At 45.0% G+C, this 72,089-nt stretch overlaps 1 protein-coding gene across 1 annotated transcript; it reads right to left on the bottom strand.

The window, feature by feature from the left end:
- Positions 1 to 39,156: 39,156 nt before the first annotated feature.
- On the bottom strand, positions 39,157 to 69,269 carry LOC137522653 (uromodulin-like). The gene is made up of 10 exons (XM_068242725.1): positions 69,205 to 69,269; positions 68,451 to 68,513; positions 67,634 to 67,726; positions 57,786 to 57,994; positions 56,396 to 56,550; positions 51,198 to 51,437; positions 47,263 to 47,422; positions 44,594 to 44,672; positions 41,663 to 41,692; positions 39,157 to 39,341 (listed from the first exon to the last, which is right to left on the bottom strand). The coding sequence occupies exons 2-10, from the start codon at positions 68,497 to 68,499 to the stop codon at positions 39,280 to 39,282; spliced, it is 1,077 nt and encodes a 358-aa protein (XP_068098826.1). The 5' UTR covers positions 68,500 to 68,513; positions 69,205 to 69,269; the 3' UTR covers positions 39,157 to 39,279.
- Positions 69,270 to 72,089: the final 2,820 nt, after the last annotated feature.

The following is a 72,089-nucleotide window of genomic DNA, read 5'->3' as shown; positions in this document are numbered from 1 at the left end:
GTGCGCCACATCTTCTGTTGGAGTCAGTTCTCTCCTCCACTAAACTGGGGATATCCTGGTTCCTTGTGCTAGCGTGTGTACCTCCTTCACGTCAGGATATATACCACGTGCTGACTGTGGAGAATATACCACCAAGCGTAACATTACCACCAAGCGTAACAGCCCTCCCCTCCTGCATATAAAGCGGCGGCCATGATGGAAAAGCTTCGTCCTTGCTAGACTCTGGTACTGAGAGGATCATCTCCAGGCCATTGTTGCTTCAGCAAGCGAGTTTTCTGTGTCAAAACCCAGCGTTTTTACTCCTAACAGTGCTCTTATATTGTACTTGTTAGTTGTATTTAGGTAGCTAGCCAGTGAGTCATTGCTGTAGTCAGTGTAGTCAGAGTGTACTGGTGATTAATGTGTTTAGTGCAGGCAGACAGGTCCAGAGTGTACTGCTCACTTGTATTCAGCTAGCCAGTCATACACTTCAGCTAATACTTACAGACAGTCACACTGCCACTGCCAGTACTGTTCATTCAGTAAGTTTTGTGAGTGACATTGTGTACTGTGCTCACTGTTCACTGGTATTATTCATCTCATTTGGCAGTGATACCCTTCAGTTAGGTTGTACTGTGCTCACTGCTCACTAGTATTAATCATCTCATTACCCAGTGATACCCTCCAGTTAGGTTGTACTCTGCTCACTGTTCACTGATATTAATCATCTCATTACCCAGTGATACCCTTCAGTTAGGTTGTACTGTGCTCACTGCTTACTGGTATTATTCGTCTCATTTGGCAGTGATACCCTTTTCAGTTACGTTGTACTTTGCTCACTGCTCACTGGTATTAATCATCTTATTACCCAGTGATACCCTTCAGTTACGTTGTACTCTGCTCACTGCTCACTGGTATTAATCACCTCATTTGGCAGTGATACCCTTCAGTTACGTTGTACTCTGCTCACTGGTATTAATCATCTCATTACCCAGTGATACCCTTCAGTTAAGTTGTACTCTGCTCACTGCTCACTGGTATTAATCATCTCATTACCCAGTGATACCCTTCAGTTACGTTGTACTCTGCTCACTGCTCGCTGGTATTAATCATCTCATTACCCAGTGATACCCTTCAGTTACGTTGTACTCTGCTCACTGCTCACTGGTATTAATCATCTCATTTGGCAGTGATACCCTTCAGTTACGTTGTACTCTGCTCACTGCTCACTGGCATTAATCATCTCATTACCCAGTGATACGCTTTAGTTACGTTGTACTGTGCTCACTGGTATTATTCATCTCATTATCCAGTGATACCCTTCAGTTACAGTGTGCTGCTCACTGCTCACTGGTATTATTCAGCTCATTAGCTAGTGATTCGCTTCAGTTACTATTTACAGCCAGACTGCCACTGCAGTTCGTTCACCACGTTTCGTAAGCCCATCATGAGTTTCTCACAGACCTCTGCTGTGAGCAGCACTCCCAACAGCAGCAACAGCCAATGCCCCAAGCAAGTTGTGACATCCACCCCAGCAGCCAGTGGTCAGCAGCCCTCCCCGGACGAGATTGTTAAGTCCCTCGGTCCGGCGTCTGGGCGATTATTGAGGGCTGCCATTGAGGAGAGGATGGGGCCTGATGTGGAGGAGGAGGTTTGGCTCAAGCCAGCATCCCAAGTTTATGTTGAGGACGATGAGGGGTCTGTATCTGGGGATGTTGGGGTAGCAGAGGTGGTGAAGGGGTCAGGAGAAGAGTTCTATGATGATGATGATGATGATCGGGACCATCTGTATGTGCCTCAGAGCCCAGAAAACATGTTGTATCGTGAGTTTAGGTACTAAAATCTGCGTTCCCACTGCCCGGGTTCACGGATGCATATAATCTTTTGGGCAGCACTATCAAACTGTGGTACTACCAGTGAGTTGCCATGGTCCTTCTGTGCTGCCGAACTGACCATGCGCTTTGTCCTCCTGACTCAGTCACTGCTAAAGTCTGCCTTCACACTGCCCGGGTCCACGGATGCATTTCATTTTTTGGGCAGCACTATCAAACTGTGGTACTATCAGTAAGTTGCCATGGTCCTTCTGTGCTGCCACACTGACCGTCCGCTTCGTCCTCCTGACTCAGTCACTGCTAAAGTCTGCCTTCACACTGCCCGGATTCACTGACAACTCTGCAGTCATGTCATTGCTATCGCTGCAAAGAAAAAAAATTTTTTTTATATATAAATATAAAAAACCTGCCTGGGTCTTTTTTTTTCATCAGCCACTTCTCCTGGTGGCCACAGTGCAGCAGGAAAACCTCCAGCGCATCCCCTGCTTGGCCCACGTGCTGAATCTTGTGTTGCAGCGCTTCCTGCGCACCTACCAGGGGATGAGTGACCTGCTGCAAGATGCCCGGGAGGTGGTATAGTTTTTCCGCCGCTTAGCCACTGCCTCTGCACTCCTGTCCACCTTACAGTAGCAATATGGCAAGCCACACCGCCTGATAATAGATATGCCAACTCGCTGGAATTCAACTCGAGCCATTTTGGAGCGGCTGTGTCAGCACAGGCTGGCTCTTAAGGTGGCCACACACCATACAATTTTTTAAATATCTGTTCAATTGAAGGATTGCAATCAATTTTTCTGACTGATTGTAACATTTCAAAAATCTGACCAATGTACCACACACGTATGTTCAATTTTTCCTCACTTATGATAAAAATGATTGGAAACTCTGAGAAAGTTGCTTGGGTGTATATATTAATAAACTGAAAATCTACCACACAACATTCAATTTTCATAAAAATTGATCTGAAAAATCCAGGACTCCTGATCAACTTTTATTGAATAAAAACGGGAAATCCGATTGGATTTTTTGCTTGAATGAAAAAAAAAGCTTTCGATTTCTCTAGAAATCCAATCTTATTTATCGAATTACTGTAAAATCGGTTCATTTTATTTTATCGTGTGTGGCCACCTTTAGGGCCTACATCTTATGGTGGCCACTAATGATCCATTTTTTTTCTTGCAATCTTACCATTTATATCTAATATAAGGGAACTGCCTATAGTATCCAATTAATATATTCCATCAGTTTACTCTTTTACCACATAGATGTGGTAAGATTGGATGAAAAAGATTGGATTATTAGTGGCCACCCTTAAGGTGGCCACACACCATACAATTTTTTAAATATCTGTTCAATTTAAGAATTGCAATCCATTTTTCTGACTTATTGTAACATTTAAAAAATATGACCAATGTACCACACACCTATGTTTAATTTTTCCCCAATTATGATAAAAATTATTGGAAACTCTGACAAAATTGCTAGGGTGTGTATATTAATAAATCGACAATCTAACACACACGACACAATCTTTAGAAAGATTGAACAAAAATATCTGGCATTCCGGATCAATAAAGATCGAAGAAAATGGGAAATCCAATCGGATTTTTCAGTCGAAGGGAAAAAAAAGCTTTCGATTGTTTCGGGAGATCCAATCGTTTTTATCTAATTGCTGTAAAATCAGATCATTTTTTTGTATCGTGTGTGGCCAGTAAACGAGGACTTCTGTCACATACCCGTGTCTGTTTCTGTACTGCTGCCTGACTGCGGGGCCATTCCGCACAATCAGGGAGTGATTTACAGCCCTGCTCAAGTCACCTCTCATTCACTAACTTCCCCTTCGCTGCACTGTATACACAAACCTGCAGACCATCAGCACCATGGTGGCTCAGTCATTAGAGTAATAGTGACGCACAGTGATGACAGCCGTATACAGGAAGTGGGCACCGCTCGCTCTCTCATCACTGTGAACCAATGTGTGTATGCAGTGCAGTCAGCAAGGGGAGATGAGCAATGCTACTTTTCACTGACTTGGAACAGACAGGCCAGCGGTACAGGGCACAAGTGAAGTACCGCACACAGGGCAATTATGAAACAGCTAACTTAAAAGCTGCAATGTCGCCCTAACTCAAGCCCCGCCCTAGGCCACGGCCTATGTGGACTGACCACAAATCTGGCCATAACAGCAATTGCATCAGCAGCTAGAGTTTCAGAATTACATGCAGTGGTTTGCAAAGAACCTTTTCTCACTATTTTTGAAGACAGAGTGCTCTTACGTCCGATTGAACATTTTTTGCCAAAAGTGATCTCTCCTTTTCACTTCAGTGCTGAGTGGACTTTGGCAAATCTGTGCCAAGACTTGCAACTGCAGTCTCCACACCCACTGTGTGTTCCTTCATCTCTTGAAGCTTATTTGAGATTAAGTGAGCCTTTCAGATGCTCTGAACAACTCTTTGTAATCCCAACGGGTCACAAAAGAGGTCATGGTGCCTCAGTTAGAACTATTGCAGCATGGCTAAGGAAAATAATCCTAAAAGCATACAACTCGGCTGGTCTGACACTACAAAAGGACTTAACAGCCCATTCAACGAGGAGTATATCAGCATCTGGGCATGTCTAGTGTGGGTTTCCTCTTCAGCAATATGTAGATCAGCTAGCTGGTCATCAAAGAACACTTTTGCAGAACATTATAAGGTTGATTTATCAAGTTTGTCTTCTGCTCAATTTGGAAAATCTGTATTAAGTTTTGGCAGGCGGTGTGAATAAATGTTAAAACTTAGACATTGTTTCCTGCCCTTTTTCTGGGTAGATAGTTAAGACCCAGCTGTTATGGTGCCATGGAGGCACCAGGAAAACAGGAAAATTGAATACTCACCTACAGTAATTTTCCTTTCCTGGTGCATTCTCCATGGCAGCATAACAGACCCTCCATGTAATGATCAGTGATGTATCTGATGATCAGAACGAGCTCTATCAGCACAATAGTCAGTATTTTATTCAAAGTGTGATCACACGTGTTTGGGTGCACAGTAATATATCACAGCACTAGAGAGTGATATAGCCCTTTAGTGATAGGGGCTATCACTAACAATAGAGTGGTCATACAGGCAAAGTCAGTAACAGATCGGTCAGGTAGAGGTACAGAATCGTTAGGCAAAATCGGAGAGAGTATTCAGGCAGAAGTCAGCAACAGATCAGATTGGCAGAGGTTCAGAATCAATAGGCAGAGAGTAGTCGGAGGTACAGGCAAAGGTAATACACAGTAATAATCAAATAACAGTAGTAATAATAATCCTAAGCTAAGTGTGAATCCCCGGGGTCCTGCCGGTTCAAACACACACGGATCTGACTAAGGTCTGAGAGCTTTCACTGCAAAGTTTCAGCAACAACAGACAATGAACTAGTGACATCTCCACGCTTAAATGCAGGACGGCAATTCCAAGCATCCCACCCAGAACACTTCCACCAATCAGCAAGGAGAAAAGCAGCCAGATGTCAGCTGACCGGCCAGTCAGCTGACTCGTCTCCTAAGTCCATAAAGGTCCTGCCGCTCCGTGCGCGAGCGTGCCGACCTGACCCAATGCACGGCAGAGAGACCTGTTCTGCCAGAGGCCGTGAGGGATGCCTGTGACGATGCGGCGACAGCCGCCATGACGTCAGACGCGGAAGCGGCGGTCGTGTTGCTTTCCGCCGCTGAGGTAATTCCACCATTCCTGACACTCCCAATGTCCTTCGGGAGGAGTAGAGTTATTAGAATGTGGGCCGCATGTCTTGGAATATTATTATAGAAATGTTTGTCCTATGGGGGTTAGGGGCGGAGCTAACCCAACTGTTATGCTGCTATGGAGAATGCACCAGGAAAGGAAAATTACTGTAGGTGAGTATTCAATTTTCCTGTTTTATTGACAAGTTGTGAAAATATCAACTAGGAGAAAACTTAGGAGAAAAAGTTAATTAAATAAGGGCCCTTGTCAATAAAATCCCTTTTAAACCAACAGCAAGTGAGAAAATACTCAGAATAATGTTGATAGTACTTTTTCATCTACTTTTTAGTACTTTTTCAATTTCAAAGTGCTGAAAAGTTATTTTAAAAAGAAGTTGAAAAATTGTCTCCTAGAGGAAAATTCAGGAGAAAAAGTTACTGTAATTGCATTGGGCCTTTGGGTCTTCTGATTATTTCTCCATATAACATAATCACCTGAGCGCATGGCAGCCGATTGCAGTAGTCTTGGCGTTACAGGGGAGCCCACCAGAGGTCAACATTACGGGGGAGAGCCCACTAAAACTCATGCTGGATAACTGTCAAGGAATTTGTAAGTGCAAAAAAATTTTAGTATTGTTTTTAACAAGACTGTATTACGCTATGAGGAGTTTTTATTTGGAGGTACACAACCCATTATAAAACAAGGGGAAGAGACGTATGTGAGGAGACATTAAGATCGTAGAGGTCGGGGGTGACTCGGGAATAACCCCAAGGTGTCATTAGAGCAGGGTGAGTCCCATTCCATTAGTTGGTGTGGTGGCGGTGAACAACAAGTGAAAGCCTGCGAGATAGGATACTGTACTGAAGTAATGTTTACATAGCTTTTTGCTGTGTGAGGACTGTGTTGCGCTACATATGCACATTGAAAAGTAAATATTCCCCTTGAAAATCAATAGGTGAATTTTGATTGGCTGTTGTAGGCTCCACCCAGTTTCCTGAATATTAATCCCAATCATCCAGTGACCAACTGTGTGAAGTTTGAGAACCCTGCCAATGACAGAATGGCTGAAATCAATCTAATAAATCTGATTGGCTGTTTGTGGCTCCACCCCCTTTCATGAATTTGGACCCCGTCACCCAATGAATGACTGTATCAGGTTTGAGGCCTCTGCCATTAACAGAATGGTAGCAATGTAAGTCAATAGGTACGTTTTGATTGGCTGTTGTAGGCTCCTCCCACTTTCTAAATATTAATCCCAGTGACCCAGTGGCCAACTGTGTCAAGTTTTGGAACCCTGCCATTAACAGTGTAAGAATGGTTGCAGTTTATATTTTCCCATGTAAAAAATGTATTTGTTGGCACCGCCCACTTTTTCTAACCTTGGCATACGGTCACTCAATTACCAAATTTATGAGCTTTGGGGTCCTTGGTATCGATAATTTGTATATTCCCATCGAAATTAAGCAAATTTGATTGGCTGTTTGTGGCTCCACCTCCTTTCTGAATTTGAAACCCAGTCACCCAGTGACCAACTGTAGCAGGTTTGAGGCATCTGCTATTAACAGTGTAAGAAAGGCAGCAATTTAAATATTCCCCATGAAAATCAACAGTTGAATTTTGATTTGCTGTTGTAGGCTTCACTCATTTTCCTGAATATGAATCCCAGTCACCAAGTAACCAACGGTGCAAAGTTTGAGAACCCTGCCATTAACAGTGTAAGAATGGCTGCAGTTTATATTTGACCAGTGAAATGTGGTTTTGGCTCCACCCACTTTTTGTAACCTTGACACATAGTCACTCAATGACCAAGTTTGTGAGCTTTCAGGTTCCTGGCATCAAAAATGTGTGAATAGAAGCTGTTTATCCAGCAAGGAAATCTGATTGACTGCTTGTGGCCCCGCCCCTTTTTGGTGAATTTGAACCCCAGTCGCCCAATGATTGACTGGTGCAAGTTTGAAGCCTCTGCCATAAACAGTGTAAGAATGGCAGCAGTTTCAATATTCCCCTTGAAAATCAATAGGTGAATTTTGATTGGCTGTTGTAGGCTCCATCCACTTTTCTAACTCTTAATCTCATTTACCCGGTGACCAAGTGTGCCAAGTTTGAAAACCCTGCGATTAACAGTGTAAGAATGACAGGGGCCGAACAATTAGGCAGGCCACACATGGGCCTGTGACAATCACCATTAGTATATGTGTGAGGTAAGCTGTAGTTAGGCCTGTCAGGAATTCTTCAACATCCAGTTCAATTTCCCTCTCTGAGGTGAGCTGGATGTTGATTGGCTGGGAGAGTACTGCAGTGCAGGGGAGCCTTTGGGAGGTTCTGATTGGTCGGCGGGGCAGGTAGATATGCTTAGACAGGTGTTGCTAGGCCTGAAAGAAGATTAGGCCGGCCAATCAGGGAGCTTTTAGATGTATATAAAGGAGGTCCGTTCCTCATTAGCTGCCTGTCACTGCTGTGGCATAGGTGAGCTCTGAGCTGTAGTACTAGAGCTTGTAATACAGCGCTTACCTTGCCACTATGGAGGTGTTGCGGCAGTTGGCTGCAGGAGCTGAACAGCCCGGCGGAGAGGAGATCCTGGTGCGGTGTCTTCAGCTGGCAGAGGAAGAGAGGATGCGGCGGAATGAAGAGGCGGCGGGAAGCAGTGCTGGAGATCCCGGGCGTATGGAGAAGAGGAAGAGGTCGGCCCCGCGCTCCTATTTGCCGGACGAAGCCAGCGGCAGTGCCCAGCAGCTGAGGTCGCAGAGCGGAGAGAATCGGGGCAGAAGCGCCACTCCATCTGCGTCCGGAAAGAGCGCCAGCAACTCAAAGGCCGCCAAGAAGAAAGGATCAGGCGGCAGAAGTTCGTCGGCGGTGGCTGGTTTCAATTCGGCCAATGGAGGAGCGGTGGAGGCGGGGCTTTCGGCAGAGCTGTTGGCGCCGACCAATCAGGTCCCGGCGGTGCCTGCGGCCAGAGGAGCGTTTGAAGGGGCGTGGCCAGCGGCTTCCCTCATGCCGCCGACCAATCCAGTGCTGGCGCTTCTTCCAGCCAGCGAAAGGACTGATGAAAATCAACAGTTGAATTTTGATTTGCTGTTGTAGGCTCCACTCATTTTCCTGAATATGAATCCCAGTCACCAAGTAACCAACGGTGCAAAGTTTGAGAACCCTGCCATTAACAGTGTAAGAATGGCTGCAGTTTATATTTGACCAGTGAATTGTGGTTTTGGCTCCACCCACTTTTTGTAACCTTGACACATAGTCACTCAATGACCAAGTTTGTGAGCTTTCAGGTTCCTGGCATCAAAAATGTGTGAATAGAAGCTGTTTATCCAGCAAGGAAATCTGATTGACTGCTTGTGGCTCCGCCCCTTTTTGGTGAATTTGAACCCCAGTCGCCCAATGATTGACTGGTGCAAGTTTGAAGCCTCTGCCATAAACAGTGTAAGAATGGCAGCAGTTTCAATATTCCCCTTGAAAATCAATAGGTGAATTTTGATTGGCTGTTGTAGGCTCCATCCACTTTTCTAACTCTTAATCTCATTCACCCGGTAACCAAGTGTGCCAAGTTTGAAAACCCTGCGATTAACAGTGTAAGAATGACAGGGGCCGAACAATTAGGCAGGCCACACATGGGCCTGTGACAATCACCATTAGTATATGTGTGAGGTAAGCTGTAGTTAGGCCTGTCAGGAATTCTTCAACATCCAGTTCAATTTCCCTCTCTGAGGTGAGCTGGATGTTGATTGGCTGGGAGAGTACTGCAGTGCAGGGGAGCCTTTGGGAGGTTCTGATTGGTCGGCGGGGCAGGTAGATATGCTTAGACAGGTGTTGCTAGGCCTGAAAGAAGATTAGGCCGACCAATCAGGGAGCTTTTGGTGTATATAAAGGAGGTCCGTTCCTCATTAGCTGCCTGTCACCCCTGTGGCATAGGTGAGCTCTGAGCTGTAGTACTAGAGCTTGTAATACAGCGCTTACCTTGCCACTATGGAGGTGTTGCGGCAGTTGGCTGCAAGAGCTGAACAGCCCGGCGGAGAGGAGATCCTGGTGCGGTGTCTTCAGCTGGCGGAGGAAGAGAGGATGCGGCGGAATGAAGAGGCGGCGGGAAGCAGTGCTGGAGATCCCGGGCGTATGGAGAAGAGGAAGAGGTCGGCCCCGCGCTCCTATTCGCCGGACGAAGCCAGCGGCAGTGCCCAGCAGCTGAGGTCGCAGAGCAGAGAGAATCGGGGCAGAAGCGCCACTCCATCTGCGTCCGGAAAGAGCGCCAGCAAGTCAAAGGCCGCCAAGAAGAAAGGATCGGGCGGCAGAAGTTTGTCGGCGGTGGCTGGTTTCAATTCGGCCAATGGAGGAGCGGTGGAGGCGGGGCTTTCGGCAGAGCTGTTGGCGCCGACCAATCAGGTCCCGGCGGTGCCTGCGGCCAGAGGAGCGTTTGAAGGGGCGTGGCCAGCGGCTTCCCTCATGCCGCCGAACAATCCAGTGCTGGCGCTTCTTCCAGCCAGCGAAAGGACTGAGGAGGCGAGGCTTTCGGAGGGATTTCGAGCGCCGGCCAATCGGGTCGCGGCGCTTTTGGATGGCTGGAGCGGTCTGGCTCAGTGCGTGGCGGCCAATCCGGGGCAGGCGGGGGAGCGGCCTGGAGCTTCCTCCATGGCGGCGGCCAATCCGGTCGCAGCCCCTTCCCCTTGTTTTTCTTTCTCCCCTCCAGCTTCCGCATCCCGAGCTGGGCCTATGGTAGGTGCCAGCGGATCGGAGACATCAGCGGCTGCAACGGGATCCGTGACGAGCGGAAATCCGGATGGTCGCAGCGGAGTTCCAGCACAGCCGGCGCTTGCTGGTGGATGCAGTGAGCCTGGCGGTGGGGACGTGTGCAGGCCCGCAGCAGCAGTTCTAGGATTCGGTTTAGGGCCAGCTCAGGCTCATCTCCCTGCTGCTGCTGGGGGCGCTGCATGGTCTCATGCCGGTGTTCCTGCAGAAGATACTGTCCTTGGGCAACCTCCTGCCCCTGCTCAACACATCCCTGTGGTCGGTGAGTATAATGTTATCTCACCATTTGTTCAAATGTTAGTTCAGGCTTTGCAGCAAGCTGGGGTCCAGCAGGCAGGTTCAGCCAATGCAGGTGTAGTTTGGGGTAACAATATGACAGCTTCTAGTAATGTACCAGCAGCCTCCTCTCCTACTGTACAATCTGTTATGGCTTCTGCCTATCCCTCAGCTTCCGCAGTTAACCCTTGCATCCCAGTCAATAGGCCTGGGGTTGCGGAAAGTAGTTATAAAGAAAACATGTCTTGTGACATTTCACCGCTTGGTTTTCATCTCTCTGCTACCATAAAAGAAAAAATATGGAAGGGAGATTTTATTGAATTATTAACGTTACTTCCAGCTGCCAAAGAATCTGTGAAGAAAGAAAAGTCTGATGACAAAGAGGATGATAGGAAAAAACATGTACCAAGGTCATTTAACAACTGGCTGCAGGCATTTTGCGTATATGCCAGTGTGCTGGGTGAAAAACATCCCGAGCAATGCCCACTAATGTTTCGATATTTAGATGCCATACTGGAAGCATACAGATCCTTTGGTGGCCTGGCCTGGTATCAATACGACGAAGCTTTCCGTCAGAGATTATCAGTATACCCAAACATGAAATGGAGTTCCAAAGATGTGGGATTGTGGTTGGAGTTGATGATGCCACAAAAGGTTGCTAGTTTTAAACAACCCAGCTACAATTCCAGTGGAAATGATAAGAAAGGGGTTTGTTACTCATTTAACGATACACAATGTAAGTGGCCAGGGACCTGCAAGTATAGACACGAATGCAGATTTTGTGGTGGGTCACATCCAATTGTCAGGTGTTTTAAAAAAGCGTGTTTTAAAAAAGCGAATGCTAGCAATCCCAGCTCAAAGGAGCTTTTTCTTAAAGGCGGTCACACCAGTGAAGCTGGAAAACATGTTGCCATGGCTACAGCTGTATCAAAACAGGGAGAAAGCTCAGCTAATAATTGATGGATTTAAGTTTGGCTTTCGTTTGCCGGCCTTCAACGGCTCTGGCTGCAGTTGGGTAAATAATTTAAAAGTCGGTTGCCCCATTAGTAGATACTGTACAAGAAAAAATTGATAAAGAGCTGCAAGAAGGAAGGGTTTCAGGGCCCTTTGTTAATCCTCCTTTTGACAATTTTAGGCTTTCTCCATTAGGTATTGTACCCAAAAAAGAACCAGGAACATACAGACTGATACACCACCTTTCCTTTCCAGCAGGTCAGTCTTTAAATGATGACATTCCGGATAATTTATCGTCAGTATCTTATGCGTCTTTTGAGGATGCCTTGAAAATTCTAAGACCGCTTGGGCAAGGTGCTTTGTTAGCAAAAGCTGACATTAAATCAGCATTCAGATTACTGTGAACATTTCGGTGTCCCATTAGCGAAGGAAAAAACTGTAGGCCCTTGCTCAAGCTTAGAATTTCTGGGAATTGTGATCGATACGAGTCGGATGGAATTTCGTTTACCGAGTGACAAATTGGAAAAAATTTAGCGTATGATATCGGCCTTTTTACGTCGCAAAAAAGTTTTGTTAAAGGAAATGCAATCCTTGTTAGGTAATCTTGCTTTTGCGACAAGGATTATGCCCATGGGCAGGATATTTTCGCGGCGGTTATTTTCTTCTATGTCAGGTCTGAAGTCGCCATATTCACATATCAGAGTAACAGAAAGTTTGAAGGCTGACCTGCTGGTTTGGGCTGAATTTCTGAGCTCATACAATGGTAGGTCCATTTGGCAAGAAGATTTTGTAAACGACACAGAACTTCTATACTGACGCGTCTGGCAGTGTGGGCTGCGGCGCTTATTGGTCAGGTAGATGGTTTTCTGCAAGGTGGCCCGAGTCTTGGCAGCAGCCTGAAATAGTGAAGAACATTGTCCTGCTTGAATTATTCCCCATAGTAGCAGCCCTATTTATTTGGGGAAAGAGCTTTGAAGGTAGGCGAATAATTGTTCATTCTGATAATAAAGGTACAGTATTTGCATTAAATTGTTTGTCCTCAAAATCGCCTCTAGTAGTCAAGTTATTAAGGGCTTTAGTTTTATATGCTTTAAAATTTAATTTATGGATTAAAGCACAACATGTCCCGGGTCTAAACAATGACATTGCTGATTCTCTATCACGGTTGCAGATGGGGAGATTTCGGCTTCTGGCTCCGCAGGCACACCCAGTGGGGGAGGAGATTCCAGCATTTATGTGGAACCTGATATGGAGTTAGTTCGTGCTGGGATACAGCAGTCGGTGTCAAAAGCAACTTGGCAGGCATATTCCAGCTCATGGAGGGAGTGGAGTAATTTTACTGGAAAATTAGGTTTTAATGCATGGACAGCTACTGAGGATTAGAGTTGGGCCGAACGGTTCGCCTGCGAACGGTTCCATGCGAACTTCAGTGGTTCGCGTTCGCGTCCCGCAGGCGAACCTTTGCGGAAGTTCGGTTCGCCCCATAATGCACATGGAGGGTCAACTTTGACCCTCTACATCACAGTCAGCAGGCCCAGTGTAGCCAATTAGGCTACACTAGCCCCTGGAGCCCCACCCCCCCCCCTGATATAAGGCAGGCAGCGGCGGCCATTACGGCCACTCGTGTGCCTGCATTAGTCAGAGTAGGGCGAGCTGCTGCAGACTGTCTCTCAGGGAAAGATTAGTTAGGCTTAGCTTGTTCCTGTCTGGCTGCATACCTGTTCTGTGAACCCACCACTGCATACCTGTGCTGTGAACCCACCACTGCATACCTGTGCTGTGAACCCACCACTGCATACCTGTTCTGTTCAGTGGACCCGCCACTGTATACCTGTTCATTGAACCCACCACTGCATACCTGTGCTGTGAACCCACCACTGCATACCTGTGCTGTGAACCCACCACTGCATACCTGTGCTGTGAACCCACCACTGCATACCTGTTCTGTTCAGTGGACCCGCCACTGCATACCTGTTCTGTTTAGTGAACCGCCACTGTATACCTGTTCTGTTTAGTGAAGCCGCCACTGCATACCTGTTCTGTTCAGTGGACCCACCGCATCAGTGCGCATACCTGTTCTGTTTAGTGAACCCGCCACTGCATACCTGTTCTGTTCAGTGAACCCACCGCATCAGTGCGCATACCTGTGCAGTTAAGTGAACCCGCCACTGCATACCTGTTCTGTTCAGTGGACCCGCCACTGCATACCTGTTCTGTTTAGTGAACCGCCACTGTATACCTGTTCTGTTTAGTGAACCCGCCACTGCATACCTGTTCTGTTCAGTGAACCCACCGCATCAGTGCGCATACCTGTGCAGTTAAGTGAACCCGCCACTGCATACCTGTTCTGTTCAGTGGACCCGCCACTGCATACCTGTTCTGTTTAGTGAACCGCCACTGTATACCTGTTCTGTTTAGTGAACCCGCCACTGCATACTTGTTCTGTTCAGTGAACCCACCGCATCAGTGCGCATACCTGTGCAGTTAAGTGAACCCGCCACTGCATACCTGTTCTGTTCAGTGAACCCACCGCATCAGTGCGCATACCTGTGCAGTTAAGTGAACCCGCCACTGCATACCTGTTCTGTTCAGTGGACCCGCCACTGCATACCTGTTCTGTTTAGTGAACCGCCACTGTATACCTGTTCTGTTTAGTGAACCCGCCACTGCATACCTGTTCTGTTCAGTGAACCCACCGCATCAGTGCGCATACCTGTGCAGTTGTTCTGTTTAGTGAACCCGCCACTGCATACCTGTTCTGTTCAGTGAACCCACCGCATCAGTGCGCATACCTGTTCTGTTTAGTGAGCCCGCCACTGCATACCTGTTCTGTTCAGTGAACCCACCGCATCAGTGCGCATACCTGTGCAGTTAAGTGAACCCGCCACTGCATACCTGTTCTGTTCAGTGGACCCGCCACTGCATACCTGTTCTGTTTAGTGAACCGCCACTGTATACCTGTTCTGTTTAGTGAACCCGCCACTGCATACCTGTTCTGTTCAGTGAACCCACCGCATCAGTGCGCATACCTGTGCAGTTAAGTGAACCCGCCACTGCATACCTGTTCTGTTCAGTGGACCCACCACTGCATACCTGTTCTGTTTAGTGAACCGCCACTGTATACCTGTTCTGTTTAGTGAACCGGCCACTGCATACCTGTTCTGTTCAGTGAACCCACCGCATCAGTGCGCATACCTTTGCAGTTAAGTGAACCCGCCACTGCATACCTGTTCTGTTCAGTGGACCCGCCACTGCATACCTGTTCTGTTTAGTGAACCGCCACTGTATACCTGTTCTGTTTAGTGAACCCGCCACTGCATACCTGTTCTGTTCAGTGAACCCACCGCATCAGTGCGCATACCTGTGCAGTTAAGTGAACCCGCCACTGCATACCTGTTCTGTTCAGTGGACCCGCCACTGCATACCTGTTCTGTTTAGTGAACCGCCACTGTATACCTGTTCTGTTTAGTGAACCCGCCACTGCATACCTGTTCTGTTCAGTGGACCCGCCACTGCATACCTGTTCTGTGAACCCGCCACAGTATACCTGTTCTGTTCAGTGAACCCACCGCATCAGTGCGCATACCTGTGCAGTTAAGTGAACCCACCTACCTACGTGAGCGCACGCAGTGTGATATACCACTCCGTGCATACCCGATATGGACAAAACAGGTAGAGGAAGAGGTAGTGGCAGAGCCAGAGGAAGGCCACCCGGCAGGTCTGCGCGAGGTCGTGTAAATGTAATTTCGTGTGGACCTGGCCCACAGTACAGTGCTCGGAAGAAGGCACGTCCCATCACCTCCCAAGATTGTCAGGACGTGGTTGAGTATTTAGCGACACAGAACACCTCATCTTGCTCAGCCACCAGTGCTACTACTAGCACCACTTCCGCTGCATTTGACACTTCGCAAGAATTATTTAGTGGTGAAATCACTGATGCACAGCCATTGTTGTTACAGCCAGATGAATTTTCACCAGCTCATATGTCTGAGTTACGCGGCAACATTATGGATGTAACGTGTAAGGAGGATGAAGGACCTACTGATGTTGGTGCATGTTTGGATTTGTCTGAGGCAAGCGAAGCTGGGCAGGATGATTACGATGATGACGATGATAGGGATCCTCTGTATGTACCCAATAGAGGAGATGAAGAGGGGGACAGTTCAGAGGGGGAGTCAGAGAGTAGGAGGAGGAGAGAAGTTGCTGAAAGAAGCTGGGGCAGCTCTTCGTCAGAAACAGCTGGTGGCAGTGTCCGGCACCATGTATTGCCACCTATGTACAGCCAGCCAACTTGCCCTTCAGCATCAGCTGCTGAGGTCCCCATAGTGCCCACATCCCAGGGTGGCTCAGCGGTGTGGAAATTTTTTAATGTGTGTGCCTCAGATCGGACCAAAGCCATCTGTTCGCTCTGCCAACAAAAATTGAGCCGTGGAAAGGCCAACACTCACGTAGGGACAAGTGCCTTACGAAGGCACCTGGAGAAAAGGCACAAACAGCAATGGGATGGCCACCTGAGCAAAAGCAGCAGCAGCACACAAAAGCAAAGCCACCCTCCTTCTCCTCTTCCTCCTCCATCAGGTGCATTATCTGCTTCTGCCGCTTTCTCCCTTCCACCTTCACAGGCACCCTCCTCCACTCCGCCTCTGCCCTTGAGCGGTTCCTGCTCCTCTGCCCACAGCAGCAGTCAGGTGTCCGTGAAGGAAATGTTTGAGCGGAAGAAGCCAATTTCGGCCAGTCACCCCCTTGCCCGGCCTCTGACAGCTGGCGTGGCGGAACTGTTAGCTCGGCAGCTGTTACCATACCGGCTGGTGGACTCTGAGGCCTTCCGTAAATTTGTGGCCATCGGAACACCGCAGTGGAAGATGCCAGGCCGCACTTATTTTTGGAGAAAGGCCATACCCCAACTGCACCGTGAAGTTGAGAGGCAAGTGGTGTCATCTCTTGCGAAGAGCGTTGGGTCAAGGGTACACCTGACCACGGATGCCTGGTCTGCCAAGCACGGGCAGGGCCGCTACATTACCTACACAGCCCATTGGGTGAACCTGGTGGTGAACGATGGCAAGCAGGGCGCAGCGGACCAAATTGTGACACCTCCACGGCTTGCAGGCAGGCCTCCTGCCACCTCCTCTCCTCCTGCTACATGCTCTTCGCTGTCCTCCTCCTCCTTGGCTGAGTGGCAGTTCTCCTCTCCAGCTACACAGCCCCAGCTCCGCAGGGCCTATGCTGCATGCCAGGTACGACGGTGTCACGCCATCTTAGACATGGCTTGTCTCAAAGCGGAGAGTCACACTGGAGCAGCTCTCCTGGCTGCTCTTAAGAAACAGGTGGATGAGTGGCTGACCCCGCACCACCTGGAGATAGGCAACGTGGTGTGCGACAACGGCAGCAATCTGCTTGCCGCTTTGCATATGGGGAAGCTGACACACATACCCTGCATGGCACATGTCATGAATCTAGTGGTTCAAAGATTTGTGGCAAAGTACCCTGGCTTAGCGAATGTCCTGAAGCAGGCCAGGAAGTTCTGTGGGCATTTGAGGCGGTCTTACACAGCCATGGCACGCTTTGCGGAAATTCAGCGCAAAAACAACATGCCGGTGAGACGCCTCATTTGCGATAGCCCGACTCGCTGGAACTCGACCCTGCTCATGTTCTCCCGCCTGCTAGAACAGAAGAAAGCCGTGACCCACTACCTCTACAACTACAGTATAATGAAACAGTCTGGGAAGATGGGGATGTTCTGGCCCGACAACTGGACACTGATGGAGAATGCATGCAGGCTCATGCGGCCGTTTGAGGAGGTGACCAACCTGGTGAGCCGCAGTGAGGGCTCCATCAGCGACTTAATTCCCTACGCTTACTTCTTGGAGCGTGCTGTGCGTAGAGTGGCGGATGAAGCTGTGAATGAGTGTGACCAGGAACCGTTACGGCAGGAACAGGCATGGGACCAATTTTCATCAGACCCAGCTGTTTCCTCAACACCTGCGGCAGCACAGAGGGGGGAGGAGGAGGAAGAAGAGAAGTCGTGTGCAGAAGACGAATCAGACTCAGAGGATGATGAGCAAGGTGTTTCTTTGGGGGAGGAGGAGGAGGAGGAGGAGGGGACAGCGGCAGGAGAACAACCTCAGCAGGCATCGCAAGGGGCTTGTGCTGCTCAACCTTCCCGTGGTATTGTTCGCGGCTGGGGGGAGGAGGTTGACTTACCTGACGTCACTGAGGAAGAGCAAGAGGAGATGGAGGGTACTGGATCCGACTTTGTGCAGATGTCGTCTTTTATGCTGTCCTGCCTGTTGAGGGACCCCCGTATAAAAAACCTCAAGGGGAATGAGCTGTACTGGGTGGCCACACTACTAGACCCTCGGTACAGGCACAAAGTGGCGGACCTGTTACCAACTCACCGGAAGGTGGAAAGGATGCAGCACATGCAGAACCAGCTGTCAACTATGCTTTACAATGCCTTTAAGGGTGATGTGACGGCACAACGCCAGCAAGGTACCACTGCCACTAATCCTCCTCCCGTGTCCACGCAGTCAAAGACAGGACGCTCCAGCGATCTCATGGTGATGTCGGACATGCGGACGTTCTTTAGTCCAACGCCTCGCCGTAGCCCTTCCGGATCCACCCTCCACCAACGCCTGGAACGGCAGGTAGCCGACTACCTGGCCTTAAGTGTGGATGTAGACACTGCTGTGAACAGCGATGAGGAACCCTTGAACTACTGGGTGCGCAGGCTTGACCTGTGGCCAGAGCTGTCCCAATTTGCCATCCAACTTCTCTCCTGCCCTGCCGCAAGCGTCCTCTCAGAAAGGACCTTCAGCGCAGCTGGAGGCATTGTCACAGAGAAGAGAAGTCGCCTAAGTCACAAAAGTGTTAAGTACCTCACCTTTATCAAAATTAATGAGGCATGGATCCCGGAGGGCTGCTGCCCGCCCCAAGACTAAGTCAGTCCCCGCACATACAGCATCTCTGCCTGCACGCCGTGTGACTGGCTGCCTGGCCTGCCCCAAGAAGACTAAGTCGCTCCCAGTCCCTCCACACAGCATGTCTGCCTGCAGGCTACTACCTTCTCCGCCACCACCAACAGGGTCCGGGACTCCAGGCGGATTGCTGAATTTTTTAGGCCGCTGCTAGCAGCGGCCGCTGTAATAATTTTTCGTGTGCGTGTACATGATGACTGCCTAATTTTTCTGGCTGCACTGCGGGCAGCTGCAACAACAAAAGAAAAGGCATGTACATGCGCCCATTCCCCTTCGTGATCATTACCTTGCCGTGGTGAAGGGGCTTGCGTATCACAATGGAGCAATGACCGGCGCCTAGATGAGTGTCTCGGGGGGCACACCCACGATAATAAGGTCGTTGCCTCATTGTGGTCAGACCAAATTTGATCAGCTGGACAGTCACTGTTCTGTCATTCAGCTACATCAGCCAGGTGACCATATGGGCTGTAAAGCCACCAAAACCTGCACTCTCGCCATGGTGCGCACCAGTAAAGCACGGGCGTCACTACACAAACAGCTGTTTGCGGTGCGTTACACGATGAGTTTGGTGTGTCAGTGTGAAGCAGTACCTTAATTACACTACCTGATTGATGTATACACATGCAAGATGTTTGAAAGCACTTTAGGCCTGTCATTTAGCATTCAATGTGATTTCTGCCCTTAAAACGCTGCTTTGCGTCAAATCCAGATTTTTCCCGGGGACTTTTGGCATGTATCCCACTCCGCCATCCCCCCCTCCAGGTGTTAGACCCCTTGAAACATCTTTTCCATCACTTTTGTGGCCAGCATAATTATTTTTTTTTTTCAAAGTTCGCATCCCCATTGAAGTCTATTGCGGTTCGCGAACTTTAACGCGAACCGAACCTTTCGCGAAAGTTCGCGAACCCGGTTCGCGAACCGAAAATCGGAGGTTCGGCCCAACTCTACTGAGGATTTGGTTTTGAAGTTCATTATAGATAAGGTTAAGAAAAGTTATTCACATTCTCATATCTCCAAGTCCTTGGCAGGCATATCTTTTTTAAATTGCGTAATCTCCCTCATTGTAAATCATACTTTTCTGTTCAGCAATTCCTTAAAGGTTATAGAAGACAGTCTCATGTGCCGGATGATAGAAGCCCAATTACGCTTGAGATTTTGTCAGCATTATGGGACTCAGCGGCGTCTGTCTGTAAGTCTCAGTTTGAAGTGCGTCTTTTTCGGTGTGCATTTTCACTCATGTTTTTTGCAGCTTTTAGGATTTCCGAGCTGATTTCACAAAGTAAATCTAATGCCTCAGGATTGAGATATGAGGATGTTGGTAGGTTTAGGGATAAACTAAGTATCCGGTTGCCATTTTCAAAAACCGACCAGGAGGGCAAGGGTACTCAGGTGGATTTGCAAGCATGGCCTAATAATAAGCTTTGTCCAATTAGTAATTGAAATGATTATTTGGCAGTCAGGGGTGAGGGTAAGGGAGTATTGCTGCGGCATCTCCTGGGTTCACCACTTACTTGTTTTCAGTTTAACACACTGTGTTAAAGCGTTGTGTGCTGCGGGCAGGATATGGCCATCAAAAAATTTCTGCGCATTCATTCCGAATAGGTGCAGCCACGGAAGCAGCCAGATTGGGTCTGGAAGAAGGAGTGATTAAAAAAATGGGTCGTTGGAGTTCATCAGCATATAAACTGTATGTGCGTGTTTGATTCTTTTTCTTGTTTTACAGGTAGAAAGACTGTGATATGGATCCTTGGTCATTCCTTTATTTTTTGGGCACACCAAAGGGCGTGCAAGCGACCCTACTCATCAAACTTGAATATGGACATAAGTAAATATGCCATTTATTGGTATGGTTGTAGGGGAATGTTATGGCCCCAGTTAAAGGCTGAGTTATTCAGGTTGCTTAAGTTTTTTCCAGTTCCAGATATATTGATTGTGCACCTCGGAGGTAATGACATTGGGAAAATGAAGTTTTTGGAGCTTTTCTTCAACATCAGAGATGATCTCTGTAATTTTGAGGCTTTTTCTAGTCACACCAAGATAATCTTTTCTGAGTTGGTACCCAGGTTGCTATGGTTGGCGCCTTCTGGCTTAAACCACTGTGAAAAGATCCGGAAGAAGCTGAATCATCAGTTGTCCAAATGTTTCCAGAGGTTGGGAATGTTCTCATACAGACACGTTGATCTTGAAGGTGGCCTTCCTGGTCTGTACAGACAGGATGGCGTTCATTTGAGTGAGATAGATTTAAACATTTTTAATTTGGGTCTTCAGAGCTGCATTGAGATGGTCGTGGGGTAGGTGCCAGGCTAGGAGCCTGGCGGGTGGGGTCGTATGTTCTTGGTGATGTTAATAGCATATCTGAACTGTGGTAGTTAGATATGAATGAATAGTGGTTATGCAAGGTTTTATTAAAGTTGGTTCATCGACCTCAATTTTATTTATTTCACTTAATTTATTACATTTATATTTACCAAATAAAATTGGCCACGGCCTTTGAAATGCCAGCTCTGGAGTCTTATTTTGTCTGTCATTCATGTTTAGGTTAAGTTAAATGGGGTTGGGAGGGGTATTGTTTACAGGTCCATGGCTGCAGTTTACAATTGGCTGTTTTATGCTCTGCCCACTTTTCCTGGATTTGTAAACTCAGTCACCAAGTGACCAACTGTGCCAAGTGTGGCGACTCTGGCTTGATTACTGTGAGAATGGCGGCCTTTTACATTATTACATAGAGAAGAGGGTGTAGGCAGCGCTTCCAAATACAGAAGGCTGCACCTGAGTTGATTTAGCTGCAAAGAAGTGCAGAGCTCCAATGGACCATATTACACAACATGCATTCAAACAGGTACAGCAATGGAGGGCGTTAGCTTCAGCAAATAATATGTGCACAAATCATTTCCTACTAGACTTCCCCCCGGCGTTAACGTGCCCCCTCGGGGAAGACCTAACCACTAACCTAACATTAAAAGCATAACTTACTTGGTGCGACTTATCATACAATGGTATACACATTTCTTCAAGACAGACAAACAAAAATGACAGCGCTCACAGGCTGCAACTGGCTTATAAACCATCAAGGGGCGTGTACAGACCCCCAAGGGCTAAATACACGCCTTGAATCCAAATCAGATGCAAAATTATGCAAATTAAAGTGCAAATTTATGTGCTAGTCCCTAATCTAAAATTTGAATGCAGATTGGACGCAGGCTACCACAAGTATACTTGTATATATATGCTCTAAGTATACTTGTGGTAGCCTGCATCCAATCTGCATTCAAATTTTAGATTAGGGACTAGCACATAAATTTGCACTTAATTTGCATAATTTTGCATCTGATTTGGATTCAAGGCGTGTATGTAAACGCCCCTTGATGGTTTATAAGCCAGTTGCAGCCTGTGATCACTGTCATTTTTGTTTGTCTGTCTTTTACATTATTTATTTCTATTGACATGAATGGGTGAAATCTGATTAGCTGTTTGTAGCTCCGCCCAGGTGTGCAGGGGGGACGCGAGACCCCCAGAACATATTATCCCAGGTAGTCAGGGATCTGTATACCAAGTTTCGTTTAAATCGGTCAAAATGTGCATATTTCATCCGACCAATAAAAGAAAAGTGTTTTTAAAACAAAACAAGTCAACCTTCAAATAATTATGTTCAGTTATGAACTCAATATTTGGTCGGGAATCCTTTCACAGAAATGACTGCCTGTAATGCGGCGTGGCATGGAGGCAATCAGCCTGTGGCACTGCTCAGGTGTTATGGAGGCCCAGGATGCTTCGATAGCGGCCTTAAGCTCATCCATAGTGTTGGGTCTTGCGTCTCTCAACTTTCTCTTTACAATATCCCACAGATTCTCTATGGGGTTCAGGTCAGGAGAGTTGGCAGGCCAATTGAACACAGTAATACCATGGTCAGTAAACCATTTACCAGTGGTTTTGGCACTGTGAGCAGGTGCCAGGTCGTGCTGAAAAATGAAATTGTAATGATTATGTAACAAGATTTTATGTAACAAGATTTTTCTGATTATTGGTGATCTGCAGTATCACCAATAATACAGATACTATACCTGATTATGTGGTGATCTGCAGAATCACCAATAATGCTAGTATAGACAGTGTTGATCGGATACCTCATTATCCGACGTCACTATCCGAGTCTGTATTCGAGTAAAATATTCGAACTGCCCTTAAATAGCTTTTAAAACTTGTATTGGAGGTCAATGATGCATGAAACCACCTTTTTTATGAAGAAAAACATCAAGTGATTATGTGGTGATGTAGTAGTTATAAAAAAGGTATCAAAAATAGTAAATTAACTTCATGAAAGTGTTTGCATGAGAAGGTGTGTCCAAAATGGTTGTAAGTTGTAAGTCTTCATTTACGTCGTCTTCATCTTCTTCTTCTATATCTTCTTCTTCTTCTTCTATATCTTCTTCTTTTTCTTCTTCTTCTATATCTTCTTCTACTCGAATCTTCTTCAGCTTCTACTTCTTGTATCTTCTTCAATTATCTTTTTCTTCTTCTATATCTTCTTCTTCTTCTTCCTCTTCTTCTTCTTCTATATCTTCTTCTTCTTCTTCTATATCTTCTTCTTCTATATCTTCTTCTTCTATACCTTCTTCTTCTTCTATATCTTCTTCTTCTTCTTCTTCTTTTCCTCTCCTTCTTCTTCTTCTATATCTTCTTCTTCTTCTCCTTCTTCTTCTTCTATATCTTCTTCTTCTTCTGCGTCTTCTATATCTTCTTCATCTTCGTCTTCTATATCTTCTTCTTCTTCGTCTTCTATATCTTCTTCTTCTTCGTCTTCTTCTTCTCTATCTTCTTCATCTTCTTCTTCTATATCTTCTTCTTCTATATCTTCTTCTTCTTCTTCCTCTTCTTCTCTATCATTATATTATGTGTCTTGGTTTTCCTTTCTTTTGTAATATTTTTTTTACTTCATTTGTGGAAATATTTTATTTTAATAACACCATAGTTAGATTTGTGTTGATGGCATAATAGGTAGGTAGTGGCACATTGCAAGCCACAGCGCCTTTTTCTGTGTACCCTGGCGGTGGTAAAACACAGACATCAGCAGGAGGAGGAAGTAGTTGCAAGTTGTAGTGTGGTAATAGCTGCCGGTAGGAGAGTGGGTGAGCAGGTGGCAGCAGAAAATAGTTCTTCTTCTGTTCTCCCTGGCAGTGGTAGCAGCACACAGACAGCAGAAGCTCAATGCAGCTACAGGAGGAAGAGTAGTGTGTGTCAGGCAGTGTGATGTGACTGACATAATAGGCCCTGGTTCCTAGCGGTGGTACCAGGTATGTAAATAAACAGCATGAGGTTCCAGACAGCGGTCGTGAAGCCCACATTGTGTCCAATACACAATTGGGACAGCACAGTTTTCAACCCGGACACCTCTAAAATAATTACAATTTTTTTTTTCCAAAATAATGCAGACAGCTATTTTTGAGCGTAATAGCTGTTGGCGCATGGGCAGCAGCACTTTGTAATGTGTTCCCTGGCAGTGGAGACACAGACAGCAGGAGGAAATACAACAGCAGGCAGCGTGAGGACGATGAGTGTGTGTGGCAGACTGGCATTTGGCAGCAGGCAGGAGGGCAGGCAGCGAGACATAATAGGCCCTGGTTCCTAGCGGTGGTACCAGGACCGTTAATACACAGCATGAGGTTCCAGACAGCGGTCGTGAAGCCCACATTGTGTCCAATACACAATTGAGACAGCACAGTTTTCAACCCGGACACCTCTAAAATAATTACAATTTTTTTTTTCAAATTAATGCAGGCAGCTATTGTTGAGCGTAATAGCTGTTGGCGCATGGGCAGCAGCACCTTGTAATGTGTTCCCTGGCAGTGGAAACACAGACAGCAGAAGGAAATACAGCAGCAGGCAGCGTGAGGACGATGAGTGTGTGCGGCAGACTGGCATTTGGCAGCAGGCAGGAGGGCAGGCAGCGAGACATAATAGGCCCTGGTTCCTAGCGGTGGTTCCAGGGCCGTAAATACACAGCATGAGGTTCCAGACAGCGGTCGTGAGGCCCACATTGTGTCCAATACACAATTGGGACAGCACAGTTTTCAACCCGGACACCTCTAAAATAATTACAATTTTTTTTTCTCAAAATAATGCAGGCAGCTATTTTTGAGCGTAATAACTGTTGGCGCATGGGCAGCAGCACCTTGTAATGTGTTCCCTGGCAGTGGAGACACAGACAGCAGGAAGAAATACAGCAGCAGCAGGTGTAATGTGTGTGTGCGCCACTTCATGTCCCCCTCTCGCCGACAACGGGGGCCAGGAATTCGCCTTCCACCCAAGCCTGGTTCATTTTGAGAAACGTCAGTCTGTCCACAGACTTATGAGACAGACGAGATCACTTCTCAGTGACAACTCCACCGGCTGCACTGAAGCAACGCTCTGACAGTACGCTGGAAGGGGGGCAGGGGAGCACTTCCAGGGCGTACTGCGCAAGCTCACTCCAGATCGCCAGGTGCTTGACCCAATACTCCATGGGATCAACAGGGGCAACGCTGTCAAGCCCGCTGAAGGACCCCATGTAGTCAGCCACCATGCGGGTCAAGCGCTGTCTGTGACCGGAGAAGGATGCTGCTGCAGGCACCTCCTCTCTAGTCCTTGGCAGCTCTACACTCATGTAGAGCTCGTTCGTCAGAGACAGCAGGTCTGTGGTGCGCGTGCGCTTGCTGCTGGTGGATGCAGGCACCTGCTGCTGCCTCTGTGCTGGCTGGTCAGTGGGGGTGGATGGCTGAGGGAAGGCTTCCTCCAAGCGCTCAACAAGGGACAGCTGCAAATCCCTCATTTTTTGCGCACGGTCTCCTCCTGCAGGCAGGAACTGGCTGAGCTTCCCCTTCAGACGTGGGTCCAGCATCATGCAGATCCAGATGTCCTCCCTCTTCTTCATCTGGATGACCCTTGGGTCCGTGCGCAGGCACCTCAGCATGTGCGCTGCCATTGGGAAGAGTCTGGCCACATCTGCTGGCACATCATCGGCAGCCCCAGAGCCAACAGTGCTGTCTTCCTCTTCCTCTGCCTCCTGCACCTCATCCTCTCTCCACCCCCGCACCACTCCAGCTGTGCTCTGCTGCTCCCCCTCATCAGCAGCAAGGTCAGGGACCTCCACCAACTCCAAGCCCTCCTCCTCAGAGGTGGCCTGTGAAGCTGCCTGCAGCTCCTGCTGGTCCAAGGCTGCCGCTCCCTCTTCCAGCAGTGCATACAGGGCCCTGTCCAGCACACACACCAAGGGGACCCACTCGCACACCATTGCATGGTCCCTGCTTACCATGTTGGTGGCCTGCAGGAAGGGTGCCAGGACTGAGCAAACCTGCTGCATGTGCCCCCAGTCCTCAGTGGAGATGATGGACGGGAGGTTGGTGGCGGCACGCCCAGTTGCAGTGATGGCGGCAACTGTTGCTCGTGCAACATACTGGCTGACAGCCTGCCTCTGTTCAATCTGACGCTCCAACATCGCCAGGGTGGAGTTCCAGCGAGTTGGAACATCGATCATGAGCCGGTGCTGTGGCAGGTGCAGCTCCTTCTGCACCTCTTCCAGGCTCGCTACAGCTGCAGGCGAGTGCCGGAAATGACGCACAACCTTCCTTGCCGCCTCAAGGAGTCGGTCCATCCCCTGGTAGGTCCGCAGGAACTTTTGGACTACCAGGTTTAGGACGTGCGCCAGGCAGGGGATGTGGGTCAGGTCTCCCTTGTTGATGGCAGCAACAAGGTTTGCCCCATTGTCGAACACCACCTCTCCGACTCTGAGGCCTCTGGGGGTCAGCCAATTCCTCTCCTGCTCTCGGAGTTTGTCCAGGACATGGTTCACCGTCAGTTTGGTCTTCCCCAGGCTGACCAATTCCAGCAGCACTTGGCAGTGGCGGGGCTTCACGCTGCTGCTGAGGCGGGGGGTTTGGGCTGGTGTGCAGGAGGATGGAAGTGGATCAGAGGAACCTGCTGCAATTCCGCTGACCCTGCATGGTGGCACCACCCACTGCGCTGTTGCTGCTGCTGCTCTGACAGTGCCCGATGCTGCTCCCCCCTCCTCACCCCCTTCCACCAAGCTGACCCAATGCGCGGTGAAGGACAGATAGCGGCCTGTCCCAAACCGGCTGCTCCATGAGTCCATGGTGACGTGGACCCGGTGACCCACCGCGTGATCCAGCCCTCTCCCGACATTGGCCATCACAGAGCGGTGAAGTGCAGGGATGGCCGTGCGTGCAAAATAATGTCGGCTGGGGATTGGCCAATCGGGAGCTGCACACATCAGGAGCGCACGCATGTCACTCCCCTCCTGCACAAGGGAATAAGGCAGGAGTTGGGAGCACATGGCCCGTGCCAGCAAGCCGTTCAGCTAACGCACGCGACGGCTGCTGGGAGGCAGAACCCTGACCACCCCCTGGAAGGTGTCGCTGAGCAGGGTCTGGCGACGCCTTTTGCTGGCACGGGAATCAGTGGAGGGAACAGAGGAGGCCACTGAGGACTGGCTGCCAGAACAGGCCTCAGTGTCGGCGGCAGGAGTTGCAGAGGGAGGAGGAGCAGTGCGTTTGACGCACTCCTGCTGGTGCTGCTGGTGGAGGTGGAGGAGGGCGAGTGGCTGCTGCCGACGGCTTCGAGTGGTGGCGGGTCTGACACTGCCACTGCCAGCTTCCTTCAACTTCATGAACTCCTCATGCTCATGAAAGTGTTTCCCTGCCAGATGGTTCACCAGAGAGGTGGTGCCAAACGCAGAGGGCTCCGTCCCTCTGGTGAGCTGCTGGCGGCACTGGTTGCAGGTGGCATACTTGCACTCCACATATGGCAGGGTGAAAAAATTCCAAATTGGGGAGGTGAAGTTGCCCCTTCGCTGGTCTCCCTGTGGTGGTTGGGGGGGTTCTTGGTGCGGCTGGTGGTGGCACTGGCAGAACTCGTCTCCGGATCAGCACGCTGTGTGGCCTGCATACCACGCCCACTTGTGATCCTGCCCATGCCTGCGATGCTGATCCTTCTAGCAAGGCCCACAGACGCATCCTTCTCCTCCTACTCGGAGCTGATGACATCCCCACTCCCAGGACCTGGCACCCAGTCTCTGTCCTTCACCCTGTCATCATCATCCTCCCCCTCCGCAAACATGTCCTGCTGGGATCCCACAAACTCCCTTTCTGCATGCAGGGGCGGACGGACAGTCACCACTGTCTGACTGTCCAAAGCATCATCCCCCAAAGTGCCCATGAGCATTCCTTCCTCCTCCAATTCTGCCGCAACAGCACTCCATAACCCCGCTGTGCTTGGGGATAAGAAGGTGCTGAGTGACAGGGTGCTGGTGTCAATAAGGATAAACAGTATTCAAGTCGTGGCGCTGAAAAGATCTGTTATTTCTACCAGGCTGCAACGGTATACAAGAGGTTAACTCTCATCCCCACCTTAAAAACAATGTATAATAAAAAGATACCTGCGCCTTCAATAGTTATTACTATGCAAATTTAATAAAGTAGTTTCTTGACCTGAAAAGATCCAACAATAAAAATGCTTTAAAATAAGCTTCATGCACACACACATACAGATCTCATTGCCAATCAGTATCCAACAATACCTCCTGTTTGGTCTCCCGTAGTGGCAATCACCTGTCTAACAATAGTGCACTATTGATCCTTTCTAAAATATCTTTCAAATTAATAATGGGTAAAAAATCTCAATAGGAAACATCTAGCAGTCGTGTAAAAATGCTTTGATCACAGTAGCAAGGAAATTTCATATAGCAGCCAGTTCAAAAGCCGCAGCAGCGGGTTATTTCATAGAACAACAAGTCCCGATAAGCACTTGTACTCCGCAGCAGCGGACAGCCTACAATGGCGGCAATTTTATAAATCAGCAAGTTCCATAGGACAAAAAATAAAAACGCAATGGCGGAAAACTTCCGTAGAACAACAGGTCTCAAAAACACTTGTACTCCGCAGCTGCGGACAGCCCTCAATGGCGGCAGTTTCTTCAATTGAGCCTGCGTTTTGACATCAATAGTAACAGAGTCTCCTTAATTATCATCTATATGAATAATAACACTCACGGAGTTCCTGGATTTGTGGGAGAAGGCAGTAGTGTTCAAAGTTCGTGTGGTCTTTCGAAAGGCAATGAGTCCCGGCCGGCGACTCTCCAAGAGATGTTTCAGCTTAGTTGCCAGAAAGACCCAAGAGCATACACGAATCCCGGCACTGTCTACCGGAAGTTCAGGTGACGTCACCACAAGTTTGCAGCCAATCCGCTTACTAGTTTCGGTAGGTCCGCCTACCTTCTTCAGAGCTGGCTCTCATTGGGTCTCTCATCTTTTAATACTCTGCCTTAACTCCACCCTCCAGTTTCGTTCCTCCCCACGGCTTCTATTCCTCCGTTTTCTATTGGTCTGTTAGTTCAATCAAAAGCGAATAATTCCACATCAGAGGTCAAACCTCGTGGGACTAAACTATCTAATGTGTATATCCAGTGTGTTTCAGCCCTGGACATTTTTTTAATGTAATCTCCACCTCTCCAATCCTTTGCTACTGCTTGAATGGCATAAAATCTAAATGTCTTCAGGCTGCTTCCGTGATACGTTTAAGGAAATAGATTGGAGTATTCAAGGGAGGTTGATTAGATTGGAGGAGGAAATCATGCATAGGAAATTAAAGAAATTCACGAGAGATGAAGTGGTATATGATGACTTGCCATGTTTTTCAGGAACTGAAACTCAGGGAGCGGATGACTGTGAGGAAGGTTGCTCAGAAATAATTGAATTGGAGGAGGAGATAGAGGGAGGGAAGGAGATAGAGGAGGAAAAGGAGGTGGGAGTGATTAGGTCAGATGAAATTACCCTAGATAAAAATGAAGTAGGTGGATTGGCACAGAAGGAGGGAGAGGGGAGGGGAGCAGAGGAGGGGAGAGGGAGAGGTAATATGGAGGGGGTTAGTCCACCATTTGTGGAAATAGGGGAAGTAAGAAAATCGTCAAGTGGGCTGTGTACAAGAGGCGGCAATAAGAACCCCAAATCAGGCAGATTGTGTACAAGAATTGTCAGTAAGGGCCCCAATACCAATTGAAGCTGAAGTAATTGTTCGGGTTCCTACGCACAACAGGTTCTCCTCTTTAGATAAGTTGTCGGATCTTCCCAGGTCCCCATTAAAGTTTTTTGACCATAGGATCGAACTGGAACACAGATCCACAGAAATTAATATGAAAAAGATAGAAATAATGAAATTAAGGTCACATAAAAATCAAAATCCCCCAAATAAAATAAAAATCAGAAACTTTTATATAGGAATCAAAAACCCCAAAAGGATTATCAGTATAGGAATCAGAAAGGTTTAATATCTAAGCCTGAGAATAAAATAACGGATCATTTTTTATACAGAAGAAAGGAAGGGGGACCAGATGTAGGGGGAGTAGAGGTAGAGGACTCAGTAAGAAAAAAGAAGTAGTCGATCAAATTATTGAACCAAAAGAAGTAAGCGGGGGGATATTTAATTTGAGTAGTAGAAGACTAGAATCAGCAGAGGTAGCACTTCTGAATAAGGGATTAAAATTTGCCTCTTCCAATAAATTGAATAAATTAGATACCTTTATTGGTATAAAGAAATATATGAGACAACTTTGTCTAAAAAAGTACTTTGTAAAAAAAACTCCTACACAGGAAGTAGGGAAGGATCACTTTATCCACACAGATCTCAAAGAGAAATCTAAATTTAATCCGAGACATGAAATGAGCGATTCTATGTTAACTTTCGAAACAATGGTACTTAATGATGTGAGAAAGATGAGAATTAATAATGGATCTAATTTAATGGTAGGTGAAAAGAAAGCTATGAGAACTCTACGTGAGGATTCCAGGATTATTATTCGGCCAGCAGACAAGGGGGGAGGGGTGGTGATACAAGATGTGGAGGATTATAATAGAGAAGCCCAAAGGCAGCTAGAAGATAGGAGCACATATGGAAGTCTAAAAAGAGATCCTTGTGTACAGTACCAAAAAGAATTGAAATTATTGCTAGATAAAGTGAAAGAACAAGGGATTTTATCTGAAAAAGAATATCAATACATGACTCAGTCTCATCCCCGATTACCTGTCTACTATCATCTTCCAAAGATCCACAAGAAGATCGTTGACCCTCCCGGGAGACCGATTATCTCCGGGATTGGGTCATTGACCTCTAATCTGTCAGAGTATGTGGATAGGTTTTTACAAAAAGCTGTGGTTCAGACCGATTCCTATGTGAGGGACACTGGGCATATCCTGCGAATTTTAGAAGAGATTGAATGGAGGGAGGGGTATCTGCTGTGCGTAGCAGATATAAGTTCATTGTATACTGTGATCAAACATAATATGGGGGTGAAGGCAGTGAGGCACTTTTTGAAGAGTCTGACTGAGATTCTAGAGGTTCAAATAGATTTTATTCTGGATGCTATTATGTTTATATTGTCTCATAACTATTTTAGTTATGAGTCGAAGTATTATTTACAGAAAATTGGGACAGCCATGGGAACGAGGTTCGCTCCGGGGTTCGCTAATTTATTTATGGCCTACTGGGAGGAGTTAGTTTTAGGTGGGCCGGAGGGCCCCGGAGCGGACCTCGTCCTATGGAAACGCTTTATCGATGATACATTATTTATTTGGAAAGGGGGAGAAGAAAGCCTGAAGAAATTCATGAGCTGGTTAAATATGAAGAATGAGTTTAACTTGACATTTTTATGTGAATACAGTACTAGTGAGGTGAACTATTTAGATTTGAACATCTTTGTGGAAGATGGATTGGTTAAAACCAAGACATTCTTTAAGAAGGTTGATACCAATAGTTATATCTTGATGGAAAGTTGTCATTTATTAAAATGGTTAACCAATACTCCAAAAAAATCAGTTCACACGTAATAGAAGAAATTGTACGGAACTGATAGACTATGAGAACCAGGCAGTAGTACTGAAAGAGCGATTTATTGAGAAAAAATATGATGCAGGTGAACTGGAAAGAACAGTAGAAATAGTAAGAAACTATGCAAGAGAAGATCTCTTAGTAGTGAAAGAGAAAAGTGTTGAAACTCCACCTTTATGTATCAAGCTACAATATAACCAACAGTCCAAATACATCAGGAATACAGTAGAGAAATACTGGCACATCCTGCAGCAGGATAAAACTCTGAATGGGATTTTAATTGATAAACCTAAGTTTGTTTTTAAAAAGGCTCCCAACATTAAGTGTAAGCTCGCTCCCACTGTATCACAAAAAGAGAGTAGAATACAAAAGAAAGGGTCGTTTAGAAGGTGCGGTTTCTGTAAACCATGCAGGAGCACTAAATATACAGCACCAGTTGAGAAGTTCAGGTCACCTGTTACAGGAGAAGAATTTGACATAATGGATAAGATGGACTGTACAACAAATGGTGTTATTTATATTATAGAATGTGGCTGTCATAAACAGTATGTGGGGAGAACTAAGCGAAAGCTCCTATCGAGGATTGGAGAACACACAAATAATATTAAGAAGAAGAGCAATAAGCATCCATTGAGTAAGCATTTTATAGAATATCACGGAAGCAGCCTGCAGACATTTAGATTTTATGCCATTCAAGCAGTAGCAAAGGATTGGAGAGGTGGAGATTACATTAAAAAAATGTCCAGGGCTGAAACACACTGGATATACACATTAGATAGTTTAGTCCCACGAGGTTTGAACTCTGATGTGGAATTATTCGCTTTTGATTGAACTAACAGACCAATAGAAAACGGAGGAATGGAAGCCGTGGGGAGGAACGAAACTGGAGGGTGGAGTTAAGGCAGAGTATTAAAAGATGAGAGACCCAATGAGAGCCAGCTCTGAAGAAGGTAGGCGGACCTACCGAAACTAGTAAGCGGATTGGCTGCAAACTTGTGGTGACGTCACCTGAACTTCCGGTAGACAGTGCCGGGATTCATGTATGCTCTTGGGTCTTTCTGGCAACTAAGCTGAAACATCTCTTGGAGAGTCGCCGGCCGGGACTCATTGCCTTTCAAAAGACCACACGAACTTTGAACACTACTGCCTTCTCCCACAAATCCAGGAACTCCGTGAGTGTTATTATTCATATAGATGATAATTAAGGAGACTTTGTTACTATTGATGTCAAAACGCAGGCTCAATTGAAGAAACTGCCGCCATTGAGGGCTGTCCTCAGCTGCGGAGTACAAGTGTTTTTGGGACCTGTTGTTCTACGGAAGTTTTCCGCCATTGCATTTTTATTTTTTGTCCTATGGAACTTGCTGATTTATAAAATTGCCGCCATTGTAGGCTGTCCGCTGCTGCGGAGTACAAGTGCTTACCGGGACTTGTTGTTCTGTGAAATAACCCGCTGCTGCGGCTTTTGAACTGGCTGCTATATGAAATTTCCTTGCTACTGAGATCAAAGCATTTTTACACGACTGCTAGATGTTTCCTATTGAGATTTTTTACCCATTATTAATTTGAAAGATATTTTAGGAAGGATCAATAGTGCACTATTGTTAGACAGGTGATTGCCACTACGGGAGACCAAACAGGAGGTATTGTTGGATACTGATTGGCAATGAGATCTGTATGTGTGTGTGCATGAAGCTTATTTTAAAGCATTTTTATTGTTGGATCTTTTCAGGTCAAGAAACTACTTTATTAAATTTGCATAGTAATAACTATTGAAGGCGCAGGTATCTTTTTATTATACAGGGTGCTGGTGTCGCCCGCTGGGGCTGGAGAACTGCACTCCTCCTCCTCCTCTCCAGGCAGTGCTGGTTGGCTGCTGCTGCTCTTGCGAACAGGAGTGGTGGCAGTGGTGGAGGACTCGGTTCCAGAGCTAATGGTGGCCTGCTCATCCACCATCAGTTCCACCAAAGAGTCTGCATCCTTCTCCTCAATAGGACGGCTACGACCTGTCGGTGGGAGGAACATCTGCGCCACACACTGCTGCTGCTGTGTCTCTGCAGCATGACTCCCAGCTGTTGGGCGGCCAAGGCGTCCATGGCCAGTGGCTAATGGCGGAATAGCTACTGGTGCAGACGCATAACTGCGCATGGTGGTGGTGGCGTGGCTGCCACGCCCACGACCTCCTCTCTTGGCGATGCCCTTGCTGCCCCTGCCCAAACTGCGGCTGCCAGTGCCAGACATCGTATATTTTTAATATTATACAAATAAAAAAACAAAACTTATGTATGTAAAGGCGGGTGGGACAAGTGGGGTACTTTAATGGGGTGGGACTGGTGGTGGTGGGTGTGTGAGGTGACGGACAGGTGTACTCTACAGCAGAGATCGGTGTAGCGCTAACGAGAGAGTGAGCAGTGCGCACACAAAGACCCTAGCTGACGCTGACTGACGGTGTCCCTATACACAGACTACAGTACAATTCAACAAATACACAATACAAGTAATATAAACAATAGGACGGGTGTAGCACTAACGAGAGGGTACGGACAGCGCAGACGTGCACTGCGCACACAAAGACCTTAGCTGACGCTGACTGACGGTGACCCTATACACAGACTACAGTACAGTATAGTCAGCGAATACACAATAGAAGTAATATAAACAATAGGACGGGTGTAGCACTAACGAGAGGATGCGGACAGCGCAGACGTGCACTGCGCACACAAAGACTCTAGCTGACGCTGACTGACGGTGTCCCTATACACAGACTACAGTACAGTATAGTCAGCGAATACACAATAGAAGTAATATAAACAATAGGACGGGTGTAGCACTAACGAGAGGATGCGGACAGCACAGACGTGCACTGCGCACACAAAGACCCTAGGTAACGCGGTGACGGACGGTCCCTATACACAGACTAGAGTACACTACAGTACTACTAACTAAACAATAGAAGAATCTAGCTAAATAATAGGACAGGTGTGACTAGATTACAGAGAGCAGATACAGGACAGGTATAGCAGTAAAGCTGGGCCTTGCTAACTACAAAATAGTACAAATCTATCTAACACAGAAGTAGTAGTACAGTAGAGTTGGACAGGTGAGAGCACAGGTAACTAGAGACTAGAGCACAGAGCAGGGCAGGCTGCCTTGCCTAGGCACAGGGCCTAGCTACTGGCTGCAGCTGCAGCAGCACCAGTGACAGTCTCCCTCCCTAGTCCCTAATCACACAAACTAAACTGCCTAAAATACAATCTATCTACAAGTGTTGGAGTGTAAAAACGCTTGGTTTAGAACAAAGTAAATGCACTTGCACACAGACAAAAAGCACTGGAGCAATCTCTCAGTACAATCAGTCAGTAAGTCGCAAGCAGGACGAGTGAGGCAAGATGGCATCCGCTATTTATAGAAGGGGGCTTGGCCAGGCTCCCCCTCTGTGATTGGCTCCAGTCAGAGGGCTGGGAGCCCTCTGATTCGCTTGTGAGGACTCGAGGTGACGTCAGACGTGACGCTATCCGAGCTGGTGACACTATCCGAGCTCGGATAGCTAGGATATCTCCGGATAACTGCTTGCTATCCGAGTGCGCTTGGATAGCACAGCCCAGATAGCTAATACTATTCAAGCTTGGTATTCGAGCTCGAATAGTGAAAAAAGAGCTAGGATATCCGAGTATCTCGGATATCCTAGCTCTGATGAGCACCACTGAGTACAGCTAGACACGGGACAACCAATGTGGGATGTGTTTTGGTGCAACAGTAATGAGAAGTGAGATCTCCCGAGGAGCGGGAGATGCAGACAATACTGCAGCCAAGGATCCCCTGAGGAGCAGGGGATTCAGACTGTACTGCAGCCAAGGATGATCACCTGAGGAGCAGGTGATTAAGACTACACTACAGCCAAGAATCTCCTGAGGAGCAGGAGATTCAGACTGTACTGCAGCCAGTGGACACCTGAGGAGCAGGGATCACTGACTGTACTGCAAGGATGATCCCCTGAGGAGCAGGTGTTACAGACAGTGCTGCAAGGGCTGATCACCTAAGGAGTAGGTAACAGCTCTTAGAGATTCCTCACTAATGGCTAGGCCACTAGTGAGGACAGGAAGGTCAGACAAGCAGGGTAGGCAACGTACGGACAGATAAAGTACAAAGACGGAAGGCTGATTCGATGTTTAGGTTCAGGCAGAGTTGGCAACAATAATCAGATAGGCAGAGGTACTGAATCAGCAAACAGGAGAGTAGTCAAGGAAGCAGAAGGTCATAACAGATAAACAATAGCAATGTAGCAATATCCTAGTCTAGGTGTGAAGTCCTTGGTTTCAACACCTGGGATCTAGACTAAGTACACAGATAACACAATGCAATTAGTACTTTAAGCTATCAATGGAAACTGGCTAAGTATGGATCCCCAGCTCCAGCTGGTTCTAGCACACTGTAGGATCTGACTAAGGGTCTGAGCGCTAACACGTTAGCATTTGTAACAGCAGACAACCAGCAACTGACAGGCAGGTCCTATATATAGGTCACTCAGCCAATCCGGAGCACTACTGGAGTCCTGTCGCCTGGTGCGCGCGCGTGTAGCTCTCAATCTATGTGCACTAGAAGGACCAGACAAAACAGCAGCATGTAACTGCGCAGCAGAGGCCGTCGGCTGATACGCGGAGATAGCCGCTATGCCACTTGGCCATGCGGCGGTATCTCCGCTATCCTTTACAGAAATCTTCATCTCCATAAAGCTTTTCAGCAGATGGAAGCATGAAGTGCTCCAAAATCTCCTGATAGCTAGCTGCATTGACCCTGCCCTTGATAAAACACAGTGGACTAACACCAGCAGCTGACATGGCACCCCAGACCATCACTGACTGTGGGTACTTGACACTGGACTTCAGGCATTTTGGCATTTCCCTCTCCCCAGTCTTCCTCCAGACTCTGGCACCTTGATTTCCGAATGACATGTAAAAGTTGCTTTCATCCAAAAAAAGTACTTTGAACCACTGAGCAACAGTCCAGTGCTGCTTCTCTGTAGCCCAGGTCAGGCGCCTCTGCCGCTGTTTCTGGTTCAAAAGTGGGTTCATGCTTCCATCTGCTGAAAAGCTTTATGGAGATGAAGATTTCATTTTTCAGCACGACCTGGCACCTGCTCCCAGTGCCAAAACCACTGGTAAATGGTTTACTGACCATGTTATTACTGTGCTCAATTGGCCTGCCAACTCTCCTGACCTGAACCCCATAGAGAATCTGTGGGATATTGTGAAGAGAAAGTTGAGAGACACAAGACCCAACACTCTGGATGAGCTTAAGGCTGCTATCGAAGCATCCTGGGCCTCCATAACACCTGAGCAGTGCCACAGGCTGATTGCCTCCATGCCACGCCGCATTGAAGCAGTCATTTCTGCAAAAGGATTCCTGACCAAGTATTGAGTGCATAACTGAACATAATTATTTGAAGGTTGACTTTTTTTGTTTTAAAAACACTTTTCTTTTATTGGTCGGATGAAATATGCTAATTTTTTGAGATAGGAATTTGGGGTTTTCATGAGCTGTATGCCAAAATCATCAATATTAAAACAATAAAAGGCTTGAACTACTTCAGTTGTGTGTAATGAATCTAAAATATGTGAAAGTCTAATGTTTATCAGTACATTACAGAAAATAAAGAACTTATCACAATATGGTAATTTTTTGAGACGATCCAGTATATAGATAAGGGTAAATTGAGTAAATACATTGAATGGATAATTTAGGCAGTTCCCTTATATTACATAGAAATGGTAAGATTGGATGAAAAAGGTTGGATCATTCGTGGCCACCTTACGAATGGTTGCAGTTGATATTTTCCAGTGTAAAAAATGTAGTTGTTGGTGCCGTCCACTTTTTCTAACCTTGACATACAGTCACTTAATTACCAAGTTTAGAGCTTTGGAGTCCTTATTATCCACACTTTTGTATGCTCTCATTGAAACTAAATAAATATGATTGCCTGTTTGTGGCTCTGCCCCTTTCTGAATTTGAAACCCAGTCACCCAGTGACCAACTGTACCAGGTTTGAGACATCTGCTATTAACAGTGTAAGAATGGCAGCAATTTAAATATTCCCCTTGAAAATCAATAGGTGAATTATGATTGGCTGTTGTAGACTCCACTTATTTTCCTGAATATTAATCGCAGTCACCCAGTGACCAACTGTGCAAAGTTTGAGAACCCTACCATTAACAGTGTAAGAATGGCTGCAGTTTATATTTTCCCAGTGAAATTTGGTTTTGGCTCCGCCCACTTTTTGTGACCTTGACACACAGTCACTCAATGATCAAGTTTGTGAACTTTCAGGTTCCTGGCATCAAAAATGTGTGAATGGAAGCAGTTTATCCACCAAGGAAATCTGATTGGCTGTTTTTGGCCCTGCCCCTTTAGTGAATTTGGACCCCAGCCACCTAATGAATGACTGTAGCAAGTTTGAAGCCTCTGCCATTAACAGTGTAAGAATGGCAGCAGTTTAAATATTCCCCTTGAAAATAAATAGGTGAATTTTGATTGGCTGTTGTAGGCTCCACCCACTTTCCAGAATCTTAATCTCATTCACCCAGTGACCAAGTGTGCCCAGTTTGAAAACCCTGTGATTAACAGTGTAAGAATGGCTGCAGTTTACATTTCCCCATTTAAAATTAATGGCTGAAATTTGATTGGCTGTTTTATGCTCCACCCACTTTTCCTGGATTTGTAAACTCAGTCACCAAGTGACCAACTGTGCCAAGTGTGGGGACTCTGGCTTCATTACTGTGAGAATGGCAGCATTTTACATTTTTCCCAATTGACTTGAATAGGTGAAATCTGATTGGCTGCTTGTAGCTCCGCCCGGGATGCGAGACCCCCAGAACATATCATCCCAGGTATACATACATCCGAATATATATATATATATATATATATATATATATATATATATATATATATATATATATATAATTTTGCCTTGTAGATACTTGAATACACTTATTTCATGTCAACGTTACAATTGGTGTGCATATCTTTTGCATATATGTTTGGCTTTTTATGGCAATATTCACCCCAGTTGCGCCTTAGGTAATCTTTTTTGATGTTATTTGTGTGTTACTATATTGATTCATTGGGCTTGATTCACAAAGACGTGCAAACCTACTTAGCACCTTTGGGCATGATAAGTCGGGTGCTAAGTAGGTTAGCACCGTTTTGTGAATCACATTGCGCGAAACGTTGCATCCGATGCGCCTATAAGGTCGTAAGGGGTGTGACTTTAACGTCGCACCTTATGCGACCCTATAGGCGCATCGGATGCGATGTTAAAGTTTTGCGCGCAAGTTGATTTTATCACGCCTAAACTGAGTTTAGGAGTGAAAGGGGGCTTTTCACAAGCGTGCTAACAGTTAGCACTGCTTTGTTAATCAAGCCCATTGTATTTCGCCTGAACAAATAGTTACCGGCATTCTGCACTCATGTGCCAAGCAGTGCAGGAAGAGAACATATAAGCCTGACAGTCGGATGCAAGATAACTTACACAGAAAGATTACCTTCATTATATACAGTATTGGAAAATATTAAAGGATGCAAAACAGTATTACATCATTGCAAATTTTATTAAATATTTGAGAGGTATAAAATATGCTAAGCAATACAACACATCCACATTCCATGTAAAATAAATAGATCAGACAGAACAGTAAGCACAACGGCAGCAAAAACATAACGTTTTACTATTAGGAGAGCATTATTATACAAGGTGCAAAATGAACAAGATGCATCAGAAAGTGATTTCCATCAAAAAGTAGCATTACCCCTGCTTTTGTATATGATAAGCAGAAAAAATACTAAGCTGTAAGAGCCCTTCTTATAGCTTCCTTCTGTGTACTTGAATGAGAACTTTAATGCTGGCATCGTTAAAAGGAGTTCTGATATCCAGGTTGTTTGTAGTTTTGGGTGATTACAACAGCTTCACAAATCCCCAGGACATGATCAGGGTGCTCAGCATCCAGGAAACGGCACCTGTGATAACAAATACACTATGTTACCATTCTAACGTCCTGCATTCTACAACTATTACAGGAAAACTAACAAAGCTCAGCTGCCTGTTGGTATTAGGTGCATACCATTGGAATTTGCCGGCATTCGGTAATAACTAGATGCGATTGATATTGGAGAGTGGGGTTGGAAGTACAGGTCCTTCTAAAAAAATTAGCATATTGTGATAAAGTTCATTAGAAGACTGGGGAGAGGGAAATGCCAAAATGCCTGAAGTCCAGTGTCAAGTACCCACAGTCAGTGATGGTCTGGGGTGCCATGTCAGCTACTGGTGTTGGTCCACTGTGTTTTATCAAGGGCAGGGTCAATACAGCTAGCTATCAGGAGATTTTTGAGCACTTCATGCTTCCATCTGCTGAAAAGCTTTATGGAGATGAAGATTTCATTTTTCAGCACGACCTGGCACCTGCTCACAATGCCAAAACCACTGGTAAATGGTTTACTGACCATGGTATTACTGTGCTCAATTGGCCTGATAACTCTCCTGACCTGAACCCCATAGAGAATCTGTGGGATATTGTGAAAAGAAAGTTGAGACGCAAGACCCAACACTCTGTCTGGATGAGCTTAAGGCCGCTATCGAAGCATCCTGGGCCTCCATAACACCTGAGCAGTGCCACAGGCTGATTGCCTCCATGCCACGCCGCATTGAAGCAGTCATTTCTGAAAAAGGATTCCCGACCAAATATTGAGTGCATAACTGAACATAGTTATTTGAAGGTTGACTTTTTTTGTTTTAAAAACACTTTTCTTTTATTGGCCGGATGAAATATGCTAATTTTTTTGAGATAGGAATTTTGGGTTTTCATGAGCTGTATGCCAAAATCATCAATATTAAAACAATAAAAGGCTTGAACTACTTCAGTTGTGTGTAATGAATCTAAAATATATAAGTCAAATGTTTATCAGTACATTACAGAAAATAATGAACTTATCACAATATGCTAATTTTTTGAGAAGGACCTGTATGTGTGATTGGCTAGGCTGGAGGTCTGGGGGCCCCTGACAGTTTTGCTCAGGATGTTGGTACGCCCCTGCTACTAATGTTATCCAACACAGTTGTTAAGGATATGGCACACTAAAGTGAGAGCAGCTAGTTGCTCTCTTATGCCATAGTTGTAAGCAACTGCACTGGATATTACATAGCTCCTAACTGTCCCTTTTTTACAAAGAAGGTCAGTCTCTCTTTCTTCACATACATTATTAAAAGGCCACAGGGAAACATGGGTAATAGGATATCAGTAATTGTACATATATTCTATTATCCACTATAGTAGAATATCTGTAATTTTACTGATATTGTGCTATCACCCATCACCCAAGACGTATGTTCAACTGAAAAAAGTTGTTAAATCGAATACACTTTATTCACATTACATTAATTGATATATTTATTATTTTCAAATATTAGTATGCAGGAAAATCTATTATGATAGAAAAGACTAGTGTTTATGAACTTTTTATAGTATGCATCACTAGGGGTGTGAGTAGAGTAGAGGTGTAGAAGGTGCGGTACTTGAAATGACCCTCTTTCTTACATCAGAAAATTGTGAGGTATGGATATTAGTAGCTGCTGTTAAATAGCTGCAACAAGTAGTAGTAATACAGTCTAAGCTCTATTGATTCACTATTTACAACTCTCTCTACCAGGTTGAGCTGAGATTTGCACATTAATGAATTCCTCTGCTTAGCTCAAAATGACCTGAACAATCATTTCTAAGTTTTGATGGGTTATTAAACTGTGCTAATAATAATCCTAGGAGACAGTACAGTGATTCTACAAAAAATGTATTTCCTATTGGGTATGTTCTGATTGGAAGAAATTCCCTCACTTCCCATCACTGATAAAAAGGAGGAGAGCAGAAATCTCCCCTCTAGGATTTCAGGCAGGTATACATCCAGACTGCAATCATAACCTTTCCTAACTTATCTGCCCTAGTGCAATTGCCACTTTGCCTTCATGGCAGCGCCCACCCTGATTTCATGCTTAGGGGACTCTTAAAGTGTATTTTACCTTTGGTAGAGTTAAGAGGTGCCATTAAGTAGCATCTATAATAGTTAGATGTTACTTCCTCATCCAACTTCTTCACAAACAAATGGATTTTGCACCAGAAAATACTGAGCGGGCAGGATGGGTGCCAAGCCATTAAGTAGGCAACACACATGCATTCAGTTTGGAGTATTCAGTAACTTTTGTGCAAGACTCAGATAAGGTAGAATATGGTTAATAACTCTCAACATAGGAATATTTACACCTGAGTATATATACATAAGATGATACTTACTGCTAGAAGAAATAGTACCAGGGTAGTCATCTGTAAACAAAACAAAACATATTTATCAGTCTGAAGCCTACAATGGATTTTAAAGATTAAATGTGTTGATGGTATACTCTATTCTGCCACTTGGTTAATATTCACACTTGGCCCTTTACTCCAAAAACATTCTCAGGCTGATTCAACCTGTGCCTTTCTTCCCTCTTACAGTTTGAACAGGGAAAATGGCTTCAAATCATAAAGGGCTGTCCCAGTAAAAAAAAAAAATCAGGTCGGTAAAATACTGCTTTCAGTATTTTAGACTTTTTTTTTGGCTATTCATAAAGATTTTTCACAGGTGTAGTAGAAGTTTGGTAATTTACTGAAAATCATGGCTTCAATTCACAAAGACCTTTTCGGTAACAGTAGAACTGCTGCGGAGAAGGTCTCTGTATTGTTACATGCTGTTTTTCCACTTCTGTGCAGTGATGGCATTACAATAGTAAAAGGCATCCTCAGGAACCCTTTAGATGTACATGCTTGTTCTGCTCCCTTTGAATCTGTCTATTAGTCTTTATGAACATTTTATTTAATGGGCAAAGTTTAGATGAACTTCCAAGAAATATAAGACAGGCCACGCTTAGATGATTCCCCCACTTGCTCCTCCGCATCTTTAAACTGGAACCTAAAGGGTTAAACGCCTGAAGGGCTGCAGGGGAAATCCATTTTGTGTTGGCGCTCTCCTCTACGGCCTGGGGGTAGAGAAGCTTGTCCCTCCCGGGAACTTCAGAGCAAATAGACAGAGAGTAGCAGGAGGTGGGGCTCTTCCTCCTGGCTCTCTGCTTCTGTCAGTCATGGGCTTTCAGATGCTGAAATTGGTTTTTGGAACTGGGCGTTACCACATGTTCTAATTTTTATTAATAGACATTTACTGACGTGTTGAGGTATTACCACACAAGTTGGTAATTTACCTCACGGCTCTGTAATTTCAGCTTGCCATGTGGTAACAGCCTTTATGAATTGACATTTTACTAAATGCTCAGTAGAATCATCTGTTTTCTGCATTCTTTATGAATTGAAGCCAATGATGTAATCCAGCCAGGTACCAGCAGCAGCCTAACCACAGTGCCTGAAATCTGATACCCTGGACTCAGTGCTTCACATTATGTGATCTATAATTAAAGGAAACCTGAGATCACAAATATCCAAGTATTTATAATTACCTGGGGCTCCCTCCAGCCCCAAAAGGTCCGTGGGCTCCCTCGCCGACCACACTGTTATCTTCTTATCGCTGGCGGTTATCTGCTGCTGGTAATCCGGCCTCGTGCCCCTGCCGTACTCCTGCAGGAGCATGATGGGGGTATGCACGGCCAGGCCTTACATGCGCAGAAGCACATGACTGATTACCAGCGGCAATAAGACGAACGGAGTGGCCAGAGAGGAATCTCGTGGGGCTGGGAGAAGCACCAGGTAATTATACATGCAAGGATATTTGTGATCTCAGGTACACTTTAAAGGCTACATTCACACTGGGGTGTTGTGGTGCATTGTGTCAAACAATATAATCTCATTGCTAATGTGATGCAACACAGCATGGTGCGACTGATCCATTAGCATAATGCAAGGCATGCTGCACGGTAATGGACAATGTGCATGTTTGCTGTTGCAGTGAAGCTTACTTTTCATTAACTGAATGCTTTACCATATGCAGTGAATCGTAATGCACATTGCTATATTTGCCCCAGTGTAAACCAAGCCAAAGGCTGTCTGTGGACCAATATAAAATGGCATATTGCTGGCTGGCTGGTAGTGAGCATTTGAGTCTCTTGTGTAAACCAAGACAAGATTTCTAGTAGCAAAAGTCTAATTTTAAACGAAAAATAGTGGCATCGGAATGCTCTGATTGCTATGGAACTTGATAGTCTTAGATCTGCATCTCTATTTGGACTTTAATTGAAAGACTCAAGTTCCCAGAGATGGCTTTAAATAGACAGCTCTTAAGGGGCCCATACACTGGTCAATTTCAGCCATTGATCGATCGATTCTATAGAATTGATTGATCAGAAATCAATTCTTTCAAGTCACCCAATCGATCGATTTGATCTATCTGACAGGATGGCCCATAGAGTTGCATTAGATCTAAAGGTGGCCATACACTTATAGATTTGCAGCAGATTCGACCATCAGATAGATTTCTGTCAGATGCCTGTCAAGTCGAATCTGACAGTAATCTATCTGCTGCGTGCCACACACTAGGAACAGATTTCCAATAGATTTCAGAATGAAAGGTATTCAAAATCTATTGAAAATCGATCTAAATGCATCATTGCACCATTAAATCCAATTCAACTCTACGGGCCATCGATCTGCTGACAGCAGCAGATCGACCTAGATTTTCCATCCTGTCAGATAGATCAAATCGATTGAAGTTGATTGAAATCGAAATCAAATCGATGGATTGGCTGATTTAAAATAATCAATTTCTGATCGATCGATTGATGGCTGAAATCGACCAGTGTTTGAACCCCTTTAGATTGATTTTCAATAGATTTCCAATAGATTTCATTCTGAAATCTATTGGAAATCTGTTCCTAGTGTGTGGCACACATCAGATTCCTTTCAGATTCGACTTGACGGGCATCTGACAGAAATTTATCTGATGGTCGAATCTGCTGCAAATCTATAAGTGTATGGCCACCTCTAGTTATTCAGCTCCTATCTGGGTACAGCTGTCAGTGATTTGCCCCAAGCTCCCATCTTCCAGCTTTGCAGGAACACCACAGATGTTCCCACACTGCTATAGGACACCAGGAAAGGCAGAATCGGAAACAGCCCCTTAATATGCTCCAAAATGTTCTTTCTTACAATGATCTACTAAAGCAATAGATATAAACCGTAGTACCATATGCATTGCATACTCTTTTACAAACACTTTTACAGGTAGGATATAAAATTACTTACATGCTGCTACTAGACGGAGGTCAACTGTAGCCGATGGGCCATCACTGGACGAGTCTCTTGCAGCTCTACCAGTGCAATCCTGTAACCAAAGAGCAACAAGGTCACAAGGTAAGTGCATGGGATGAATGAACAAATGCTTTTTCTGAAAAAAATGTATTTGAAATGTTCTTTTTCATTCCAGTTTACAGACCACCGGGCTTGTCTTAAGAGTGTTGGGTATGAAATACAGACTGCCCAGACAACAACCCAGGAAGCTTCCTGTGTTTTATCTAACTTGTAGTGAACCTGAACTCTTCCACAGGACAGAAGGAAAACATAGAGGAATACACCCTGTATTAGTGATGAGCATAATGACCTAATTACGATTGTGCGAAATTCCACGTAATTCACAAAATTACAGTTAAGGCCGTAATTGAAATTTCGTGAATTTCACAAACTTACGTGGAATTTCGCATGTTTGGGGAATTTCGTAATTACGATCGTTTTCATAACACAAACAAATCAGAATTTCGTGTTTAACATGGAAATTCATCCGTTCTCAAAATTGTGTTCCAGTCCAGAGCCTCCTGATACATTTAAAGCGACAGCACAACGCAGGGACCTCTGCATTATCAGATATTGCAAGGCTCAAAACCAAGTGTCTCAGCATGCATGACCGCTAAGTGCACCTGTCTTAGGGCTCAAACCCACTAGAGTGATTTTGTGAGCGTTTAGGGAGCGATTCAAAACGCTATCGATATCCCTAAATGCTCAGCTAATGTTAATGGATGGGCCAAAGTCCGCTGGAGCGATTGCGATTACCAAAATCGCAAACGCAGGAAATGTAGCATTTTTAGCGATTAGCATTTCTGCAATGTAAAGTATACAAACGCTGGCGTAATCGCTCGTCAAAACCTACACAGAGCAATTTTGCTAGCGTTTTTAAATTACTGCATACTGTAAAAAAATTAAAATTAATTGAAAGCACCAATCAGAATTAAAAACGCTAACCGCTACACAATCGCTGACAAAAGCTGACACTTTTTAAAAACGCTACCAAAATCACCAACAATCGCTCATGAAATTGCTTACAAACAGCTCATTAAGAACGCTAGCAATTGCGATTAGCGATAGAGTTTTGTAGTGGGTTCCAGGCCTTAGAAGTGGCTACAGGTAGAGCCTCCTGTTGCATTTAAAGTGACAGGTCATGCAGGGACCTTTGCATTATCAGTAATTGCAATCAGTAATTGCAATCAATGACTTTCCTGAGATTAGTCATTACCTAAATGGGCATAATTACTACTACAAGCGAAATTACATCCATTTTCGTAATTAAAATAACTGTGTTTCTATAGAAAACACAAAATTACGAAATTTCACTTTAAATTCAAATTTGCGCTGAAACCGAAAATTCGCTTACGAAATTTTCAAATTACAGTTTGTATGGCAATTACAAATTTGTGTCGTAGCAGCAAAATTCACATCCATAATTGAGGAAGCGCAAAATTACGAACATTTCGGCTCACCACTACCCTGTATGTATTTAGAGAGTTTAGCTTGTCTAATTCCCACTCATTTGTGTCTAATCACAAGTCGTAATTTGATCTATTCCGTGTCACCTGATTGCCATGGCAGATAAGCTCATTTGAAAGCACAGGATAGGTCTGCTTCCATGAAAGCAGGAATTAGAAACAGTGCAGATTTATTGCAGGATTTGTATCAGCTATAACAAAGAAATGTTTTTCTTTAAAGGTTATTATGCTGTTGCATATCTTTTAGAGCAGAGAGGAAGTTCTGAGTTCAGGTACACGTTTAAGGGAACCTGAGGTGGGAGGGATATGGAGGCTGACCTATTGATTTCCTTTATAACAATGTACTTAACCTGTCTGTCCTGCTGATCCTTTGCCTTTTAATCACAGACTCTGAACAAGCATGCAGATTAGGTGCTCTGGATGAAGTCTGGCTGGACTACCCACATGCTCGGTGTTTGTGATTCAGACACAACTGATGCCAGAAAGATCAGCAGGGCTGCCTGGCAACTGGTATTAAAAAAATATGGTAGCCTCTGTATCCCTGTCTGTCACTTTAGGTTCCCTTTTATGTGGCTATCTCTGTAGATAAAATCAAGGTAATAAGTTAGAAATAAGGTAGGAAAAGTCTCCTATGCTGTATATAGACTGAATGGTGAAAGCCTTTTTTTAACAATTAACAAAAGTTGAATATCATTTTACGTGTTGGCTTATAATGGAGTTTTAATGTACATTGCAATTTGGTTGCCCTATTTATGTGAAGCAGATGGTGCCACTTTAGATGTAATGTTATAGTGGGCGGGGCGTGTTAGGGTTCTCACTGTAGGAGGTGGAGGATGGTTGGTAGAACTTAGGGTGGAGAGACATGAGTTTTGCACTGGGGAAGGGGGGGGGGGGGGTTAGATTAAAATGAAATGGGGTCCTCGGCAAGGTGGTAGTTTTTAATCATCATTATGGTCCTTTTGCTAAGGGAGTAGAAGGATCAAAGAAAGTGACTGATGGGCCCCTTGACACCCACAAATCCCAAGGCATCTGGCTAGGTTGCCTTTTGGACAATCCTGCTCTGCATGGTTTGTAGTTGGTTGTCTGTTTTGACTGGCTGCTACACAACACTTTCAGATAAGGAAATCAGAGAAATTATGTATGTATAGTAAGTCTTACCACAGTACAGTTACTTGTGCAGAGTACGGCTTGTGCGTAGAGATTAACCGTTGGAGAACCAGTAATTTGGAAGACTTGTACATTGAACCGAGACTCAGCACCATCTCCATTATTGTCCACAGTGAGAAGGCCGGCAACATCACCGTTGGTGACTGGGCAACTGGAGGAGGAAAGCAGTCACCTGTCAATCTGCATTCTGCACAGTGTATTAGACAACGCTACTCATGTAGTATTTGCCCAGGAATAATAGGCTGTGTTTCACTCGAGAGCAGCAGTTTAATTATCTCAAGACAAATCTAGCTGAAGTACACAGGAAATTGTTACACTTGTCATAACCAAAATGCTGGCCTGGGCAATGGTGAAGCATTAAACTATCACATTATAACTTTGAGAGAAACACAGCTTTAGGACTGGTGTGATTAAGTTCACTCATACACTATGAATACACTATAAATATACTATGTATATACTATGTAAATGTAAATCCTGCATGTCCTGCGATTTCAAAAATCGCAAGCTTTCTATTAGGCTCAACACCAGACTTAAGGTGGCCACACACGATACAATAAAATGATCCGATTTTACAGCAATTCGATAAAAACGATCGGATCTCCCGAAAAAATCGAAAGCTTTTTTATCATTCGACTGAAAAATCCGATCGGATTTCCCGTTTTCTTCGATTTTAATCGATCCGGAATGCCAGATATTTTTCTTCAATCTTTCTAAAGATTGTATGGTGTGTGTTGGATTGTCAATTTATTAATATACACACCCTAGCAATTTTGGCAGAGTTTCCAATCATTTTTATCATAATTGGGGGGAAAATTGAACACAGGTGTGTGGTACATTGGTCAGATTTTTGAAATGTTACAATCAGTCAGAAAAATTGATTGCAATTCTTAAATTGAACAGATATTTAAAAAATTGTATGGTGTGTGGCCACCTTTACACTAGCAAAGCGTCTTTGAAAGCACCCGCGATTGTCAGAGATTCAAAAACGCGCCCAAAATCATTCTAGTGTGCCCTCGCCCTAGCAGCTGGAGATGGTCAATGAGATGATAAAAAGTTGATACAGAATTATGCAAATTTTGCACGTAAATTTATGTAGCTTGAAATTTGACCAATCAAATTGCCACTTGGCGGAATTTGATTGGGCCATTTTCAAGCTGCATACATTTGCATGCATAATCCTGCATCAACTTGGAATTGTTCGCATCTCATTGACCACCCCGATTTCCAGTCCTTATTACCGGTAACAATGTGATTTACCACCTTTTGTGTAAGTGGTGCATGCGTGGAAGAACTTTTCCCTCATATCAGGCTTTTATTCCTCTGCTTTTCTCAGTGACAGCAGCCAATGCGATAGGAAATGAGAAATAAGTGTAGAATGCTGAAGAACACAAGTGATCTACCAAGCCTGGATGGTATAAAAACCTGATATGAATTGGCAAATGTTTGCAACCCCTGCCAGGGTCATATCAGAATGTGGTGTGAATGCTGAAAGGCTAATGAGTTTTACATTGGGGGCTTGCTCTCATGTACCCGCAGGCACAATCAGATCTTTCTCTCTCTCTAATGCTGGGCATACAAGGCTCCAGTTCGATCGTTTCACCGCTCAATTCTGCAGTCGATTCTCTTATCTTCCACTCATTTTTCTTATCTTTTTTCATTCACTGCTATCAGGAATCGAGTGCGAGACGATCGAGCGGGAGATCGGACTTGTCAACAATGATCCATTGAGCCATCTAAATGGTTCAAAAACGAGCCGTGTATGCCCAGCATTATATACATGCTGGGTGTTTTTATTACCTATCAGTCTCCACTGTGGGCGCAGGTACATGATTGCAGTAGCACAAAGGATCTTTCACTTATCTTTCAGTAATCTTTGTAGTATTCTGATATGACCCAGGCAAAGATTGCACACTTTTGCCTCCTAATAGCTGAGTTTGTGATGTGAAAGAGCATCACTGAGCATGACAATATCACAAGAGCAGCTTTGGTTGTTTATAAAGGGAAAACTTCCTTTGCAAAGAGCAGCTGAATATACGAGATTTTTCACTCAACAAAAAGTACACAAAGAACAATTGCTTTCATGATATTGCATAACATAAAAAAAATAAATTAAACGGTGAGATTTTTCACATTTTTTTTTCCACGAGGAACAATTGCCTTTGTGATATCGCATAACATAGTTTAACTAAAAATTGATTTAACAGTTTTTAACAGCAGACTATGCGCAGTGATCTTTTGGTTTAGACAACTGGCATAATGAAGCCCGTTGTGACTGATTGTATAGATCTCCACTAAAGTCAATGTACTTTAGCGGAAAATTAGAACGATGGTTTAAAAGATGGTTCGCATCCCAAACAATTTTTTATTGTTGCGATTTGGACAGATGGATCAGGGAACGATTGTTTGTTGGCGGAGTTCCCCAATCCATCTGTCTGTGGGTTCTCAGCTATAATAAATCAGGTCCATTGAGTGTTGTAAATTGCAATATAAAATATGTAAAGAATATGCATTTATTCCAGGAAGCTCATTTTACTCATCTTGGGTTTAGTCAATAAATCCTGTTTAAATTGCCATGTCCAGAAAGTGCACCGACATTTTACATCAGTAATATAATGTGCGTTGTGCACAATGCATATGTTACAAGCAGGTCTGGGCTGAGGCAGAGGCGAGAGAGGCTCCAGCCTCAGGGCGCAGTGTAGGAAGGGGCGCACAACTCACTTAGCTATCATTCCCCCATTGTGCTTGAAGCAGAGAGATATAAGAAAAGAGGATATATGGCAATGACTGCAAGCCAGATAACTAGAGATTAACTAGAGATTAAGGTGTTGGGGGCCCTGGGACGCCTCTTATGCTGTGCATACACGGATAATTTCCGACGTGTCCGATCACCGCGCCGGATCGATTCCGCGCTTGTCCTCGCGGGCAGACAACGGAAGAAAACGAGAGGCAGATAAGAAGCGCCCGCGGGGACGAGCGGGAATCGATCCAGGCGGCCACGGGGACGAGCGGGGACACGCCGGCATCAAGTCGCTGACTCGATTCCTGTGCATAATCGACCCGTGTATGCCCAGCATTAGTCTAAAAGCAATCAGTGTGTGACGGCTGGGGTGGGAGGGATGGAGGGGCGCACTTTACTGTCTCAGCCTTGGGGCTGGAAGACATTGTCCCGGCTCTGGTGGTTACAGGTATAAAGCGCTTTGAGCAAATAGCTGCCATAACACCAGTAACATAACCATGGGCTGTCTGCGTGTGATCATTTCAGTCAATCAACCCCCTTTGATATGAGTTTCAGATTTCTTAATATCATTGGCATGAAAAATGCAATTAAAACTGCTACAAAAGTGGAGTAACCAATCAGGTCTCCCCCTCATTGCTCCTTGGGGCCCCCTCATGTGTAGCAGCATTCATCACTCACCTATCCTGGCAGGGGGCCGCTGCACCATCCCTGCACTCTTAGCCACGCTGTTATCCTCTTCTCTATCCAGCATGTGTTTAACATGCCCGCCAGAGAGCAGTGGGGTAATGACCATGGGAGAGGTTAGCGGGGCCTTCCGCTTACGTTTGCCCCGGGGCCCCTTAAACCGGCTTTGCAAATTGGATTAGGATATGAAGGACGTTGAAGGGATGTATAAAAGGATAACGGTAAGGGTTAAGTATTGATGAGGGGGAAAGGTTAATGTTCGGGATATGGCAAGATTCACTCTATAGCTCAGCATTTTAGAAGGGAAGGGATAATTGACACAGGTCACCCTATATGTGGGCAATAACTAAGAATGCCGGTTTTACCATAGATTGCTATGTATGAAAGCAGAAATAAATAGCTGTGTACAGATAAGTCATGGTAAGTGTATACATCTCAGTGCTGTACCCAGAGTAGGTGAAGAACTTATCATCATGTACACATCGGGATTCTGTAAACTTACCCATTCTGAAGCAGATAATATTTTGGGCTGTCTACATCTCCAGGAGTGGCATAAATGTCTGTCACTTTGACTTTAAAAACACTGGCATCCAGGCCTCCTGCAGTCACTGACACGTATATAGTACTATCTATAAACAGTTCTGTGGTCTGTGTGATTGGGGTGGAGAATGTACTACCAGTGAAGCCTGCCATAGTCAGTGGAACCTGAGCGTTTGATCCAGGGACAGTTATTGGTACGGTACTGAAAAATAAACATGCAAAAGCAGGTTATGTAGGTAATATAAGCATATATTTACAGACAAAATGCAGAACTTGGATAGTACTAATTTGCCTTAGTATTAAATACTATCTAGCCCTTGGAAGCAATAGACAACAATGGCCCTTATCCAATTCACTTTTCTGCCTGGAGATAATATTATTATACCTAAAAAAATTACTTTTCAGCACTTAGCAATTGCAAATGGTACGAGGAAGTAGGTAAAGAAGTAGTATGAAACTTATTTTGAGTAATTTCTTGCTTCATGGGAGCTTTTAGGTTATTATATTGGTAAGCTATGACAATATCTCTTTGGAGAAAACTCAGGAGAAAAGTTAGTAAGATATGGGCCAATCCATTCTCATCCTCAGGATGGTGGTCTAGGCCCACCTACATAAATCTTACTTTTTGTGCATTACTACAGATAAATGTGTGGATACACCTCAAGCATAACAACTCTCTTCTCGTCCTCAATATAGATCAACTAGACAAATATTAGATTTATTTGCATGGGCATCTCAACACAACTACCCAGTCAGTGGCGTAGCTACAAACCTCTGGGCCCCGATGCGGAATCTGGATGTGGGCCCCCCCCCCCCCCCCGGCAACAACAGCCCCCCCTCCCCCGACAACACCCGACGGATGCACACACATATCAAAATCCCTATAGCCAGCTATAGGTACCCCCAGTATAGGTAGTCAGGCATAGGTAAGCCAGTATAGTTGCCCCCGGTATAGGTGAGATAGGCAGGCGCCGCCGGTATAAGTTAGATAGATAGGTGCCCCCAGTACAGGTTAGCTAGGTGGGTGCCTCTAATATAGGTAGCCAGAATAGTTGCCCCCAGCGTAGGTTAGATAGGTAGGTGCCCCCAGTATAGGTTAGTTAGGTAGGTGCCTCCAATATAGGTAGCCAGTTTAGTTGCCACCTGTATAGGCTAGCTAGGTGCCCCCAATACAGGTTAGATAAGTAAGTGCCCCCAGTATAGGTTATATAGGTAGGTGCCCCCAGTATAAATTAGATTAGGTCGGTGCCCCCTAGTATAGGTTAGATTAGGTAGCTGCCCCCCAGTATAGGTTAGATTAGGTAGCTGCCCCCCAGGATAGATTAGGTAGCTGCCCCCAGGATAGATTAGGTAGGTGCCCCCCAGTATAGGTTAGATTAGGTAGCTTCCCCCCAGGATAGATTAGGTAGCTTCCCCCCAGGATAGATTAGGTAGCTGCCCCCCAGGATAGATTGGGTAGCTGCCCCCCAGGATAGATTAGATAGCTGCCCCCCAGGATTAGGTTAGAATAGGTAGGTGCCCCCCAGGATAGATTAGGTAGCTGCCCCCCAGGATTAGGTTAGATTAGGTAGCTGCCCCCCAGGATAGATTAGGTAGCTGCCCCCAGGATAGATTAGGTAGGTGCCTCCCAGTATAGGTTAGATTAGGTAGCTGCCCCCCAGAATAGATTAGGTAGCTGCCCCCAGGATAGATTAGGTAGGTGCCCCCCAGTATAGGTTAGATTAGGTAGCTGCCCCCCAGGATTAGGTTACATTAGGTAGGTGCCCCCCAGGATAGATTAGGTAGCTGCCCCCAGGATAGATTAGGTAGGTGCCCCCCAGTATAGGTTAGATTAGGTAGCTGCCCCCCAGGATTAGGTTAGATTAGGTAGGTGCCCCCCAGGATTAGGTTAGATTAGGTAGGTGCCCCCCAGGATAGATTAGGTAGCTGCCCCCAGGATAGATAAGGTAGGTGCCCCCCAGTATAGGTTAGATTAGGTAGCTGCCCCCCAGGATTAGGTTAGATTAGGTAGGTGCCCCCCAGGATTAGGTTAGATTAGGTAGGTGCCCCCCAGGATAGATTAGGTAGCTGCCCCCAGGATAGATTAGGTAGCTGCCCCCCAGTATAGGTTAGATTAGGTAGCTGCCCCCCAGGATTAGGTTAGATTAGGTAGGTGCCCCCCAGGATAGATTAGGTAGCTGCCCCCAGGATAGATTAGGTAGGTGCCCCCCAGTATAGGTTAGATTAGGTAGCTGCCCCCCAGGATTAGGTTAGATTAGGTAGGTGCCCCCCAGGATAGATTAGGTAGCTGCCCCCAGGATAGATTAGGTAGCTGCCCCCCAGGATAGATTAGGTAGCTGCCCCCCAGGATAGATTAGGTAGCTGCCTGTCCCCATAATGGAGGGGGGGCCGCAGCCGCGGGGAGGGCAGCCCGACCTCTCCCTCCCTTCCTCTCCCCGGGGCCCCCCCTCAGATGCAGAGTAAGCGGCTAACGGAAGCGCTATAGGCAGAACTCACCTCCGTCCCTGGTTCCAATCGCCGCTGATCTCCTCTCTGGCTGGCTCTGCATAGATGCTTACACACGCAGCTTCCTGTTTAGCCGGAAGCTGCGTGTGTAAGCATCTATGCAGAGCCAGCCAGAGAGGAGATCAGCGGCGAGTGGAACGCAGGGAGGTGAGTTCTGCCTATAGCGCTTCCGTTAGCCGCTTACTCTGCATCTGAGGGGGGGGCCCGGGGAGAGGAAGGGAGGAAGAGGTCGGGCTGCCCTCCCCGCGGCTGCGGCTCCCTCCTACCAGCGCGAACGGGCGCATGGCCCTGCAAACGGAGATGGGCCCCCCGGGCCCCTCCCCCGCCTCCTCAGGAGCCGGGCCCGGTCGCCAAGGCGACCGCTGCGACCACGGGCCCTACGCCCTTGTACCCAGTTTATGATAAGTAAGCTTATAGTGAAATTGCACTTTTCTTAAAAAACTGCTGTACCCACATTTCATAATTTCATAATCTAATGTTAAAATGCACACTTGAGACAGAGATGCCTGAAGACACACTATGAAGTGGACCTGAACTCAGAACATCCTCTCTGTTCTAAAAGATACACAACACCAGCATAATAACCTTTAACCACCCTGGCGTTCTGATTAAATCGCCAGGGTGGCTGCGGGAGGGTTTTTTTCAAATAAAAAAAAAACTATTTCATGCAGCCAACTGAAAGTTGGCTGCATGAAAGCCCACTAGAGGGCGCTCCGGAGGCGATCTTCCGATCGCCTCCGGCGCCCAGAATAAACAAGGAAGGCCGCAATGAGCGGCCTTCCTTGTTTTGCTTATATCGTCGCCATAGCGACGAGCGGAGTGACGTCATCGACGTCAGCCGACGTCCTGACGTCAGCCGCCTCCGATCCAGCCCTTAGCGCTGGCCGGAACTTTTTGTTCCGGCTGCGCAGGGCTCAGGCGGCTAGGGGGGCCCTCTTTCGCCGCTGCTCGCGGCGAATCGCCGCAGAGCGGCGGCGATCAGGCAGCACACGCGGCTGGCAAAGTGCCGGCTGCGTGTGCTGCTTTTTATTTGATTAAAATCGGCCCAGCAGGGCCTGAGCGGCGACCTCCGGCGGTGTTGGACGAGCTCAGCTCGTCCAGACCGCTCAGGTGGTTAAACTAAAAAACATTTCTTAGTTACAGCTGATACAAATCCTACAATAAATCTGCACTGTTTCTACTTCCTGATTCATGGAAGCAGACATATTGTTAACATCATGTGCTTTCAAATGAGCTTATCTGCCTTATCTGCCGTGGCAGTCAGGTGACACAGGGGAGAGATCAAATTACAACTTGTGATTAGACACAATTGAGGGGGAATTAAACATGCTAAACTGTATAAATACATACAGGATGCATTTATCTCTGTTTTCCTTCTGCCCTATGCAAGAGTTCAGGTCCACTTTAAAATGCAATGTTCTGAGCTCTATAATTGGCATGCACAAGCGCGCACTCATGCCTGCACAGTACGGAGCCGCCCCTCTTCAGGAGCATGCAAGTGCGCCTGAAGCCTTCCGGGGGCTCCCTGAGGGGAGGTAACTTCACTGGGGGACAGTGGGGGAACAAGAACACCGAGATGGGAGAGGGAAGGCTCGATAGGATCCAGAGCCTTCACTCTCGATAATTAAGTATTTGCATTTTATTTTTTTATCCCTCCAGATTTGCTGTAGAATAATGTTTGTCAATAATCCTTTCATTGTAAAGAGCTGGATTTTTTTAATTATAAACTTAAACTAAAGTACGTCAGCTAGAGTTTGCATTGACCTTACCCTGCACTATAACTTTTTACACCTAAACTCACCTATGCTGTCCTTTCTGCTTTTTTTTTTTTTTTTTGCCTGTTTACACTTCAAAGATTGATATTTTTTTATATGCTTGTTTTTTAGTCTGACTATTAGAACTAAAAGCAAGTAAATTGAAAATGTTTCTTTCTACTACATCATACATTTTGTTACAGAAGCACAGATACTGGCGTGCTGAAATTCCCAGCTCTAAGTACCCATTCATGTACCCATTCACACTGGGGCGATTAGGGGCTATTTACCGGAAATAATCGCCAAATTGCCAGTGACCATTAGCGCCTTTAAAAGCGTAATGTAATGTGCAATGTAAAGTATATGGCAGTGATCTCACGGCCGCGATGGCCGGCAATTCACAGTAAACGCAAACGGAGTGCATGCACAACTTTTTCATGATTTTTGAGCAATCGCGATTGCAATGTTAAAAAAAGTGCTTATCCCAATCACTCCAAAATCACGAAAATGTACAGTCAAAAATACATGTTAACTGTGAAAAATCGTGATCCCTAGTGTGAATGGGCCTAAGCAGTTAGTGACTAGAGAACCGGATACATAACTTTTATAGTTATGTATTAGGGAATCAGGTGAGGGAGTTATTGGTAACGTATCCAATACACACTATGACCAGAAACAAGTATATTGTTCATAGGAATTGGAGAAGGGAAACAGGAAGTTTAGCAACCAGCAGAGGCCTGGGTGTCACAGGAAGAAGAAATCTGCCTATTTCCTACAGGGATGATGTCCTCAAAATATCTAACCTTTTATGTTGCCCTGTCTAAAACCTCAAAGACAGTTTTGGCAGGATACTTAAAAAAAATGCTTGTACAGTCTGAGAATTTTCAGTAACAAGGATTACGTGATAAGTGGATGTAATGTGACATTGAGAGTAACGTTTGCAGTCAGTGGGTAGGCACAGGAAACATTTGCGACTACATCCTGTCGTGTTTGAAGTAAAGATTTCTTGGCAAAGATGTACAAATTATTACTGTAGATGACGTGTGTTCCATTTATCTGTGGAGAAAGAGAATGAAAGAGTCAATAAAATGAGTAGATAAATGTATTGCTCCACCTGGATGCTATCCTGTCCAATTACTTATAATTTTTAAATGATGAATTTTAAAGATAGAATGTTCTAATATGTGTTTCAATCAGATGAAATATGACAGCATACCTGACTAAACAGTTTTCAATATGCAAAGGTCCTCAAAACATTTCCGATAATCTTTCAGTTTTTTTTTTTTTTTTTTACTTTAGGTACATTTTTGAGTTCTTCAAATGGCTTGTGGGGCAAATTTTTATGCGTTGTTTTCAAATGGCTTTATATTTTATTCATTTACCTTAGGGATTAAAAGGTCAACATATTGGGGCAGTACAAATAAAGAGCACTATAACAGGGCAGTATTGCAAGACTTTCTGGTGTAGTGTTTTTAACATGGGACAAGGTAGCCATACACTAAACAAGTTTCAAAAACATGCTTGTATATTGTATTGCCGGCTTTACAAGCTTTATGTTGCTTAAAGCCTGGGCCTGGCATGCAGTTCTGAATCAGTTAAAACCCTACTAAAGTACAAAATAAAAAACAAACGAGAACCAACTAGTTCAGCACTGCCCTTCACCTTAACTCTTACTGCCCCATGCTGACATTTTCCATACTGTAGGGGATGTATGATGTAGGCCCATTCGGGATTCTGTATCTCATGCAGGAGCTAGGATTGCACCTCGACTTTTACTTGTGTGGCTCTTATAGGTTAACACTAGCTAATAAATAGTGCCAAACTAATGTTAGTGGATGAGAGCTAGGACTAGGGAGGGGGCTGCAGTTTTCTGACCTCTATTGAGATCATACAGTTGTGATTTGTAATTTGTGTGCATCTTTCTACAGAATTTAGATATGCTCTTTTATATGAGGTTAGTCATTTAAGCCTGTTTCAAAACGAGAGCTTGAATGACTTCCATTGTACGCTTCAGCGCATTTTTCTCTAGACATGTGTGTCGATGGATGCCTAAGCGCGGAAGCCAACATTCGCCCCACACACTTGGCAACGGCCGTGTTTGCGCATTCACTGTCTCACACGGATGCAGTCCATGAATGCAGATTCCAGAGCTTTTATTATATAGGCTATACTCTTGTTTGCATTGGGAAGAAGAGCAGAAAATTATATAGAAAAAGGTCCATGCACTGAAATGCAGGTAATGTTACCCATTTGTGGTCACATCATTTAAACTAGTGACTTTCTGAACTTACATATGCTGTGTTGTTGCAGCTTGCGCTTGTCAGCGGTACGTGGAAACTCAGCTCTGCTAAATTATTCACAACTTCCTTTGCAGGTGTACAAGCAGAACTTTGCAGGTGGACATTGGATGAGTTATAACCATTATTTTCCAGCCAGCATTTTGGAACATAGATACTTAATACTCCTCCACTACAATTTACTGTTGGAGATGGATTGGCCACTGACAAGACAAAAACAAAAGAAAATGCATTCAGCATTTAAAAGACAACGAGACAAAGTGCATGCTGCGGTTTTATAAAATCCTAGTGCATCACAGACCAAAGTGACTGCGGACTGGAGAAAAAGCAGACTGCATAATTACAGAAGAGCAACAAGTCTTGCAGATCCCTCTCAAAAAAATTAGTCTGAGAAACAGTTGAATTTCAACTACAACTTTTATTTTTTTTTGTATAGCGTGGTGAAGCGCTAGAATGGTACTTATTAACAGGTTCTATAGCATGTACTCCTTTATAAAAGGCGGGGATTGTGAAGTACCTGCCACTACAGCAACCTTTTAGCTGCCATGAATAAGTTACCTATAAAATCCTAGTGCAATCACAGATCAGAGTGACTGCGGACTGGAGAAAAAGCAGACTGCATAATTACAGAAGAGCAACAAGTCTTGCAGATCCCTCTCAAAAAAATTAGTCTGAGAAACAGTTGAATTTCAACTACAACTTTTATTTTTTTTTGTATAGCGTGGTGAAGCGCTAGAATGGTACTTATTAACAGGTTCTATAGCATGTACTCCTTTATAAAAGGCGGGAATTGTGAAGTACCTGCCACTACAGCAACCTTTTAGCTGCCATGAATGAGTTACCTTGTGTATGACAACTCGGGCAGGGCTGTGGCAGCCGGCTATACCAGGCTAAAGAGTAGAGCCGTTCCTGTGTCCAGATCATATCAAGTGCCCCCTGCACTACTGCCTTATAGCTAATGTGAACCTACAAAAAAAAATCAACCAGATACTTACCTAAGGTGAGGGAAGGCTCTGGGTCCCACTTCTCTCACGGGGTCCGTGAAAAATGGCGCCGGCCAAATAATGGCGCCAGATAGCGATCGATAACGTCATATAAACGAAAAATATCGTTTTGGTTTTTTTTTTTCGTTTTTATATTGTTATATTTTTTTTTCGTTTTATGCTTATTCTTTTAACATTTTTTTATGGTATTTTTCGTTTATATGTAATGAGCGTTACATTTAAATAAGGTGAAATAGGGTTTTCAAATTCAATTACTGTCACTTGCTTTAATTGACCGCGTTTTGAATAATCCGTAGTGTGAAGCTCTCTTCTATTCTCTTCTGCTGCCTGCATTTATTAGACGGCACGATTGAGAATCATGATGCCTCAGTGCCTTCGGTGGCGTGGTTTGCTTTAAAATATTCGAACAGTAGATGGCGCTGTGTAACATACTGTTGTTACGCATAAGGTTATTAAAATAATGTTCTTCAATTTTGAGCAAAGCAGCTGTAGCACAGTGGTAAAGTGCTGGTCTTTGTTCAACATTTTACAGGTTCGAATCTTCTGAACCTCATAATTTATTTTACCTGAATATATATATAGATACTGCTTCTATTTTTACATTAATTAACTATTTTTTCATCAATTATAGATTATTTCAAAAATAATTTCTTCATGAATTACAATGTTTTTTACTTTTCACTACAGCTATTTTTCTTCATTTTTTTAGCCAGTAATAGCTTGTCTCTCATGTTTATTCTGTCATCCCACTTTCTTTTACACGTACATTGTTATATTCGTTATGCAGCTGGGATATAAAAAATTAAAAAATTAAACCTCATTAAAAAATGTCTTATTAAATTTCTGTTTTTGTAATGTATACATATCAGTGCATCTATAAATAAATCCCTATATAAAAAAAGAGCATTTACTGGATTCGAACCGGCAACTAAGCCTATTTCAAAATTTTCACCTTAGTACTAAGTCTCCACCACACTTAACAGTTACATTACCAACCATATATTTTTCTCTTGCAAACTCCAATACTCCTTCTTTAAATCAGTACCATGCTAACTAGCTAATTGTCTAACACTATGAATTTATGTCCCTATCACAGTGTATGTCAACAATAATTTTTTTTTTAATTAAAAGTGCATGTTGTCATAAACAAATGTGTTGATCCACTCGCCTACCGCCTACTGTACATTGGCGGCGCAAAAGTGTCAGCCTCAGGACCACGTTACGCCAAGTAGCGTTGGGTCCTGGGACACGGTTTTGCCGTTGTTTGTGCGGTGTGATTTGCGCGCATCCGCCGGCAATAGCTTCCGCCCATCCGCAACGTCAACCCGCTGGCTGTTTTTAAGCGCCGGCGGGTTGTTAAACCTTGGATCGCGGCATGTAATGCGTATAATACGCCTTCTAATGTATAATACGTGTATCATACAGGTTGCCACCTGCCCTGGTGGTCCCAGTGATCGAGGGACCACCTGGGCAGGCTGCAGCCACCCTAGTCTGCACCAAACAAACTGATCCTGCCACCCCCTTCCCTCAGATCGCCCAAAGCACCCCTCAACCCCCCCCCCCCCCCCCCCTGCCCACCCCTTCAGACCCCTGTTTTCACCCAATCACTCCCTAATCACCCATTAATCACTCCCTATCACTATCTGTCAAAGCTATTCTTTACATTAGGCCCTTAACGGCCCCCTGGTGGCTCCTGATCACCCCCCACACCCTCTGATTCTTCACAGCCCCCCCCCCCCCCCCCCCCGTGTACCGTATACATCTATCCTTCCATATAATCACCTGTCAATTACCCGTCAATCAGCCATCAATCTACCCCTGTCACCACTTGTAAGTGGTACCCATCAGAGCAGACTCTAATCTGCCCCTTGCGGTCACCCAATCAGCCGCCACAACCTCAAAGACCCCCCAGACCCCCTCTGATCAACTCACTAGTCCCATGTTTGCACATATTGTACCTTCTAATCCCCTATTGATCACCTATCAATCACCCCTGTCACTACCCGTCACTACTACCCCTCACATTACACACTAATCTGCCCCATGCGGCCACACAATCACCTGCCCACACCCTCACATAGCCTGCGATTATATTACCAGTGCATTTATTTCATCTATTGACACCTTTACTAACACCCTGACAGAACCATCAATCACCTCCTTTCACCCCCTAGCACACTTAACCATCAAATCAGTCCATAATTTGCCCCGTGTGTACTACTGTTCACTCAGCAAAATCCTGAGATCCTCCTTTCAATCAATTTCCCAGTGCATTGATTACATTTATTATCCCCTCTAATCACCCACTGGCACACCCATCCCATCACCTCCTGTCACACCTTAGCCCTCATATCCATCAGATCAGGCCCTGTCCCCCCCCCCCCCCCCTGCGTGTTGACCACCTGTCCAAACCATCACCTTCCCAACCTCATTTTTTTTTTATTCCTGCTCAGTGCCGTAACGACTTACTTGTGCCGAGACCAACCGTTATGCCTTCAAATACGCAAACTCCAATCCGCGAACCTAATAGGTAGAGATGGGCCGAACAGTTCGCCAGCGAACGGTTCCCCGCAAACTTCAGCGGTTCGCATTCGCGAACTTTCGCGAACTTTTGCGGAAGTTTGGTTCGCCCCATAATGCACCCTGAGGTGTCAACTTTGACCCTCTACATCACAGTCAGCAGGCCCAGTGTAGCCAATTAGGCTACACTAGCCCCTGGAGCCACTCCCCCCCCTAATAAAAGGCAGGCAGCGGCCATTACGCTCACTCGTGTGCCTGTGTTAGTGAGAGTAGGGCGAGCTGCTGCAGACTGTCTCTCATAGGGAAAGATTAGTTAGGCTTAGCTTGTTCCTGGCTGCATACCTGTTCTGTGAACCCACCACTGCATACCTGTACTGTGAACCCACCACTGCATACCTGTTCAGTGAACCCGCCACTGCATACCTGTTCTGTGAACCCACCACTGCGTACCTGTTCTGTGAACCCACCACTGCGTACCTGTTCTGTGAACCCACCACTGCGTACCTGTTCTGTGAACCCACCACTGCGTACCTGTTCTGTGAACCCACCACTGCGTACCTGTTCAGTGAACCCACCACTGCATACCTGTTCAGTGAACCTGCCACTGAATACGTGTACTGTTCAGTGAACCCGCCACTGCATACCTGTTCTGTTCAGTGAACCCGCCACTGTTCAAAACATTTCCCACACTCAGCACATGAATACGGCTTCTCACCAGTGTGAGATCTCTCATGTCTGATAAGGTTTCCTTTCTCTCCAAAACATTTCCCACACTCAGCACATGAATACGGCTTCTCACCAGTGTGAGATCTCTCATGTCTGATAAGGTTTCCTTTCTCTCCAAAACATTTCCCACACTCAGCACACGAAAATGGCTTTTCACCAGTGTGAGATCTCTCATGCCTGACAAGATGTGATTTCCATACAAAACATTTCCCACATGTGGAACAGGAATGAGACCCTCCAGCAGGGGGAGAGCTGTGCTGGGTATGGGGCCCTTCAGGGTTAGACAGGTGAGGGGAGTCTGGGAGAATATTTGGGGTAACCAGGATATCTGCAGGAGACTCTTGTCCAATGACATCATCATCCGTTGTACAGTCTGTGGATACAGAGAGACGAGTCTCTGAGAGGTTCCTGATGCCGGGACTCCACCCTGTTTTGCTCTCTGTAACAGTTTCCTCCTCTTTATTTGTCCTCATCATGTCACCCTCCTCCACAGACTGCTGATCACTCCTCCTCACATATGTCTCCTCTTCTTCCTCTTTACTTGTCCTCATGTCACCTTCCTCCACAGACTGCTGATCACTCCTCACATACATCTCTTCACAGAACAGGTATGCAGTGGCGGGTTCACTGAACAGAACAGGTATGCAGTGGCGGGTTCACTGAACAGAACAGGTATGCAGTGGCGGGTTCACTGAACAGTACAGGTATGCAGTGGTGGGTTCACAGAACAGGTATGCAGTGGTGGATTCACAGTACAGGTATGCAGTGGTGGGTTCACTGAACAGGTATGCAGTGGTGGGTTCACAGAACAGGTATGCAGTGGTGGGTTCACAGAACAGGTATGCAGTGGTGGGTTCACAGAACAGGTATGCAGCCAGGAACAAGCTAAGCCTAACTAATCTTTCCCTATGAGAGACAGTCTGCAGCAGCTCGCCCTACTCTCACTAACGCAGGCACACGAGTGAGCGTAATGGCCGCTGCCTGCCTTTTATTAGGGGGGGAGTGGCTCCAGGGGCTAGTGTAGCCTAATTGGCTACACTGGGCCTGCTGACTGTGATGTAGAGGGTCAAAGTTGACACCTCAGGGTGCATTATGGGGCGAACCGACCTTCCGCAAAAGTTCGCGAACGCGAACCGCTGAAGTTCGCGGGGAACCGTTCGCCGGCGAACTGTTCGGCCCATCTCTACCAATAATACCGCAATAAATTATTTTTCAATAGACCCATGTTAAGGAGAAGGCAACAACAAATGTTACTTTGTGAATCTTGGACTGGCTTACAACCGAAAGGGTACTAGTAATAGTAGGTTATTGGATTGGCGGTTACGTACTGAGTGGTATAACGGTGGATCTCACAACAATTAAGTAAGTACTGGCAGTGATCATAAAAATAAATTAACTCACAACAATGGGGAGGGTGAGGGTTTAGACAGGTGATAGACAGGTAAACACAAGCCCGCAGGGGGGAAGATTAGAGCATGATCTGAATGAAAAGGAGTGATAGGGGGTGACAGGTGGTGACAGGAGGTGATTGATGGGCCGGACAGCTGCTATCCCAAATAGCACCCAGGACGAGGCCGTAAAATTTATGCACTTCAACCATCCCCCCCCATCCCCCGTGGACTTGAGAACCCTTACTCTTTATGGATAGTCACACAGGTACAAGTCACAAGTACATCTGCCTACTTACTAGTGACCAGCCGCTCATACAGGAGCAAGCAGGGAGCAGGAAAACACAATGATGAAGAGAGCACAGAAAAACAGACTCCTCCATGGGCGCCAAGCACTGACTGCCTGCAGTACCGCTACAGGAAATAAGGTATCATCACACGGTGGTGAAGTGATGATGACTTGACGTTGAACACAGGCAGACTAGGAAGAGTGAAGGTAGGTGATTGAGCTTGTAATATTCTTGCATTTTGCTGCACCGACCTTCAACAACTCCATAGCAGTTTTCTACTTCTGCCTGCGCACCCTTTCTTAAACTTACCGGTCTCCGGCCAGGGTGGTCACCATGCCCGCACTGCCCAAGAAACGGCCCTCTTCAAGGATGTCTTAGTAGGTGATTAGAGGGGAGAATAGATACAATCAATATACTAGGGAGGTTATCGGAAGGGGATCTAGGGGGGGATGTGAGGGTGTGGCCGAGTGAGCAGGGTGTGGCGGCTGATTTAGTACCCACAAAGGGCAGATTATTGTACAATCCAAAGGGTAGTAGTGACATGTGGTAACAGGGGGAGCGGGGTGATTTATAGGTGATCAATAGGTGATTAGAATTGAGAATATATGCAAGCAGTGCACTGGCAAGTTGATAAGGGGGTCTGGGGGACTATTTGAGGGTGTGGCGGGTGAGTGAGTGCACTGAAGGGGCAGATTAGGGTCTGATCTGATGAGTAGCAGTTACAGGTGGTGAAGGTGTCATTGATGATGAGTAATTGATGGGTGATTACTGGGTGTGTAGAGGAGAGAACAGAGGTAAACAATGTACTTGTGCGGGGATCTGACAGCGGGTCTGCGGGATATCTGAGGGTGTGCATGGTTGATCAGACGCCAGCAGGGGGCAGGTTAGGGTATGATCAGATGGATAGCCATGACAGGTGGTGACAGGGGTAGATTGATAGTTGATTGACGGGTGATTGATAAGTTATTGACAGGTGATTATAGGGAAGGATAGATGTGTACAGTACACAGGGTGGGGGGAGGGGGGTGTTTGTGTTGGGGGGTGGTCTAGGGAGGATGTGACGGTGTGTGGGGGTGATAAGGAGCCACCAGGGGGCAGTTATGGGACTAATCTAAAGAATAGCATGGACAGCTAGTGACAGGGAGTGATTGATGAGTGATTGATGGGTAATTGGGTGCAAACAGGTCTGAGGGGTGCTGTGGGCGATAAGAGGGATGGAGGGGAGCAGATCACTGTGCTTGTTGAAGACTACGGTGGGTGCAGCCGGACCTGGTGGGACATCAATCAGTTGGAACAGCAGGTCAGGAAGCATCAATTATATTGCTATATTAGTAAGTTATGATCATTAGCCCTATTGGCAACATTACAATTTTTTGAAATTTCTGAACATATTAATTTATCTAATAAATAAAAATAGGTGTTCATTACACATTTTTATTACAATTTTTGGTCCAATACTCAATTCATGTGGAAATAAATAATACAATTTAGGTCAGTATTTAATTTAAAGTGTAGAGGGTGCTATTTATAGGGGAAGAAAATATGAAAACAAGTATTAGACATGAACTGGTATAATAGACAAAAAGGCTGTAGTATAGTGGTTAGGTCAGAGGGCTGATGTGAAAAGACTCTTACATTTTCCAGTTCAAATCTAAGTGGTAGTAAAAATTATACCTTTTAATTTTAGAACGACAATTGATACTTTACACATATAGTACACTTACTTCATGTATATTGATAGATTACAAATTTATTATCAGAACAGATATAAAATAATTAATGAAACATATGCATAAGTACTGACCCATATTTAAAAAATAATGATAAATGATAACATGATTAATGATCCCTCTTGTTACTGTAGAAGATGGATTTTTTTATCATATTAATAAAATAAAAATACATAAATAAATTTCATTAGACATTTTAGTTGACACTGTTAGGGATTCAGGGAATACTACATTTATTTGGAACAATACAATGCTATTTAGGACGATATTTCATTTGAACACTAGATGGTGCTATTTCTGGGATAATAACTATGAAGACAAGTACTGGAAATGAAAAGTTAAAAAAAAAAAAAAGACGTAGAGCAGTGGGTAAGTCAGATGGCTTATGTTCTAACACTTTTACATTTGCAGGTTCGAGTCTCATTGGAAGTGAAAAATATATCTTTTATTTTAAACAAATAAAATAATATTTTCAAGATAAAAAAAGTTTTTTTCATGGATCTATATATTTATAATTATATTCCCTAATTATTTTAAAAAAATTTTTTCACATACACATGAGTGCTGAATTAAACATAAAATCAAAGTATTCACTGAAAGAAACAAGGTTAAAAGAATTAATGATCGAAAATTAACGTTTTTATGAAATATAAAATAAATATAAAATAAAGGGAAAGGGAAAAATATCGTTTAGAAAGGTACAAAACAGAGACACAAAAACGAAAAATATCGTTTAGGACATCGGCGCCATTTTTTAATAGTCAAAAACGATAAAAAGCATTCTGCAATGATTTCCTATGAGGCGCCATTTATATAAAAACGATGTCTGGCGCCATTTTTAACTAGACGCTCTCTCACAGTCCCTGCATTCCAGCACTGGCTCCCCTGGTAGCAGTATTCGAACAATTGGTCAAATACTGTTCTCTGCCACTGAAAGAGACTTCAGAAGTCTTAGGGAGCCCAAGTGCTCCTGAAAATGGGCGGCTCTATATTACGCCTGTGCTAGCTCGCTCTCTCGCACGCTCATGCATGTGCAGTACAGAGTCACCCATCTTCAGAAACACTCCCAAAGACTTCTGAAGCCTCCCTTGGTGGGGGATCCAAATGGTGGAGTCATCGCTGGAACGAGGGTTCCGTGGGAGGAGTGGGAAGGCTCTATGGGACCCAGAGCCTTCCCTCTCCTTAGGTAAGTATCTGGTTGATATTTTTTTGTAGGTTCACATTAGCTTTAAGCTGCGGGAGGCACCCTGGCAGGCTGGGGAGGCACTAAAGAATGTGATGCTGCAGTGCATGTAAAAAATGAAAATGGATGTATTTGTTAGCAGCACTTCATCATTCTGTATACATGTTTTTTAAACATTCCCTTATGCATTTCAATAACAAAAAAAAATAAAAACTTATTCATGTCAATCAGCACTCATTCCAGTGATCTGATGAAGTTAGTGAACTGACTTCCCATGAGCTGATCCTACGATCATTTTTGTTAAGGCAAATATTGAAAGAGCAGTGATACAAAATCTCCTGGGTACATTGGCATCACTTTGTAATAAACCAAGGTCGTCCTGGATTTGCTACAACAAATGTCAATAAAGCTTGGTCCACACTATACCGCAGCCCAAACATATTCTTTTTGATACATTTGTTGTACTCATTGCAGGATCCACTGCTTTTTCAGCAGAGCAGAGAGGTATGTCATTTATCAAAGGAATTGCAATGCAAGCCGCTGTCCAGAAAAGTGTGCGCATTTGGGGATTTCTGCAACAGACAATAGCAGAAATGATCACATCATTTAACAGAGTGGGCCGGCTCATAAAAATTATTGCAATCTTCAACCCATCAGTTTTAATACTCTGTGTTTGGGTCATCAAAATGCAGGGTATTTTGAACCAAACTTGTTGGAGTGCGCATAATACTGCAGTAGCATAAACACTAATTTCCTAAACCTTCAGTAATCCTCATTATGTACTAACGTGACCCAGGCAAGAGTTGCAAGCTTATGCTACATGATAGTAGACAATGTGTAATAAAACCAGTCCAGATCTGTTGTATTACGTATCTGCTCTTAACCCTTAGTAAATCAGGGCCATAACATGGAGAAAATCACTGAGGTCTGTAACAATCTCGCATTTGATTTTAAGTGGGACCTCTTCCCCCAATATATCTATTATAACATTCATACAGTACCTGGTGAGCTTGCAGTTGTATTACACAGGCAGGTGGAAGATGTAGCGTCACAGTGCTCATCACCAGCACAGTCTGGGGTACAAACTGCAGACACTGAGAAACAGCAAAACACAGTCAGTTATCCATCTACAGTGTATTTAAAAATTTGAAACATTTTTTTTTGTATTCTTGTGTTTTCCACTAATGAGAAAGTGCAGGTCTACAAGAAAGGCCTGACATAAAAACACCACTGAGGTATTATACCAATACTCATAACTTTATTCATTGTGCTCCACAGCACCATATTATCAAAATGAATGAATTAGTCTATTTTACTATCATTGGCATTGATGATTTAGCACTGTAGAACTTGCCACAGAGAAAACAAAATGTAAATGTCACATTGTCACACTCCAAATCACCCATCCATCCTCATTTTTTCCTATACTGTTCATCATCATCAGCTCTGAACCCCATCCCCCTACCAACCCCCACACACATGTACACATTTCCACAGCTCCCTTTCCTCCCAAATCTTTCACCCTATCACTACTCTCTCTGTTTTCCCAATTTCTCTGCTTTTGTCATTCTCCTTCCTTTTTCCTGCTCCCCCCCCCCCCCAAAAAAAAAATAAAAACCCGCTCTGTGGTCTTTCCTTAAGCCTTAAACAAAAAAGAGAAAACCGCGGGGTCTTCTGTTTTACAGACTTGTTTTTTCCCTACATGCTGTTTAATTTGTAAACACTGATACAAGTATGGACAGGTTTTTACAAATTTCACTTTGTCTCCATAATTCCGAAACGTTCTTTCCATTCTTACAAGGGAGGAATATTTCTTACCTGATATGAGAGTGCAAAGTGCAATGGATAGAACTAAGAAGAGCTTCATGGTCAAGTGGCAACCTAGTAAAAGCAAGAAATCTGGATATTATATCTATCACTATTATCAAGATTGTTTGTGATTTTAATGGACATATGCTTTTTTTCAACCTAGATAAGAATATGTAACTAAGTTCTGGATATAAAACCCAGAGTCCCAGACACGGAATGAATCACCTCTAGGGCTGCAGTTCAGGGGTGCTGGAATAGCTCATTACAGGCCAACCCATAAATAAGCCCCATGAAATAAAAGACCTTGAGTTCCAAAAGCTGCTTCTTCTAAGGCTTATGTTTCAAGTATCTATTATAAAGCACAGTTAATTTACTGTGGTGAAGGAGACCCATCAGTTTACTATTTTCAAGTTCGAGAAGCACCAGACTTTGTATTGCAAACATTCACATGCTTATTCGTCTATATCGGGTGTAACAAAGAATGTCAATGTCAAACAACTCATACCATAAAAACATTTTCTGCAGGGTTAACCATCTCAACAAACAATGCAAACACACACATATATATATATATATATATATATATATATATATATATATATATATATATATATATATATATATATATATAATGTATGTCTAAATCTTACAGCAACAATTGTAATCAACTTAGATGTCCATGTAGAGGAGAATCACAGTTTATACCAGGAGAAGAGAGACTTGGAACTTTGACAATGGATTATACTAGACAGCTCATACTTACTGAAAAGTATGTAGTCCTAAAGTCCAAGATCTTCTGAGAACCTGAGGCTGTTCACCCAACTGCTGTTACTTATAGGGATGAGCGTAATGACCTAATTACGAATTTCCGAAATTTCGCGAAATTACTACAATTACGATTTTAGCAGTAATCGAAATTTCGTAATTTTTGCAAATTACGCAAATTTTCGTAATTACGATTACGAAATTTAGTATTTTAAAGTTTGCAAAGGTTTCTATCCCTCTAGATGCCTTCATAATCGAAATTTCACTCCCGTAATGACGAATTTCGTGTCTCCAACCGAAATTTTACTGTTTCAGGTTTGTAAGGGTTTCTATCCCTCTAGATGCCTAAAATGAATAGCCCAGCCAGCCAGCCAGCCAGTCCTCCTCCTCCTCTCTCTCTCTCTCTCTCTCTCTCTCTCTCTCTCTCCAGAGATCTGTAGTACTTCAAAACCATACTCACATTCATGACATGTCCAGGGATCAAACCCAGGCCAACCACATGGAAGACAGCTATGCTCACCACCATACCACCAAACACACACTAAATAGACTGCTAACCTAAATCTTACTTGTAGACAGTCATATGAGACACATGCTGGGTGCAGGGCTTTGTGATTGGACCATGCGATAGAGTGAGGTGCAAAAATGAAATCATGCCTAGCAGAGGATGGTTTCACAGTGCTAAATGCTAGGCTGGCTGTGGTGCAATTGGTTAGTGTGTCTGGCTGGTAACAGCAAGGTTACAGGTTCGATTCCATCCAGGCATGTCTTTTCCTTTTGCGTTCAACAGTTGTCCAAACAGAGTCAACAGAGCCCCAGATAGCCATGTAGAGTTAGGTCACTGCTAGCCTGGCTGTGGTGCAATTGGTTAGTGCGTCTGGCTGGTAACAGCAAGGTTACAGGTTCGATTCCATCCAGGCATGTCTTTTCCTTTTGCGTTCAACAGTTGTCCAAACAGAGTCAACAGAGCCCCAGATAGCCATGTAGAGTTAGGTCACTGCTAGCCTGGCTGTGGTGCAATTGGTTAGTGCGTCTGGCTGGTAACAGCAAGGTTACAGGTTCGATTCCATCCAGGCATGTCTTTTCCTTTTGCGTTCAACAGTTGTCCAAACAGAGCCAACAGAGCCCCAGATAGCCATGTAGAGTTAGGTCACAGCTAGCCTGGCTGTGGTGCAATTGGTTAGTGCGTCTGGCTAGTAACAGCAAGGTTACAGGTTCGATTCCATCCAGGCATGTCTTTTCCTTTTGCGTTCAACAGTTGTCCAAACAGAGTCAACAGAGCCCCAGATAGCCATGTAGAGTTAGGTCACTGCTAGCCTGGCTGTGGTGCAATTGGTTAGTGCGTCTGGCTGGTAACAGCAAGGTTACAGGTTCGATTCCATCCAGGCATGTCTTTTCCTTTTGCGTTCAACAGTTGTCCAAACAGAGCCAACAGAGCCCCAGATAGCCATGTAGAGTTAGGTCACAGCTAGCCTGGCTGTGGTGCAATTGGTTAGTGTGTCTGGCTGGTAACAGCAAGGTTTGATTCCATCCAGGCATGTCTTTTCCTTTTGCGTGCGCGCGCTGCGCCATTGAACCCCATGGGGTATTTTGCGTGCGTAAAACTTTACGCATGCAAAACTTTGTGCTCGGTGTTTGGACAACTGTTGAACTCAAAAGGAAAAGACATGCCTGGATGGAATCGAACCTGTAACCTTGCTGTTACCAGCCAGACACACTAACCAATTGCACCACAGCCAGGCTAGCTGTGACCTAACTCTACATGGCTATCTGGGGCTCTGTTGGCTCTGTTTGGACAACTGTTGAACGCAAAAGGAAAAGACATGCCTGGATGGAATCGAACCTGTAACCTTGCTGTTACCAGCCAGACGCACTAACCAATTGCACCACAGCCAGGCTAGCAGTGACCTAACTCTACATGGCTATCTGGGGCTCTGTTGACTCTGTTTGGACAACTGTTGAACGCAAAAGGAAAAGACATGCCTGGATGGAATCGAACCTGTAACCTTGCTGTTACCAGCCAGACACACTAACCAATTGCACCACAGCCAGCCTAGCATTTAGCACTGTGAAACCATCCTCTGCTAGGCATGATTTCATTTTTGCACCTCACTCTATCGCATGGTCCAATCACAAAGCCCTGCACCCAGCATGTGTCTCATATGACTGTCTACAAGTAAGATTTAGGTTAGCAGTCTATTTAGTGTGTGTTTGGTGGTATGGTGGTGAGCATAGCTGTCTTCCATGTGGTTGGCCTGGGTTTGATCCCTGGACATGTCATGAATGTGAGTATGGTTTTGAAGTACTACAGATCTCTGGAGAGAGAGAGAGAGAGAGAGAGAGAGAGAGAGAGAGAGAGAGAGAGAGAGAGAGAGAGAGAGAGAGAGAGAGGAGGAGGAGGCGCTGGCTGGCTGGCTGGCTGGCTGGCTGGCTGGCTGGCTGACTGTGCTATTCATTTTAGGCATCTAGAGGGATAGAAACCCTTACAAACCTGAAACAGTAAAATTTCGGTTGGAGACACGAAATTCGTCATTACGGGAGTGAAATTTCGATTACGAAATTGTAAATTACGATTTGAAAATTAATTACGAAATTACGAATTTGGGTCGTAATGTTAAATTTCGCATTCGTAATAAAAGCAGTTCGAAATTTCGAAAATTTCGGCTCATCTCTAGTTACTTAGTTGCCAGTCAGGTTATTTCACCTTAACTGGACACAGGTAGAATGTGAAGGTAGCTCAGTGTCTAACTGCATATATAGCATTTTGGCCCAGAGGAATGCAATGAGTCTTACGCACTGAAGGTGTGTACAGGTGACATTTTCCTATGACATTAATTGTGGAGCATTATAGATATGTGCCTCTCCCATTGGTGTACTTTGCCT

Source organism: Hyperolius riggenbachi, chromosome 6 (genome assembly GCF_040937935.1).
Source record: "Hyperolius riggenbachi isolate aHypRig1 chromosome 6, aHypRig1.pri, whole genome shotgun sequence".
In the NCBI taxonomy this organism is placed as follows: domain Eukaryota; kingdom Metazoa; phylum Chordata; class Amphibia; order Anura; family Hyperoliidae; genus Hyperolius; species Hyperolius riggenbachi.
The sequence above is the reverse complement of the archived record's forward strand: the minus strand, read 5'-3'. Positions and strand labels throughout refer to the sequence as shown.

Bases quoted from the DNA above. Each gene is read 5' to 3' on its own strand.
- LOC137522653 (XM_068242725.1), bottom strand. From the start codon at position 68,499: ATGAAGCTCTTCTTAGTTCTATCCATTGCACTTTGCACTCTCATATCA. The intron at 57,995-67,633 runs GTACTGTATGAA...TTGTCTTGTCAG, and splicing joins TACAACTGCAAGCTCACCAG to TGGCCAATCCATCTCCAACA. The intron at 47,423-51,197 runs GTAAGTTTACAG...TTCCTCCTCCAG, and splicing joins TATTATCTGCTTCAGAATGG to TTGCCCAGTCACCAACGGTG.